Genomic DNA, 72,089 nt, shown 5'->3' with positions numbered 1-72,089 from the left:
TTTTCAAAGCCAAATTGTGTTTTTGGTATGATTTGGAATTTTTCAGTGTAATTGGAGAGTTTGCGATACACAATGCACTCAATGATTTGGTTAATTACAGATATTATTGCGATGGGTCTGTAATTATTTATAATGTTTTTAATCCCTGTTTATATATGGGAGTGATTAATGCAGTCGTTAGTGTTTCAGGTATGTGTCCCGTTTCCTAGATTTTATTTAACAGTTTTAGTATTACTGGACATAGTTAGTTCAGTGTTCTTTGATGTATTTTGGTCTGATGATAATAATAATTTGTTAGTGATTTTTTAAAATATTTACGCATACACAATTATCATCTTGATTGATATTCCAACTTATAATTTTACAAATCTCAACAATAAGTGCTTCACATGGTTCATTTTGTTCATTGGATTTCAATTAAAAAATTTAATAATACTTTAACACAAGAAGTAATCGACTTTATCGATGAAAGAAGAACATGGAAAAGAAGGGCCAATGAAGAAGAACGAATAAGACATAAAACATTGGATAAAAGAATCAAACAGTTATGCAGGAGATTGAAAGAAATTTGGATAAATAGGCAGTGCACTGAGATAGACGAATTACAAAATAGAAACAAAACCAGAGACGTATTCCTGAAAGTGAAAGAAGTTAATAGAAAAGCAAAACCTGCACAGTCTAATAATATCAATGTCAAAGATGGAAACATAATCATTGATAAGGAAAAGATAAATGGAAGATGGGTGTACGAGAACTTATCAGATGTCTATGATGATAATAATGGTAACATGTCAGATGATTCGCGACACTTAAGTTAAATGTAACAACAGATACCACTTAACCCACAAGAAAGGAGGTAGAACACGTAATTAAGATTCTTGCTAATAATAAATCTCCTGGATGGGTAATATCCCAGCTGAGCTGCTGAAAGCTTTGATTGGCTATAATAAGAAAACTTTAGTGGAATCCTTTCGGGATATATAAAACAATACAATTACCTGAAGGTTTTACAACATCTCTCTGCATACCAATTTCAAAGAAAAATAAGACACAAAATTGCGAGGATTACAGAATTGTGAGCCTAATATCCCATGCATCTAAAATTATTTTAACTATTGTTAACAAAGAAGTTGGAAGAGTTTTAATCGGTGAATTGAGTGAACAACAGAAAGGCTTCAGAAGAGGAATGGAAACCATTAATGCTATACTGGAACTAAAACTACTAATAGAAAGATCACTTGAAAGAAAGAGGAACATTTAAAATATGCTTCATAGACTTTCAGAACGCTTTTTACCAGGTAAAACATAATAAAATGTTTAATATATTAGATAAATTAGACATAGAAGATCATATACTTAAGCTTATAAAAATGATTTACATCAAACAGAAAATGCAGCTGTTTAACTCTGAGACTTCTGAAGTGAAAATAAAAAGAGGAGTTAGACAAGGTTGTATCCTTTCACCAAATCTATTTAATATCTATAGCGAGACAGTGATGAAAAAGATTGAAAAACAAAAAATAAGAATTAGTATCAATGACATAAAATTCAACAATTTTAGATATGCTGATGACATCATTCTAATAGCAGAAAATAGAGACAAAATAGTCAAATTACCGCAGCAACTAATTGAAAAAGGTAAAGAGTTTGGATTAAATATAAATGCAAAAAAGACCAAATTTATGAAAATCTCAAAAGAAAGCAGATCCGAGCCAGAAATATTCATAAACAATATTTCACATACAACAGAATACAAATATTTAGGCACCTACTTTACTGCAGATGGAAAGCAAGATAAAGAAATAAAAATAAGAACAGCCACAGCTAAAGATGCCTTCTAGAAAACTAAAGATCTGCTCAGAAGTTCTGTGGGTATCGAGACAAAGAAGAGAATGATAAAACCATTAGTTCGGCCAGTTTTCACATATGGAAGTGAAACCTAGGTATTCAAGAAGAGAGTAAGACAACAGATAATGACCTTTGAAATATGTTGCTACAGAAGAGCCCTGAAAATCTTATGGACAGAGCGCGTGTAACATGCAGAGGTATTAGAGAGAATGAGAACACAGAGATCTTTATTACAGGAAATGATCCAGAGACAGACGCGATTGGCAGGACATGTATTGAGAGGTTCAGCAGGAGGACAGAGGATACTAACAGTTTTAGAAGGAAAAATTATTGGAAGAGTCAAGAGGTAAAAAACGAAGGACATGACTTGAAGATATAAGATCATGGATAGGATCACATTGCTATGCAGAATCAAAATGGAAAGCCACCAACAGAGAGAACTGGAAGGACATGGTGCTGCACCTTCTCACTGAGGAAGCTACATGAAGAAGAAGAATATATTTTTGCCTCTATATTTACAACACATGTTACTGTATTTTTTCGTGTATAAGACGATACTTTTTCTAAAATTTTAAGACCAAAAATTAGGGATCGTGTTATACACGGGTGGGTAACCGATTTAGAGACCCGCGGTTACCGTGGCAAAATTGCCAGTACCTTGTCTCGGCGAACAGGCTTCCGCCAATCACTAGCCTTTGTTAACTCTGTCGATTGACGTCATTAAAGGATGATTCTGAATAAACCATTCAGAACTCTGAAAGCTTTAATACGTCTGCAACTAGTTGACATGGTAAATTAATGCATTAACGAGATTTTGAGCACTAGCCCATAAAAATGTCCGAAAATGAAAATCGATTGTCATATTCTTCAAAATTGAAGTTAAAAGTTATCAATTACGCAATACAGCATGGAAATACAGCTTCAGAGAGACAGTTTAGACCTCCTCCCACTAAGTGTATGATAAGACAGTGGAAAAACAGGAAGAACAACTATTCAAGATGCCAAAGAAGAGGGCCTAGAAGAGGAAAACCAGCAAAATGGCCCAAATTGGAGCAGAGGCTTAAGACTTGGATTATGAAGCAGCGCCAGAGTGGGACATGTGTGTCAGCCAAGCTTATTCAATATGAGGCAAAAAGATTTGCAAGAGAAATGAACATTGTTGATTTCACAGGAAAGGCAAAATGGCGCTTCAACTTCATGAGGAGTGTAGGGTTGGCCATGAGAACACGAACCAAGTTAGCCCAGAAAATGCCACCAGCTTATGAGGATAAAATCCAACAGTTTTACTCCAATGTCATAAAACTTCGGAAAAAATATGCTTTTTAACCAAGTCAGATGGCAAATATGGATGAGGTGCCTCTCAACTTTCATGTGCCTTCCAAGAACTGTTGATATGAAAGGGGGCAAAACAGTGGCAATCAAAACAAGTGATCATTAAAAGGCACATTATACTGCTATCCTTTTGCTGTGCAGATGGTACCAAACTGCTTGCTATGCTTATTTTTAAGAGTAAACCTATTCTAAACAGAGCATACCACCTGGCGTTCATGTCCAAGTCCATGAGAACGGCTGGATGAATGAAGAGATCATGGCTATTTTGATTGCAAAGATTTGGCCTAGAAGTCTCTCGAAGAGGCCAGCTTTGCTTGTGTTTGATTAGTTCCGAGCACATTTAACAGAAAAGACAAAAACGGTTGCAGCGGATTTGCGAATGCAGCTAGCAGTTATTCCTCGTGGACTAAAGGACGAATGTGTCAACCAAGCTTATTCATTATGAGGCAAGAAGTTTGCAAGAGAAATGAACATTGTTGATTTCACAGGAAAGGCAAAATGGCGCTTCAAATTCATGAGGTAGAGAAGGGTTGGCCAAGAGAACACGAACTAAGTTAGCTCAGAAAATGCCACCAGCTTATGAGGATAAAATCGAACAGTTTTACTCGTATGTCATAAAACTTCTCAAATGGCGTGTAAGCTACAGCCAGTAGCAGTAGCTTACATGCAATTTGAGAAAAAAGAATGGAATATATGGATGCAAAAAGCAGGTAATAACTTGACACCGACAGGAAGAGCGAAAAATCCAACCATTACTGATGTATGAAAATGGGTTTTAAACTAATGGAATGGAGACAAGCAAGAGGTGAAGTCCTTCAAGAAATGTGGAATCAACAATCGCATGGATGGAACTGAGGATGATCTCATATATATAGACAGTGACTCAGAAGAGAGGAGACATGCAGCAGAGGTTGAAGAAAAGAATATACCCGGAACTGAGAGTGATGCATAATTTCTTAGTATGTATGTTAAAAATATTACCTCATTGCTAAATATACTTTGAATATTTTAAAAAATATCAAATATGTTCTGTTTTATGTTTAAAATATTGATTTCTTAATTTTTGGTTCGCAAAAGTAAGGTTCGTCTTATACATGGGGGCGTCTTATACACGGAAAAATACAGTAACAATGAAGATTATACGGAATTTTTTGTATAATCAAAACCTAATATGATTTTTTATAATAATGATGATAATAATAATAATAATAATAATATATTTTTAAATCAACAACTTTTTTATTATTAAACCGATGATTATATGTTAAGCATTTACAGAACATACTGTTCTGTTTTTTTACAATGAAATTCATGCAATTCTTCCGGTTGAATAAAATAATTTTTTTCAGTATACAATAATAATAAATTATATATACTATACTTTTTTTGGCTTAATGTAATATTGGATTTTTTTTCTTTATGTGCATCTCGGTTGAGATGAATGCCTCAGTTTGAACCCTCGAAACTTGTTAGTAAGCTTATCTGAGGATGACACCGATTGGTTATTGTTTATTGGTTTGGTTGCTGTGATGGAGGGAGTCTGATGTCTGATAGGTCTGATATACATTATGGGCGTAGTATGAGAAATTCATTCATCCCACCCACAGCAATAAACAATAACCAACCGATGTCATCCTCAGATAAGCTTACTAACAAGTTTCGAGGTTGCAAGCTGAGACATTCATTTGGAATGTCTTGACGAGTCGCTGAACTGAAAAGCCTGAACTAATATATATTGTTCAATATATTGTGTTTCATTAAGTTTACAAGGTATGCAGGGTATGCATTTCTTGTTTATAGTATGTTATTAAGGCTCTTTTCAGGCTATTGTTGTTTTCAAGAGTTACTTTAATTTAAGTAACTGCTGAATTCAAAAGTTGCTTTAATTAACATGTCTGGAATCTAAAAGCTTCGTGTGGCCTTTCAATAGTGATCATTATATTTATATATGATATAATCAGTTGTCTGAGGTCTTGTTATACGGTAGGTATTTCTGGCTTACTTGGCATCGAAATAATATTTTATTATAGCTGCATAGTGACTTAAGTGTTTTGCTGTCAGTATTTTGTGTTCTGACATTGCGCTGTATATAAAGCCGGTATTGTCTCTTTGTTCCCAAAAGATAAGTATTAGCATTTCGTACTTTATGTATTTTGTATTTTATCATTTTCGAAGTCAGTATTAATTACGTCTGTAAAGTCTTCCAAGAGAGATGTTATGCCCTTATTTTTCTGAAAACCATATTGTGCTTTGTGGATAATACGAAAGTTCTCTGTAGATGTTGTGAGTTTCTTTAGTACGATCCGCTATATAATTTGATTCATATTTCGTGGTGTTGGTATGGGTCTGTAATTATTGATTAATGGTCTTTTTCCATGTTTGTATATGGATGTGATTATGGCTGTTCTTCAACATACTTCGTATTTGTGCGGTTTTAAATATTTTATTTATTGATTTTAGTTGGATAAGGCCTAGACTAGTTGCGTGTTACTTGATATCCATAGGTCTTATGCCATCGATTCCTGGACCTGTAGTTTGATTTGTTGTAATGATATTAATCTATATAATTTGTAGTGTGCACAGAATGAATACGTTGTTATAGCATGACCTAGTATATTTTGGCATAGTTCGTTGTATATTAGTGTTTTTAGGCATGTCGGAACTATGTCTTTTAACCTGAAGAGTTTGCCAGTTATTGTTCGGAGTTTGTTGTGTATATAGTTTATGTGGCTATTCCAGTTCATATCTGAATCGAAGTAAATTCCAGGGTATCGTATTGTTTCAACCTAGGTGATGGTAGTGGATTTACTGTTCTGTGTGTCTTTTGTGTTGGAGAGCGGATATCGGATGTTTATATGTATATATATATATATATATATATATATATATATATATATATATATATATATATATTATCAACTGGTTGAGAATCAACGATATTCAGAAATCCACCGTAAATTTGAGCTTTGTCAGAGTTTAGGTGGATGGAGTTATTGGTGAGCTAGTCAGTGAGTAGTTTTATGTAATGCTACATATTCGTTTGGACTATGCTTGCATTATTATGGATGGATATTATACGAACTCGTAGCTGTATCATCTGCGTACTGGAAGACCTTGCCGTTGAGAAGTAGCTGGTTAATATCGTGCATGTAAATGTTGAAGAGAGTTGGAGAGAGCACAGCTCCCTATGGCACTCCACAGGTTACTGGTAGCTCTCTACTTCGGTTTGACCCGATACGTGTGATATGTTTTCTTTGAAGACAGTTTCTAAACCACGTGTGCAGAGGCCCATCTATTCCAACATGTCGTAGCTTTTCTAATAAGTTTTGAGGTGCGAGTGTGTCAAATGCTTTACTACCAAGACTACCATGGCAATTTTGTTTTTATCTAAGACGGTATTAATTGCGTCCATAAAATCTTCCAACCGAAATGTTGTTCCCTTATTTTTCTGAAAACCGTATTGTGCTTTGTAGATAATATGAAAGTTCTCTGTATATGCTGTGAGTTTCTTTAGTACGATCAGCTTCACAATTTGATTGATAATTGATAATGTTGCTATGGGTCTGTAATTGCTGATTAAATTTCGTTTTCCATGTTTGTATATGGGTGTGATTATGGAAGTCTTTAACATACTTGGTATTTGTCCGGTTTTAAATATTTTATTTATTAAGTTTAGTAGGAGAGGGCCTAAGCTAGTTGCATGTTGCTGTTACTTGATATCCTTAGGTCTTATAACCTCTATTCCTGGTCGTTTGTTTGTCTTGATTTGTTGTATTACAGAGAGAAGTTCTGCTTCTTTTATGGTTGGGAACCATAATGTCTGTTTTGATTGTGGTCCAATTAGGGATCACGTTTTGAGATAGGAGGGATATTTCTATGCAGTTCTTGGATGGAGTCTACGAAGCATTGGATAAAGTCATTTGCTACTTGTATAGATTTTGCGTCTTTCATTAAGCTGTGTTTTATGGTTTCAGAGGTGGTGATGTTGGGAGTACAATCTAGCAACTCGTTGATCAGATGCCAGGTTTGTTTCATGCAGAGGTTAATTTGTCTCTGTAATAGTTTCTTTTGCATTTCTTATTTGCGTCGTAAGGCGATTACTTGTTATCTTATATTTGGTTTTTAAAGCTGCGTTATTTGGATATCGCTTTAATTGTTAATGCAGTGGAACCTCGGTGGTCGAACGCCTCTGTTCTCGAACAATTCAGTTCCCGAACATATTTTCGGAACAAAAAATGTCCCGGTTTCCGAACAGAATTTCGGTTCCCGAACAGACAAACGGCAACTACGTGCTCCGTTGTAAGGCGGGAAAGTATAGGTACAGTGCAGACACCTGCTCGATTTGCAGTGAGTTTTCTTGATTTGCTTTTTTTTTTTTTCATAAATTATTATTAATTAAGTCACCATGGAACGCAGAAGAATAGCGATAGCAGCAAAGCGAGGAGAAAGGTTGTTAGAACCACCACGATAGAGATGAAAAAAAGAAATCATATCCAAACATGAAAATCGGATTGCACTGCTACTTTGCACTTTATGACTGATGCAGTGTAACTATTTGGTGATGCCCGGACGTTTATATGGTCTAGACAGGAGGCAGTGATAGTATTTCCGAATATTTCTTCTCTAGTACATGATGTTATTGTTGGTATTAGATTGTACATGGATAGTGTGTCTAGGTATTGTACAGTGTTGTTCTGGTTTTCGTTTGCAATATTTATGTTTATGTCGCCGATTATCATTAGGTATTTCGTTGAGCATATTTCTTGGCGTGAAAGCCAGCAATTGAGTTCGTCATGAATTTTATCATGTTTAGGTTTGGTGGCCTGTAAATAGCATTTAGTATTATGGGATGCTGTGTATTCGTGGTATTAATGATTTCGAGGCAGAGGGTTTCAGCATGCTCAAACTGATAAGCCATTTCTTTTGCTAGTAATTTTTGTTTCATAAATATTAGTATTCCACCCGCTCTTCTTGTTTGGCGGCATGATCTATGTTGTTGGAAGCCTGGAATTTGGAAAGCAGTCGCTTCGTCATTAGTTATGGATACTTCTGTAAGAATCAATATATCAATAATATCAGTGTAATTCCTCAGATAAGCCTGTAATAATAACCAATGTTTTCGGATGCTTGTGATGTTAATATGCAAGATTGAGAGACCTCTCGCTTGTACTGTGTTTTGTTTCCATGCATGAAGAGATTCGAAAGTATAATTATAATTACTGATGTATTCTGATGTAATTACATCTATCTGATGGTTCACATTCATATTTGTTGTGTTGAGATCTTCTTATTGAACTAAGTTAGAGTCATTACTTAAATTAAGGGGATATTGAATCGCACATAGTTTTAAACCGAACAAGAAACTCAAAGATTGGAATCAGCTCTTTGTATTTAAGTAAGTTAGAGTCTTTTGTTTCACTTTGGCAACCTGTCTATATCTTCTGAGCTTTTTATTTGTATAGACTTTGAAGCCTGTGACTTTTTCAAGAATATTTTGCCGTCGTTGATCCATTAAAATTTATACTTTTTTTCTGTTTTTTCCTTTCTTGCTTGGTACAAAAAATTCTGATTGAAAGGAGTTAAATACTCAGATAGAAAGATTGGCGTATTGTCTTGCGATGCATTTAAATCCTTGACTACTGGTTTTTTCAGTCTGCTGGCTTTTATGAGATTGTCTCTTGTAACCTTGCTTGTCAGACGAACTATGACTGGTGCCGGTCTTGGTGAACTTTGTTTTCTGTTCTTCCTGGGAAACCGATTTATGGTCTGAATATCATTATGCTGTAAGTGGATGTCAATTGCATGGCCTAACTTTAGAACTACGTCTCTGAGATTTTCTGTGGATTCGGTTTCTGGAAGACCGTTTATGACAAGGTCTTCTTTGTGTTGTTGTTGGTTTAAAACTTCGTATTGTTGTTTGAGGGAATTAAATTCTTGACGGAGTTCCGATGTGTCTTTTATCAATTTGTGCTGCCTCTCGGTTAATGCGTTAATGCTGGTTTTAATGTCTTTTACCGTTTGTAAGACTTCTTCGACTTTTGAATTATTAAATTGAGCAAACTCTTCATATTCGCTAATTTTTTTGTTATTTCTTTATTCTGTTTATCAAATAGTTCTTGGACAAGATCTACCAAGCTGGCTTTTATATTTTCTAAACCTTTTTCTTGTAATAAATTAACGGAACTCAAATTATAAGACTCACCGGTGTTTTGTTGTCTGTTCAGTTCATCGTCCGATTCTGCCTCCGGCGTAATCAGTTGCGTCGTGGGTGGTGGCGTTTCTTTGTTCTCTCTACAGTTCAGGCACTTCCATTCTTGTCGTTTGGCATTGGATTTGCGTTGCCAGGTTGTTTCAGAAAGTCCGGAACATGTAAAGTGAAGATTCCTATGGCATTTCCTGCAGGTTATGTAACATCCGTCGGACGGCAATTCCTTCTGACACTTGTTGCACTTCATGACTCTCCTTTCTTCCTCTAGACAGCTGCAAAGATGGTGACGTCCTTTGTTCTGTACTCGTTAGCAACCGCGGTGTACACTTCAATTTTTTTAGCACACTCAGATTTTGGATTCCACTTGGCCGATTTCGATGAATTATATGTCACTGTCTTCAACGTGACAAGTAAAATTTCTTTATGACACTTTTAAATTAAAAACAGGAGTTAGAACCACATTAAAACTATAAAAACGGGATGAGCGATACGACCATGTAACCGTTCATATGCCTACACTGCGCCCTCTCTGTATATATATATATTTTTTTTTTTTATTATTATTATTTTTTTTATTGTTCCTTCAAATATTTACATACGTACAATGATCATCTATTCCGTATATTATTTTACAAGGTTCAGCACTTTGTGCTACATATAATGAGATTTAAATAGTAATGATGATAACAGGTTTTTTTTTTATATAACAATCATAATAATAATTTACAATTATATTGTTCAGAGTTACATAAGTTGTATAATATTACATGTTGTGGTTTACTATTTTTTTTTTTCAAGTTTGAAAAGGTGTGATTATACAACAGTATTTACACATATGCAATCTGAATATTATGTGTCCTTATTTTCACAAACATACGGTGTAAACTCATGATTTACTTTGAAAATAATTTTTTTTTTTACATTGCATACATTTGTTACAGTTATTATATACATTACATTCATTTGTTTACATATCATACATTACTTACATTTGTTTACATGTGATATTTACACTACGTACATTGGTTTACATATAATACATACATTGGTTTTCTTGTGATACGTACATTACATGCATTTCGTTACATATGATCCATCTTGGATGAGAACTAATTTTTTTTTCCTTTCATCCTCGAAGCTTAAATGTAAGCTTATCTGAGGATGACACCAGTTGGTTATTATGTATTGTTTTTTTTTTTTTTTTGCTGTGTTAGGATGCTACGGAATCTGTGATTGAGAAATTCGCGCGCGCGCACTCACACGCACACGCACGCACGCACGTCCACACACACTCCCCCCCCTCCCCCCACACACAATAAATTGGAATGTACTGATGCGTCGCTGAACTGGAAGCCTGAGCGAATATATTGTGTTTTATTAAGTTTGTATGGTATTTTGGGTACGTGTTTCTTGTTCGTAGTATGTCCTTAGAGCTCTTTTCAGGCTATTGTAGTTTGTAAGGTTTCTGTATTCAAAAGGTAATTTGTTTATGATGTCTGGGATGTAGAAGTTTCGCGTGGCCTTTCCGTAGTGATTATTGTATTTATATGTGATATAATTAGTAGTCTGAGGTCTTGTTATACGGTATATATTTCTAACTGACCTGTAGTTGGCTTCGAAATAATGTTTTAGCAAGGCTGCATAGTGACATAAATGTTTTGCTGTCAGTATTTTGTGTTCTGCCATTGCAATGTTTATAAGGTCGGGATTTTCTCTTTGTTCCCAAAAGATCAGTTTTGTCATTTTGTACTGTAGCGACATTAATCTATTTAATTTGTAGGGTGCACAGAAAGCATACGTTGTTATAGCGTATCTCAGTATATTATTAATAATAATAATAATAATAATAATAATAATAATAATAATAATAATAATAATAATAATAATAATAATTTAAGAAAGTAGTTATTGAACAGAATCTTCAGCCTATTTTTCCTATTTGTATAATATTACCAGGAACATTCTGATGTTTTCTTTCATTTCTTTCCCAGGAGGTGAATTAGCGGTTAGCTGACGAGTACTGATCTCACACAGTATTGACAGTGTGAAGTAATTAGATCACTTCGAATTCAATTGGCTTTTTTACCCTTCGGACGATGTGCATTCTCGAATCATCACTCCTTCAGAGAAATGCTTTTGGTCATTCTTATTCTGGGGGGAGTTATAACATGCGCTGAACTGTTTCATTGTATCAATGAAACTGCTTAAGGTTTAACTGTGTAAGAACACATTCGTAGCAAAAAATTCTTTAAATTCCACAGATTCTGAATATTAAAACAAAAGCCAATAAAAATGACTTTGTTGTATGTTCACAGGATGGCCGAAATTTTCTTGGGAAAACTTCGGCCATCCTCTAAACGACTTTCGTTCATACGGGAGTAATATTCGTGTCTTTACCATCCATCTCCATTTGCTTACGACTTTATTAAGAAAGTCGAAAGACCACAGCAGCTACATTGGTCCCTTTGGATCTCTGCAGGAAAACCTGCTATATTGTCAGTGCATTGTTCTTCTAACTCACATCACCCTCCAAGAAACTTTTTATCCAATTCCACAGGAGACAAAGTACATCATCCATCCTCTCAGGACTGCTGGCCTGTGGCTTTCAACACCTCTTTTTATCTCATTGAAGAAGAGCATTTCTCGTGGTGGCTCAGGAACCGATTATGTCTGAATACTCATGATGAACTGCTCACAGGATCCAACTCGTCCCTTAACGGGTTTATAATGAACCATATTTCAGCGTGAATCATATGTTTATATCAGCGTGAATCATATGTTTATCCGAAAATAGTTATATATACAGGGTGTTCGGGATAAATTTGACAGTTTCGTAAGGAAAAAGAAAATCTTCTTTGTATCTATTAAATTTAATGAATTGACAAAAAAACATTACAGGCAGAGTTAATTACAATACTATCAACAAAGATTTACTCAAAATAACCACCATTAGCATCGATCACAGCTTCAATTCTGCTTCGGAACCTCGAACAAGCTGATGCTACAGTCTCCCTGGGAAGGGCCACAAAAACTGTTTTAATTTTATCCATTAACTGGGCTTTTGTATTACTGGAAGTGCGATTGGTGTCTTTTTCAACTGCGCCCCATACAAAATAATCCATGGGGTTAAGGTCTGGGGAATTTGGAGGCCAAACATTTGGACTGGTGAAGTCGTAGAAATTTTCAGACAACCATTTTTGACTTTTCCCAGAGGTGTGGCAAGGGGCCGAATCCTGCTGCCATACATACGGCCTACCATTGGCTACCCTTGTTATCCAGGGCTTGACTACAGTTAGCAACTCCACGAACAAAGCCCGAATTCCAATGCCAGGGTTCTTCAACACCTGTTCCTGCAGATTTGCGAGGAATTCTGCTGTACGAACGCAATCAGATCGTCTGCTAGGGATCTTTCTTCTTGCTACATCCTCGTAGTCACCATTGCAAATCTCTAGTTCATGCCTGATTGTTTTTACTGTATTCAGGGAGCATTGGGCAGCAGTCGTAATATCCTTATTTTGATGGCGGGCACGAATCATCATGATACAAGTTATTCTCTTCCATGATTCAGGTGGGTTCCAGCTATCCATCCTTTCTGACATCTTGTATATGAATGAAGAAGGGTCCAAACTTTTAAATGAAGAGAAGTGTGTGTTAATACATGTAACTTACGGAAAAATATAATTAATTATAAATATGTCAAATTTATCCCGAACACCCTGTATATATACATATAATATGTTATGTTATGCGTTCACCCACTACGTTGCCTAATTCACGAACACCTTATTTCCTTGCAATTGGTTCAAAATCCTTGCAATTGGTTCAAAAACCGGCAGTGTATAAAGTCGAGGGACGCTGAAGTTTGGGAGGGTTCAGAATTCCCAAGGTTCACCGATATATCCTGATAATCTGTCATGCAAGCATTCACCCACTTCGTTTGCGAGCCAATTCAGAATTGAATTGTGGCTGATCTCGCAGATAAATTGACGGTGAAAAGAAACCGAAGCGACAGGCACAGGGACTTCTTTTAAATGACGGAAGTGTAAATCGGAGTTCGGGAAACTCTGTTGCATTTATCCATCTGGCATCAATTAATCCTCAAGAACGGGCCCACGCCTGAAATGCTTGCGATGATGTATTCGCTGTAACAATGGTGGTGGGCTTGAAGGAATGACCCAGCGACACAGGAGTGGCGGAAGAAGAGAAGTAGGTGGGCTTAGTGTAGGTAGGTCATTGGAGTTAAGGCTAAAATTCGCAAATCTTAATCTTATATATATATATATATATATATATATATATATATATATAGTGTATAAAGTCAAGGGACGCTGAAGATTGGGAGGGTTCAGAATTATATATATATATATATGTTCCGGATGGATATGCTTCACGTGAAACAGCGTCAGCTTGTTAAGTTTAAATTGGATTCACCTGTCTGTTTGTTCGGCTCTCAGAGGCACATCGTCGTGATGCAGTCTGACATACTCGAGGCTGTCAATGTATTCGCTCCTCGCTTGATGAATGTAAACGTGTGGTTTGCGGAACTACAACTGTATATGTATCCGAATTTGCATTTGCACTGATTATGCCCATTGAGATATGTAATTTCATGAAAATAATTATCTTTCTCTTCAGTTCCTTTCTATCTACTGCTGGACCCCAATGTCCTCCATTCACGTATATCATGAATCAGAAAGATTAAAATGTGTACAGAGAAATGTCATTTCATTATGATAAATGAACAGGGGCGAATGTTGGTCTTGAAATTCACGCTTACTCTTGTTATCATTCAGGGAATGAGAGGTGTGATTGAAGTCTGATTAGTGGAATAATGAATTACTGACCATTTAAAACTATATACAGGTAACCCTGTATAACGCGGTGCTTATACAACGCGGTTTCAATATAACGCGGTCTACAAATTGTAGTAATCCTTGTTGCACGCGGTTTCGATATAAGACGGTGTACAAACTGTGTAACCCTTTATCTTTTCATATATTGTTCAACGTGCGACTTAAAAATCACATTTTATCTACGTTAAATTTGCGTCTTCCCGTATCGCGCATGTAGTTAAAAGTAGGGAATTTATATTAGGGAAAATACCCCTTAGCAGGCATGTACCTCAATTGTTTACCGTTTAAAGTTTTTATTGATGAAAATTGTCTTCGTTTTCTGCCAGTAAAACGCATTAAAAATCATGAGTGTGTTAATCTCAAGGCTGAGCACTTTATGTTTTTGGGAGTTACATACAATATGTAATGCTTTTTTTATGTAAAAAAAATATTTTTATAGTAATGGCCATTTAGAGCGTTTTTGCAATATGGTTGAAAGCAAAATTAGTGAATTAATTGACGGAGAAATAGATTTAAATGAGGAGGAACCGGTACAATTAATAGATGGCGTCGAACCAATTAGTGGGGAAAGTTCTGCCGAAGATTCTGATTGTAATGAATACGTTAAAGAATTCAGTTTAAAGAAATTAGCAGAAGGAATTGACTTGGCAGGAAAGTTATTTTATGGATAATGATCTCCCAATGGAGCGCCCCGGAAAATTTACGAGACAATTGGATATTTGTTTATCTCTGTATTATCAATAAAAAATTGCAGCGTAGTGGTAAACAAGGTTTTATTACTGATTTCTTGATAACTAAATCAGCTTAAGCATGCAATGAGAATTATACAAATGATGTCCAAGATATTTCAAGTGATGACGACGTCCGGCCACTCGTAAATAAAGAACACCTACGAAATGCCTGTCTTGATGACGATTAAAATATCCACTTTATTTTATTCTGCCTAAAACATTTATGTATTATGTGCAATGAAGTTTACGTAGAATTCATAATTTTTTATAATTTTATACCATGTATTTGTTTCAGTTTATTTATTTTCTTAACTCACATGAATTACCTGAATTAAATAAAAATATTTTTTATTGGATATGTCATTGTTTATTTAATCTTAAAAAAACGATTTCGGAACCACTACTTTTTCTATGTGATCTGAGTCTCGCATACCGCGATTTATATAACGCAGCATTTTTGTAGAACCTAACATCCGCGTTATACGAGGGTTGCCTATATTTAGAAATTTATGTACATTTAATCATACAAATACAACATTTATTTTACAAATGATATTCTATCTTTTTCAATTTAGCTCCTTGAATACAAATTGTACCCTACGGTTCTTCTATGAACTGGTCAATAACATCGTCATAAAAACGTTGGTTGTAGCTTAATTTTCCCAGCAACAGGCACACTTGTAAAGGCTGGCTGAAGCTGCTCACTAACTAGAGCTACTTTGACTACGTATGGTCTGTGTTTAAGACGACGTGAAGGGAGCGGAAATGGTTATGCGCGCGCATGAAATCACAGTTCTGCAGCGAGGACCTGGAAGCGCCTGCAACCGAGCAAGCCAAGGCAGCTTTGACTAGACGAGCGAGCATCGGCCTTCGATACACAACGCAAAGCTCAATTATTGCCGCGCAAGCTTAATTCCTGATTCCTTCTTTCAGGGGGTGGGGTGGATGAAGGATAAGTATTTGTAGTCATAGAGGGGGAATTGTCAAAAGCGGACAGCACAGAATGAACCACTGACTTCTTTCTATGCGGATTTGCCTCCGTTCGTTATCACAATTGTAATAAAAAAAGAGCAACATGCAATCCTCTGTAACTTTATTAACCACCATTACAATTTTTTTGGGTGCATACACGTTACTTTCCATGAGAGTAATCTCAGAAATTATAAAGAAATGTCTGTAACGTCTTTTCGGTGATTCCCGGTTAACCCAACAGCAACATGCTTCTGTACCACATGACGAGTTGGTCGCCATTTTCGACTTTCACATCCTGAGGACCTACACAACAACAAAACAAAAGGATGTCATATTTTGCATAATTCCTTCGGGGGAGAGAGAGAGAGAGAGAGAGAGAGAGAGAGAGAGAGAGAGAGAGAGAGAGAGAGAGAGAGAGAACAAATGCTTTCATTGACATAATTCAAATATGTCAGAGTTAAATAGAAACATATATGCGAGGGTGGTGTCGAAAGTTTCTCAGCCTGAAAAAAAAGAATTTATAATTTCAAAATTATTTTTATTTTTAAATATAATCTCCCTTAAGACTAATAAATTTATTCCAGCGATGCTCCAGTTCCATTATCCAGTCCCTGTAGTAGTTCTCAATATGATCTGCAAAATACCCCTCTACAACTGCAATCTCCTTGATTCGAAGAAAAACGCTGACCAGCGAGGAAGAGTATTAGTTTTGGGAAGAGATAGAAGTGTTAAATATTTTATTTTACTGACTTATACTTAATTGGTTTGTTACTTGATTATATCATTTCTTATTGTAATCCTTATTCAATTAAAATCCTACCGGCTGTTCTATTGCTATGTTGTTACTTTCTCTATATTTTCTGATTTTATCTCTTCCTATTCTATCTTTCTATCGCTATTTTACTTCTTCAGATATCGGGTCTAATATACATATATCTAGGATGGTTTCCTCTTCGGATACTGGTGAATTTATATTTTGCTGTGCCAGCCAGTATCCTATAGCAGAAAAGGATTCTTACTCAGGGAGAAAATGCTAGATTCTGAGGCGTTCTTACGCAATGATCTTTAACACTGCCGTATAGATTCAGATTATTGCAGTCGTGACCTAAATCTATAATTATATACACTTACTAATTCCTTCCCACCAAAATAGGTTCTATTTTTATAAGTGGTAGTTAGGAATCGCAATCAAGCATGACTCAGGTTTAGGTAAATAGGATATGTTTGTTGGAATATCTAAACAGAATACAAAATTTATACACTCAGTTATGACTCAATACTAAATGAAACTCGAGTTAAGAGGTTAACATATTCTATATTAATTAAAGGTCATAAAGCATGCGAAACACAATAACTGCATATTGGGATAGATAGCAAATGATATGAAGTTAAACTAAAATTCCATTCTGTAATGCTATTCATAAGATAACATAAACAAAAATTCTAATGTTACTCAGTTACTAAATTCCACAGTTCTGATCTCATTAATTTAATCCTATCACATACAATTACTAAAGATCTTTTCCAAACAATTCTTCTTACTCTCTCAAAGGAGGTTAACTTTTTAATTAGAGACTGTCCACAGAGTTCTTTAGAATACTGTTCTTAATTTCACATTCGCAAACAATCTTCTCTCTTCTAATGAATCTTATACATAAAATAGAGTAATTTCACCTTATCGAACTTTTTCCGCGTCTTTCAGCACCACGTGTACGTCTGGTTACTTCTTGTCTATTGGCTGTCCATACGCCAACGTAGGGGTTACGCTACCCTCATTATTTCTGCGAAAACGGACTCAAATCTTTGCGTTTCAGGAACAACTCGATGGGACTGCCCAGCGACGGCTTGATTCTGCTAGGACTGGACATTTTTACTTTCAGCTCTGCGTAGAATCCTTCTCCATTTTCAAAAAAGCCTGCTGTCCGACATCTTATCTTAGCACAGACGCTTCATCCCCCCCCCCACCTTTATGCGAACTCCCGCTAACTTCCGAGCCACCAAACAGGAAAACGATACGACAAGAGAGATCCCCTTATATTCCTCCTTAGAGCGCCCTCTTTTTCCCCCGTCCCCTTTGCACAAGACCCATATGTTTTCACTCCTTGGGTTCATCCTTTCCTTTTTCCCGACGCTGTTATGCTCTTGTATTCCCAGAATTTGCGTCAATATACGTTCCGCTTGAGCAACTGCCGCCAGCGTTACACGTGTGGTTTAATACCTTCCAATAATTATTATTTAGTAACTATTTGATGACTCACAGTTAATTTTACACAGCTTAAGTAAGGCTTAAATTAAGTCAGATTATCCCTCTTTTAAGACATACTCTAAATAAAATCTTAATATGATCACAATGGATTTAATATATGGTACATGAAATAAAGAAAGCAAAACTTTTAATTACAGCTGATGTGTTGGTATTTCTCTCTTTTTTGTAAGTTTATTATGTTGGATTCTGAATTATTTCATTGCAAGATTCCTTCATTCAGGATCTAACAGAAGTCAGAGGGAGCCAAATCTGGGGAATAAGGTGGATGTTACAACAATTCATAGTGCAGATCCCTTAATTTTCCCATTTCCAAAACACCTTTGTGCGCAGGTGCATTGTCGTGATGAAAAATGATTTTTTTTTTCTCATGCAAACCTGGTCTTTTTCACGAATTATTTCATCTAGTTTGGTTAAAAGATCGGAATGATATTCGCCGGTTATTGTTTTACCTTTTCAAGATAACTAATAAACAAAATGTTTTTAGCATCCCAAAACACCGACGCCATGACCTTTTCTACTGATGGAACCGACTTTGTCTTCTTTGGCACTGAACAACCGGCTTCTCCCCACTGTTTGGATTCTGGAGTGCAACGGTGAATCCAAATTTCATCAATTGTAATAAATCGACTCACAAAATCAGTTTTATTCTTCTTAATACACTCCAAGCACTGTTCAGAGATTTTCATCCGAATAGGTTTTTGATCTGCTGTGAGCAAGCGCGGCACCCATCTTGCGCATTGCTTTTTCATTTGCAATTCTTCATGCAAAATAAATCCAAGACGTTCTTTTGAAATACCTGTCGTCTCATTAATTTCACGCACACTTTGACTCGCCGGTCATTCAATACCATATTGTGCATTTAATCAATGATTTCTTGGTTAAGTCTACTTTTTGGACGTGCTACACGTTGATCACCTTCAAGGCTGCTAAAGCCACATTTAAACTCAGCAGCTCATTTCTTAATTGTCGAAAACGAAGGAGAAGAGTGCCCATAAACGTTTATGAACTTCGAATGAATTTTGTTTCGCGTTAAACCTTCTGTTACAAAGAATTTTATAACTGCACGATACTCAATTTTATCCATTTCAATGGATACAGAGAACACGTTTGCTTCAGACAGCTGTATAAAACAAACTACTTGATAGAATGACTTGCAATTTCACATGGACGCTTAGGACAGATGTACCAAATTAGACAAAACACTTGCCGATATTTTTGCTATCTATGGTCGTGGTCGAGAACTTTTCAGACCCACCCTCCTATGAAAGAATTGTATTCGTCGTGTTGGTATTTTATTCATAAGGGGTAATTTATTATTAATTTGAACCTTATATTTATTGGACAATCGAATTTCTAACGATCGTTAAATGAAGCAAAGCTTTCCTTCTGAATTAATCTGACAAAAGTGCGAATAACAAGGAAAAATAAAAATAAAATCAGCTAACGCCATTTTATTACCGTATAGGGAGTGGGCGAGGCCGTTTAAGCCTTATCAAACTTCTGGACAATGAGCAGCGGTTCAGTATCCACTGATACCCAATCAGAAATAGCTGGCCAAAGGCTATCACTAATTAAGCAGCATGAACTAAAGAGACGGCTCAACAAGTGCTGCCATCTCGTGTTCCCTAACCTTAACACAATACTTTTAATGTCTGAAAATAGCGTGGGTTCGACTGTCAATTTTCTTGAGTTTACTGAAGAAAAAACTCGCTTGCTCGTGCCAGAGATCGACTAACTCGGGAACCGGTCGAAAATAGGCTTAGAAAAATTTCCTCTAGTCGCTGACTGGATTTGAAACCAAGTCTTCTTTCATGGGGTCAGGCGCAGTGGTGTTCAAACTCCACATCCACTGAGCTACACATGCTCTCTGAAAAACAAAATATATATATACACACATATCAATCCAATGTATATATTAATTACCGGTTAAAGTGAATAATTCCTAGAGGAATCTGGTAAATGTAATAAACACATGTTTATAGGTTTTATAGATAGGTTTTTATATTCTCGATAGATATTGTGACAGCCTCGGTTAGGTTAGGTTAGTTTATAATGAAAAAAGTAAGGAGATTACTTCTTTTGCACTCAATGAAATCAGAAATCAGAAATTATTATAAAGTAACCTAACCTAACCTGAACTAAAGTAACCTAACCTTTATTGGTTAGTTTATAATGAAAAAAGTAAGGAAAGTACTTCTTTTGAACTCAATGAAATCAGAAATCAGAAATCATTATAAACTATCCTAACCTAACCTAAACTAACCTGGATGTCGCATGTCGAACCAGAGTGTAGTCGTAGTTTGACGTGGACAGATTAATGGGAATAAAAGATAAACGTTGTTGTGGTCCGAGCTTAATGATTACAGGCAGATAAATGGAAATACACATAAAAGTTGTTGTGGGCGGATGAATGGGGATAATAGATAAATTAGAGAGGAATTGATCAATGTTTTTCTCCATTGATGGGGAAAGAGGTACAGCAACGACGTTTATCTATAATCCCCTTCCATCTACCCACAACATTAACAAAATAAATGGGGATAGCTTTTATTTTGTATCCCCATTTATCTGCCCTCAATCATTAAGCTCGGCCCACAACAACGTTTATCTTTTATCCCTATTAATCTGGCCACGACAAACTAGGACTACACTCTGATTGGACATGCGACATCCAGGTTAGTTTAGGTTAGGTTAGGTTAGGTTTGGTTAGTTCAGTTTATAATGATTTCTGATTTCATTGAGTGCAAAAGAAGTACTTTCCTTACTTTTTTCATTATAAACTAACCTAACCTAACCTAAGCTGTCACAATTTCTATCGAGAATATAAAAACCTATATATAAAAGCTATAAACATGTTTTTATTACATTTACCAAACTCCTCTAGGAACTATTCACTTTTACCGGTTAAAGTGATTAATTCTAATTATTCACTTTAACCGGCAATCATTAATAATAACATATATATATATATATATATATATATATATATATATATCTGCGTATTTCTGTTTCCAGATGGCGTCAGTTACTTTCGGCTGTAGTTTCATTTCCGCAATCACGGTGACCTGCTCGCTTGCCGCAGTAATGTAGTGATGAGCGATACCGTGATTTTTCAATCACAGCACGAATTGATATCGCAGAATTTCTGCTACGTAATTTAGCGTGTGAAAGTTGCTTTCAAGTTGCGGTGGAGGATTATCAATGTTAGTAACATGAAGAAAAAAGACAGAAAATGAATTTCGGTAGAAGAAAATATTGCAATTCTGCGACGTGTAGATTGGCATGCCGGAACACGTGTATATTTAGTAAAAGATCTTGGACTCTCCGTGTCCACTTTGAACACGATAGTAAACAAACAGGTCCAAGCACTGAACTCAATGCAAAGCAATTTGCACCACTTCAAAAAAAAAAAAAAAATCAACAAATAAAAATTATTTTAAATAGATAAATGTAAGTAATTGTAAATTCATTTATTTTCAGTTATTAATTTCAGTTATTAAATTTTGCAATCTGGTATGTAGACTCACATACTAGCAGTAAATCATCTTTTAGCCTTATGTAAACGTTTTTTTTTTAAATTTCCCTCTATCTACACTTTTTTCCATCAGTCCCCTGAAAAGTGTAAAAAAGGGGTTTTACTGTATATATATATATATATATATATATATATATACATATATATATATATATATATATATATATATATATCTATGCAGATTGTCTCGGTTTATAAACATTGAAATTATTAAACATATATATATATATATATATATATGATGTTTAATGGGCGAAATTTTGATGGGCGAAAGGATCTATATAAGATGGATGGCTTGCATTTGAATGGTTACGGTGTAAGAAGACTTGAGAAAGTGTTGCTGAATGTAGTGGATGTGCAAATTCAGGGAAACTAGATTTGTTAGTGGGGGGGGGGGGTAGAGATACAGTCCTTATGGAGGCAGTTGAATGTAAGAATGAATATAACATGCCAGAGCAAATAAGGACAACAAATCAGCGAGGGATAGTTAATATAAGGCATCAAGGTAGGGTTGGGGCTAATGGGGGTCTTAAATTCATGTACACTAATACTAGGAGTACTAGGAACAAGAAGGAAGAGTTTTTGGCCATGGTTGGCACTTCCAGACCACAGGTTATAGGTATTAGTGAAACATGGCTGACTGTAGATGATATAACTAGTGGGATTGAATGTGATGGGTATAGTGTGTTCAGGAATGACAGAGAGAATAAAATGGGGGGGGAGGAGTATTGTTGATGATAGCTGATGAGCTCCAGCCAAGGAGAATAGAAGTTGAATTGCAGGATAGAGAAAAGAGCACATTTGAGGCCATTTGGTGTGAGATTGTGGCTAGCAGAACTAAATATACAATTGGGTGCTGCTATAGACCAGGTGATGGAAAAGATGGTGGTGACAGTATGCACAAGCAAATAGAAGAAATGGGTGGAAGGAGGGTGATTATTATGGGAGATTTCAACTATGGTCGCATTGATTGGAGTGAGGAGAGGACACACGGGAGGAAGGAACTGGATTTTATGCGGTTATTAAGGGATAACTATCTGCGACAGCATGTAATGGAAAATACTAGGGGTCAGAGAGTGCTTGACCTAGTAATTACATCTGAGGATTTGGCTGTAACAAATATGACCACATTGCCACCAATCGGTGAGAGTGATCATAGGGTCTTAACTTGGGAGGTGGCTAAAAGTGTAGAATTTTCAATTAAGACAGGGTAAATGTGGAATTATCGGGCGGGAAAGTATGACAAGCTTAGGAGTTTAATTGGTTCAGTGCCATGGCATGTACAACTGCAAGGACTAGAAGTTGATAGTGCATGGGAGGTAGTTAACAAGTGCTTGCATGAAGCAATGACTGACTGTATACCTAGAGTCCGAATAATAAATCAAGTAGGGGTTAAATGGATGAATAAAACCATTAAGCTTGAGTTGCAAAAAAAGAAACAACTATGGAGGGAATTTAAAGAGAAGGGTGACCGGCAGGCACATGAACGGTATAAAGCGCAGGCCAGCAGGGTGACGAGTGTGGTAAGAAAAGCAAAAAAGGATTACGAAAGAACATTGGCCAAGCAGGCTAAAGAGAATCCTAAACAGTTTATTAGATATGTAGCAAGTAAAAGGAAAAATGTACATGACAGATTGATTTTAAAGAATGCCGATGGTAGGGAGGTAACTGAATCAGTTGAGATAGTTGAGTTACTGAGTGAGCACTTTGCAAGAATATATCATCCGGGTGGTGACATTGCAGAAACGAATAAACCAGTAGATTATACGGGAATTGTGGTTAATGAAGTGGAGGTGAGTAGTCTATTGCATAACCTCAATGTCAATACATCTGTGGGATTGGATGGTATACCAGCTCGTGTTGTACGAGAAGCAGCTAAAGAATTGTCAGTACCCTTGACCATTTTGTTTAATTTGAGTCTCGGGTCTGGGTTAGTCCCGAGCGGGTGGAAAGAGGGGAAAATAGTTCCACTGCATAAAGGTGGTTCCAAGACTGCTGTTGTAAATTACCGACCGATTAGCATATCAGGAATCATTGTCAAGGTCTTAGAGAAAATAGTCAAGAGGAAAATACAAGATTGGATAGAAGAAAATGGGATACTTTATCGGGGACAGCATGGTTTTGTGAAGGGTAGGTCTTGCCTCAGTAACTTGCTCACGTATTATAACACAGTGACGGCTGAACTGGATAAGGGTAATGGGTTTACGGTTATTCCACTGGACATTGCCAAGGCCTTTGACAGGATTCCACATGGAATTCTAATCAGTAAATTTCAGCATATGGGAATGGACCTAGGGTTGGTGAGATGGATAAGAGGGTGGTTGACGGAGAGATATCAGAGAGTGGTTTACTCGGGAGTAGAGTCCACAAGACGGCCTGTGACTAGTGGTGTGCCACAAGGATCTGTTCTTGGACCACTGCTGTTTAATTTGTTCATAAATGATATAGGAAATGATCTGAGAGGAACAGTTCATTTGTTTGCGGATGATGCGAAGTTGGGTAGGGCAATAGTGAATGCAGATGACGTCAAAATTTTGCAGGATGATTTGGATAGATTGGAGGTCTGGGCTAAGGAGAATGGATGTCAGTTTAATGTGGCAAAATGTAAGGTTATGCACTTTGGGGTGAAAAGATTGGCAGCAGTTTACTGCATTGGTGGAACCCTGCTACAGGAAATTGATGAGGCACGAGATTTAGGAGTGTTGGTGGATAAGGAATTGAAATTTAGGGGACACATTGCAAAAGTGACCAAAACAGCTCATCAAATCACTTGGTTGCTGAAGAATACGTTGACAAGCAGAGACAAGCAGGTTATTGTTCCTCTCTATCGAGCCTTGATAAGACCCCATCTAGACTACTGTGCTCAGATTTGGTCACCTAGGTTTCTTCTTGATGGGGAGGATGTGGAGAGGATCCAGAGGCGACTGACCAAGATGATAGCAGGTCTGTGGAATGAACCGTATGAGAACAGGTTGAGGATTTGTGGGTTGCAAAAATTGGTTGATAGGTGGAGGAGGGGAGATATGATTGAGACATTCAAATTACTGAAGGGTTTCTATAAAATTAATTCAGAAGATATTTTTGAGAACAGGGCTGGTTGTGGGAGGACTAGGGGACATCCATGGAAACTGGGCAAAAGTGTGGTTAGTAAAGGTGTTAGAGCTGGGTTCTTTACTTTTAGAGTAGTGAATGAGTGGAATGCGCTCCCTGAGTCTGTAGTGGATGCTGTGACAGTGAATGAGTTTAAGGCGAGGTATGATAGATACTGTATGAATGTCAGATAGTTGTGATGAATATGATTTGGGGCCTCCCTCGATGAGTCTAATGACTCCCTGGAGTTGCCCGTAATTATAGTAATAATAGTAATATATATATATATATATATATACACAGGACAAAACATTATAGTCAGCTACGTAGTAGCTTTGATGTTAATAGCAGATTATATGTATATATATATATATATACGATAATCTTTCACCCTGCACATTAGTTGACCGCTAATGCTTACTGAAGAGGGAATACCCTACATTTTGGTACTATTTTTCAATGAATATGGACTCTTCCAGCAAACAAATTGGACATTCATATATATATATATATGTCAGAGATTGGAGATAGACTATATATATATATATATATATAGATAGATAGATAGATAGATTTTTTTTTTATTCAACTTGTTAAAATATACATTAGACGATAGGTAACAAGGACTATTTACATATTATAAGTATATAAGTATATATTTACAGAGAGAGAAACATTTTCCTCTCGGGTGTACAATAGAGAATGCAATAAATCTATAATAAAGAATGCAATAAAAGAATATTCAAAATTTACAGTTCAGTTTCAGTCTGAGTTATCTTTCAGATGAAGCACATTGTCGTCGTCAATCCTGAAGAGGGTACCAGTTGGATTCCACTCCTCTAGCAATTTCGCCACAGTTCTTGTTTCTTTGAAGTACTCAAGTTCCAATAGAAGCCTGCTTTTTAGTTTCCGACGGAGGATGTGCCTGAGGGTTTGTGCAGTTTCAGTGATGGATGGGTGCTGGTTACTTCTTGTCTGTTTTAGGTAGAAGCTGTATATGACGGCCTTAGAGCAGATGAAGATGAAATTGCATGTTCTGTGTCTGTTTTCTTCTGTGTGGATTACTACTGGAATCTACTAGATTCCAGTAGTCTTCTTGGCTGTGTGTGTAGTTACAGGTGCTAGAGGCAGTATTCAGGGCATAGGTGATTATCACTTTGTTTGCCGGGCAGGTCAGATATGTGTGTACCAAGGTACCTGAAACGTCACAGAATGGACACAGATCCGTTTCTCTTAGCTGAAATTTGTAGAGCTTAGAAGGAGTTGGCAAGATGGTATGCCATAGTCTCCACTGTATGTCGGAATCTGGTTTGGCACATTTTGATTTATATGGCAGATCCCACTGAAATCTGTGTGGTATATGCAGCCTTGTAGATGAGAGTGAAGGTGTTGCACGTGCGTTCTTACCGCTCCTGCCTTCCCCCACCTTTTATACATTTATCCGAAAGGAAGGACTTATTTTTCTATATAGTTATATTCTCCAAGCTGAGAGCTATCTACTCACACTAGTCGTGTACGCGTAAGTGTAGTGATAAGCGTTTATGACAGTTTTTCTTCTCCTGTGTACGAGTTCGTATATATCTTCAATTTCGACGCCATAATTCCTTCTCCGACACCTGCACCCCGCACCTGAGGCTATAGCCGGCGAAGGATTACCTGCTATGGCAACTGCACATTCATGTACTACCAAGGATTTAGCAATTCAAAGACCCTCTACGACTTCGGACCCGGAAGGAAGAGCAAAGTTCACCGGAGCTATTTACATGGAAAACAGGTCAGTCAATTCAAAATCTTATGCTAATGTTGTATCTAATGGAAATATCCTATCATCTCCCAAAACACTGATCTCACACACGAATGCCACATCAGCCAGAAATAAACCGATTAATGCAAAAATAACTACCACTGTTACGAACGTCATTTCCCAAGAAAATGGGATTGTTATTTTCGCCACCAAAGAAAACATCCCATTAGAAGATTATCTGACGGCGATCGCCAAAATTGTGCCCGCAAAAAACATTACTGACGCTTCCCGCGTAGCTGGAACTGTGCATGTATATTTTAGCCATATCTCATGGGCACAAACGGTACTGCAAAAAGGAGTCGATATCGGCGATTATCACTTCGAAGCAGCCCCAATAGCACTGGCCCCAACAAAAGTAACAGTATAAAATGTTCCTCCTGAAATTCCTCATCAACTCATCAGATCCATGTTATCAAGATACGGTTCGGTCATAGGAAAAATACGCACATTGTCAGCAGCCACGAAGAAGCCCCGAATTTGCCCATGTCAAAAGCTTTCGAAGACAGGCATTAATGCATTTTCCAAACAACGACGCACTACACGACCTCCCAAAATTAATCAACACGGACATAAATGGAATAACCTATACTTTCTACTTATCTTCCTCATCACAGTGCTTCTTCTGTCACGAAGACGGTCGCATTAGGAAACAATGTCCCTATATTACCAACAGTTCATCAACAAACATCTCAGCCCAGAATAGCAAACCAGTTGAACAGAATAACATCGTACATGAAGAAAATCAAAGCATAGGAAAAAGTAAACCAAAAATTCTCTCCTCATCACGAACTTCAGAGGAAAGAAAATCCCGAACTGAAAAAGACAACGCTCATGCCGCTCTTGAACGCCTGCCAAGTAATGAGATCCAAAGCTCTGATAACAAAGTCTCACAACTCGAAAACACAGATCCTCCCAACAGAGATGACAAGGACGAACAAATTAAAAGTAATTAATCCCCAGCCCCAGCAACCAGAATCACCAACCCAGCCTCCCACTAACTCAAAACCTCACCATATAGAAGAAACTACTCAAAATGGCCTTTCATCACCTGCAGCCAGTCATGGAGAAACAGAGTCCACAGACGATGAGGAAACTGTATTTCCACATGACGACCTAGAAGAAGAGGAAGCTGAGGGCGAACTTCCCCACACCGAGGGTCCCCTAACCACGAAGCAGCTGTCATCCTTCATACAGAAAGTGCGAGGTTCTCCTCACAAACTAACTATAGCCCTTAATTACACCACAAGAATCCCGGAACTAATATCTCAACTTCAGGACCTACACTCGAAACTGAAATGTAAAAAGAGCAGAGCAGAGATAAACAGGAGTAAGCGAATCTACTACCTAATTAATGGGCTACAAACACAGTACCAGAACCAATACTAGATTAAACGTACAATCAAACTTTCATAAATCATAATATCTATAAGCCTTTTCTCTTTCAACGCAAGAGGATGTGCCTCTGCTTTAAGCAACAGAATAGTCCTTGACCAGGTACAAAAATATTATATAGACCTAATACTTCTGCAAGAAACAAACATCAACTCCTCATCCAATTAATCCAGAAGATGGGCAGAGTGGCCTTATTACTTACAGCACTCTGCAACCAAACAACATCATGGAGCAGGAGTTAGCTTAGGTGTACATCATAGATCTCCCTACAAATGAAAAGTAATTGCTGATATACCAGGATATGCCTTGTATGCTCACATAATAGCACCTAACCATAACACCCTGCATGTGTTCAACATCTATATACCGCAGCAGGATGCTCTGGCATTACAAATCCTGGATTTCGTCCAAAACCATCTTTCTAGTATAGACCAAGAACATGGCATTATAGCAGGAGATTTTAATTGCACTCTTGACCAAGAAAAAGACAGATTTCAGTGTGATGAACATCGTAGTCAATTAACAAACAAACTTCAAACACTGGTAAACGATAATGAATTCATCGACGTCTTTCGGCATCAACATCCTGATAAGAAATCATACACATGGAGGTCAGCAATCACATCGACAAATAGGCCACTCTACCAAGCACGACTCGACGGATACTACATTTCCAAACACATCTTGCCCCCTAGTTAGAAACATATCACACATCCCTTCCTACATTTCCGATCATTGCTTCGTCAAGCTGCAACTTTCATTATCTTTGGAAGCATCCAAATCAGGACGCGCCTATTGGATCTTCAACAATACTCTCCTGAAAGATCCAGCTTATATAATAAACACTCAGGCTTCAATAACCAACCTCACTCAATCGAAAGTGGATACAGAACCAATGAAAACATGGTGGCCCACCTAAAATCATGAATAAAATCTTTTACGCAGATCTACAGTCACCAGAAAAATCAACAGAAGAACAATAGAATCCGACAACTTGAAGAACAGCTCAAGTATCTCCCAGAGGAAAGCCCTGAACATCATTCTGCCTTCCAAGCCATGCAAAAACAGGCAGAAATATCGGCAAAAGGTGTCATACTTAAATCGCGGCATACACAAATAAATCTTTCAGACGCCCCCACAAAATATTTTTTCTCTTTGGAAAAAAAATGCCAGGCAGCAAATTCCATCTCTGCTATCAGATTTCAAGATGACAGCATCACAGAAGATCCAAGTAAAATCACCTCTGAAATCCTACACTAGTACAAGAATGCATACAGCACTGAAGGAACATCCCATCATGCCATTCACGAAATACTGAAAGAAACAAAAAAAAATCTCTGCAACAGATCGGAACCACTTAGAAAAGAAAATCACGCTAGATGAACTGAAAACCGCATGCACAACATTGCCAAAGAACAAATCTCCTGGCCTTGATGGTCTCACGTCAGAGTTTTTCCAAGTCTTCTGGAATCAACTCGGACCACTTCTCCTCGAAACACTGCAAGAAGCCTACATTAATGGCCTCCCACAATCCGGCACGACCTCTGTAGCACGATTGATACCAAAGAAGGGAGACCACACGGATATCCGAAACTGGCGTCCAATCTCCCTAATTAATACCGACTGCGAAATAATTTCCAAAGTTATAGCAAACCGAATAAAGCCAACACTATCTGAAGTTATTGGCCAACATCAAACGTACTCTGTCCCAGAAAGATCAATACATGATAACCTTCATTTAATAAGAGATCTCATCCACATCGCAAACAGCCAACATGAAGATCTAGCTCTCGTCAGCCTTGAAGGCTTTCGACAGGGTAGAGCACGAATACCTTTATGAAGTTCTAAAGGCATTTGGCTATGGTCCTCTCATCATTCAAACAGTGCAATTGCTTTACAGAGATGCACACTTCTGTTTAGAAATCAACAACAGGCTCACTCGCACTTTGTCATACTCTCGAGGGATCAAACAAGGATGTCCCCTCTCCGGTCAATTATACACACTGGCCATAGAACCGTTCTTAAAAAGAGTACACGACACCATCATCTCCAAATGAACCAGAATAATAGAGCTACATCAAAAAATTACCTTATGCATATGCCGATGACGTCACTATAATAGTACGAAATGAAAAAGAAATGACAGTAACCGAGGAAGCACAAAGATTATATGCAACCCTCAGGGGTCAAATTAAATTCTGCAAAAACCACGGGCTTGTGGTCAGGCAGATGGAAGTCTAGAAATGATTCTCCGATCGAATGTACCTGGTGAAGCGAAGGACAAAGATACTTAGGTGTGCACCTTGGCAACACCAAAATATATAACACACTGAACTGGAGACTGCTGCACAATCGTTTTAAACAGGTGCTAGGTAAATGGAACAGCATTCGTTCCATGTCTTCACTTAGAGGAAGCGTACTAATAGTCAACCAGATGGCTGCGAGTGTCTTATGGCATACTCTCAAAGTATTCACACCTCCTGAAGAATTTCTGTACCACATTCAAAAGGAAATCAAACGTTTCCTCTGGAACAAAACTCACTGTATAACATACCCTCAACTCTGCAAGCCGCTCAGCAAGGGAGTCAAGGCCTGATTTCCCTTGAAAACAAGATTAGATCCTTCAGGATAATCCTCCTCCTAAAGACACTTCAATGCGATCACACTTATGTAACCACCTTCGATTATATCACGAAATCATCCACCAGAGGACTTACACTTTCCACAATCCGTCGAATGGCCAGTCTTGCACCATCTCCTCCTAAACTACCTAATTTTTACAAAGATGCATTACAGCGATGGAAAAACACAGAACTTCATCACACACTCACAGGATCAACAGAGTCAGCTGTACTTACAGAACCACTAATTTCGAACAGAAACATCACAAGTCTCAAAACGGGCCAACCTTTTCTTTTCCCTACATGGAACTGGGCGGGAATAAGAGTCATAGGAGACCTCCTAACCCACACCCTAAAGTGGAAAGCATTCACAAGCCTACCAATGAAGAACCCCAAACTAAAAATCAATATCAACAGCTGAAAGCCTCCATTATAAAAGCCTATCCAGATATCGCTACACCTCAGGAAATCCGTATTCCTTCTAGAAACTGCTCGGGGCCAATATTTCATCTGGTACAATCGGAAGCCTCACTTCCAATTCTTCCCTCCAACTACAAGAAAATAATACACCACTTCCTCATGTCAGTGTCCCCATCCTCGCCCTTCTTATATTCGACCTATATATATATATATATATATATATATATTTTTTTTTTTTTTTTTTTTTTTTGGCAACAAGGACTATTTACATATTATAAGTATATATTTACAGAGAAAGAAAACATTTTCCTTTCGGGTGTACAAGAGAGAATGCAATAAATGAATATTCAAAATTAACAGTTCAGTTTCAGTCTGAGTTATTCAGATGAAGCACATTGTCGACGTCAATCCAGAAGAGGGTACCAGTTGGATTCCACTCCTCTAGGAATTTCGCGATAGTTCTTGTTTCTTTGAAGTGCTCAAGTTCCAATAGAAGCCTGCTTTTTAGTTTCCGACGGAGGATGTGCATGAGGGTTTGTGCAGTTTCAGTGATGGATGGGTGCTGGTTACTTCTTGTCTGTTTTAGGTAAAAGCTGTAGATGACGGCCTTAGCGCAGATGAAGATGAAATTGCATGTTCTGTGTCTGTTTTCTTCTGTGTGGACTAAATTCCAGTAGTCTTCTTGGCTGTGTGTGTAGTTACAGGTGCTAGAGGTGGTATTCAGGGCATAGGTGATTATCACTTTGTTTGCAGAGCAAGTCAGATATGTGTGTTCCAAGGTACCAGAAACGTCACAGAATGGACACAGATCCGTTTCTCTTAGCTTAAATTTGTAGAACTTTGAAGGAGTTGGCAAGATGTTATGCCATAGTGTCCACTGTATTTCGGAATCTGGTTTGGCACATTTTGATTTAAATGATAGATCCCACTGAAATCTGTGTGGTATATGCAGCCTTGTAGATGAGAGGGTTAAGGATGAATATAAGAAGGGCGAGGATGGGGACACTGACATGAAGAAGTGGTATATTTTCTTGTAGTTGGAGGGAAGAATTGGAAGTGAGGCTTCCGATTGTACCAGTTGAAATATTGGCCCCGAGCAGTTTCTAGAAGGAATACGGATTTCCTGAGGTGTAGCGATATCTGGATAGGCTTTTATAATGGAGGCTTGCAGCTGTTGATATTGCTTTTTAGTTTGGGGTTCTTCATTGGTAGGCTTGTGAATGCTTTCCACTTTGTGGGTTAGGAGGTCTCCTATGACTCTTATTCCTGCCCAGTTCCATGTAGGGAAAAGAAATGGCTGGCCCGTTGTGAGATTTGTGATGTTTCTGTTCGAAAATAGTGGTTCTGTAAGTACAGCTGACTCTGTTGATCCTGTGAGTGTGTGATGAAGTCCTGTGTTTTTCCATCGCTGTAGAGCATCTTTGTAAAAATTAGGTAGTTTAGGAGGAGATGGTGCAGGACTGGCCATTCGGAGGATTGTGAAAAGTGTAAGTCCTCTGGTGGATGCTTTCGTGATGTAATTGAAGGTGGGTACATAAGTGTGATTGCATTGAAGTGTCTTTAGGAGGAGGATTATCCTGAAGGATCTAATCTTGTTTTCGAGGAAATCAGGCCTTGACCTCCCTTGCTGAGTGGCTTGCAGAGTTGAGGGTATGTTGTCCAGTGAGTTTTGTTCCAGAGGAAACGTTTGATTTCCTTTTGAATGTGGCAGAGAAATTCTTCAGGAGGTGTGAGTACTTTGAGGGTATGCCATAAGACACTCGCAGCCATCTGGTTAACTATTAGTACTCTTCCTCTAAGTGAAGATATTGGAACGAACGCTGTTCCATTTACTAGCACCTGTTTAAAACGGTTGTGCAGCTGTCTCCAGTTCAGTGAGTTATATATTTTGGTGTTGCAAAGTTGCACACCTAAGTATCTTTGTCCTTCGCTTGCCCAGGTACATTCGATCCGAGAATCATTTCTAGACTTCCGTCTGCCTGACCACAAGCCCGTGGTTTTTGCAGAATTTAATTGGGCCCCTGAGGCTTGCGCATATAGTCTGTGTGCTTCCTCGGTTACTGTCATTTCTTTTTCATTTCGAACTATTACAGTGACGTCATCGGCATATGCTGATAGGGTAATTTTTTGATGTGGCTCTATTATGTCGGTTCGTTTTGGAGATGATGGGGTCGTGTACTCTTTTTAAGAACGGTTCTATGGCCAGTGTGTATAAATAATTGAGCAGAGAGGGGACATCCTTGCTTGATCCCTCGAGAGTATGATAAAGTGCGAGTGAGCCTGTTGTTGATTTTTAAACAGAGGTGTGCATCTCTGTAAAGCATTTGCACTGTTTCAATGATGAGAGGACCATAGTCAAATGCCTTTAGAACTTCATAAAGGTACTAGCGCTCTACCCTGTCGAAAGCCTTCTCCTGATCAAGGCTGACGAGTGCTAGGTTTTCATGTTGGCTGTTTGCGATGTGGATGAGATCTATTATTAAATGGAGGTTATCATGTATTCATCTTTCTGGGACAGAGTACGTTTGATGTTGGCCAATAACTTCAGATAGTGTTGGCTTTATTCGGTTTGCTATAACTTTGGAAATTATTTCGCAGTCGGTATTAATTAGGGAGATTGGACGCCAGTTTCGGATATCCATGTGGTCTCCCTTATTTGGTATCAATCGTGCTACTGAGATCGTGCCGGATTGTGGGAGGCCATTGATGTAGGCTTCTTGCAGTGTTTCGAGGAGAAGTGGTCCGAGTTGATTCCAGAAGACTTGGAAAAACTCTGACGTGAGACCATCAAGGCCAGGAGATTTGTTCTTTGGCAAAGATGTGCATGCGGTTTTCAGTTCATCTAGCGTGATTTTCTTTTCTAAGTGGTTCCGATCTGTTGCAGAGATTTTTTTTTGTTTCTTTCAGTATTTCGTGAATGGCATGATGGGATGTTCCTTCAGTGCTGTATGCATTCTTGTACTATTGTAGGATTTCAGAGGTGATTTTACTTGGATCTTCTGTGATGCTGTCATCTTGAAATCTGATAGCAGAGATGGAATTTGCTGCCTGGCATTTTTTTTCCAAGAGAAAAAAAATATTTTGGTGTGGCGTCTGAAAGATTTATTTGTGTATGCCGCGATTTAAGTATGGTACGTTTTGCCGATAATTCTGCCTGTCTTTGTATGGCTTGGAAGGAAGAATGATGCTCAGGGGGCTTTTTTCTGGGAGATACTTGAGCTGTTCTTCAAGTTGTCGGATTCTAATGTTCTTCTGTTGATTTTTCTGGTGACTGTAGATCTGCGTAAAAGATTTTATTCGTGATTTTAGGTGGGGCCACCATGTTTTCATTGGTTCTGTATCCACTTTCGATTGAGTGAGGTTGGTTATTGAAGCCTGAGTGTTTATTATATAAGCTGGATCTTTTCAGGAGAGTATTGTTGAAGATCCAATAGGCACTTCCTGATTTGGATACTTCCAAAGATAATGAAAGTTGCAGCTTGACGAAGCAATGATCGGAAATGTAGGAAGGGATGTGTGATATGTTTCTAACTAGGGGCAAGATGTGTTTGGAAATGTAGTATCCGTCGAGTCGTGCTTGGTAGAGTGGCCTATTTGTCGATGTGATTGCTGACCTCCATGTGTAGGATTTCTTATCAGGATGTTGATGCCGAAAGACGTCGATGAGTTCATTATCGTTTACCAGTGTTTGAAGTTTGTTTATTCATTGGCTACGATGTTCAGCACACTGAAATCTGTTTTTTGCTTGGTCAAGAGTGCAATTAAAATCTACCGCTATTATGACATGTTCTTGGTCTATACTAGAAAGATGGTTTTGAACGAAATCCAGGATTTGTGATGGCAGAGCATCTTGCTGTGGTATATAGATGTTGAACACATGTAGGGTATTATGGTTGGGTGCTATTATGTGAGCATACAAGGCATATCCTGGTATATCTCCAATCACTTTTTCTTTGTAGGGAGATCTATGATGTACACCTAAGCTAACTCCTGCTCCATGATGTTGTTGGGTTGCAGAGTGCTGTAAGTCATACGGATAGATAGATATAGATATAGATATAGATAGGTAGATTGTTATATATATAACATATATGTCTATATAAATAAAGATCTGTGTAGCTCAGTGGATGTGGCGTTTGCACACATGGCGTTTGACCAGACGAAGGAAGACTTCTTGGTTTTGAATCCTCATACCAGAATACCTCCACCGCTGCCCAGATTCCTAGCAACCATGCGGTCTGATTGGCTGGAAACAGACTAGATACACAATAATATTATGTCTCATGAGTCTCTACTCAAAAGGTTATGTAATGGTCGAAATTGGTATGGAAGTTCGAATAGGCATTTTCTTCCAAAAAAATCCTGTTTTGGCAGCGTTAAACTCTTGATCGGGATAATATCCACCACCTTCAATAATTTTGGCTAACTTTTGCTAAGCGACCTAAAATAGCAATTTTCATTTTCAAAGAAATTGCTTTTCTTTGGTACTTTTTTTTCTCTATTGGGCCAAATTAAATCTGCACAATAGAAATTAGCAAAATTTAGACATATGATTAATAAACGACAAACACTTACTCACATGCAAAATTAAGCTTCATGGCACTCACTACTTTCACGTTACAGGCAGAATTTGCTGCAACAAGCTGTTCGTTATGTACAATGGTACATACATTTTTAAAAACCGCATAAAAATTATCCATAAAAAGAGATCTGAGTATATATATATATGTAAAATTCCGACGCTCTCTCCTCTCTTAGTTAAATTTTTTCGCTTTTATATGTCCTGAATTATTTCTGAGTTCTCATTGGAACAGGTGCAAATTCATTTCGGTATTATTTAAACAGTTTGCTACTTGAAAGTAGCTAAATTAGGAGAATTCATTCACTCACCTTCCTTGCAATGTTCCAACGATGAATTTCTTTGCTTTCTGTAAAGCAGCCAAGCGTATCCATGCTCAGGATCATTAGGAATTCCAGCCATGGTGCTGATGTAAGGACCTTTTTCAGTGTTTCTGTATTCGAAACTGAAAATAAGAAAAATAAATTCTTACTAGTGTGTGTGTGTGTGTGTGTGTGTGTGTGTGTGTGTGTGTGTGTGTGTGTGTGTGTGTGTGTGTGTGTGTGTGTGTGTGTGTGTGTGTGTGTGTGTGTGTGTGTGTGTGTGTGTGTGTGTACAGTAATTCCCATTTTTCTTGCAGCATTATGTCTTGTAAATTATCTAAGAAAGACTGATCTATGGCATCATTGTAAAGAAATATTTCCCTTCCAATTATAGACCATTTTTATTTATTTATTTTAATTTAGATATTGAAATTATAAATTCTGTTGAAGATTTCAATGAAACCAGCATGCAGTACAAAGAATAGAAAACGTTTCGCAATCTCGTCCTCCCCAACTCTGATGAAGTATATTATTGTCTGAAATAATTTACGTTAATAAATTGGGTTCAGTTATAGTATGACATGTTGTGTCAGCCATAGTAGTTTATACTAAGAAAGGTATTCCCTAAATATCACTCAAGTTACATCAATAAATGCCCAAAATAAATGAAAATGAAATAAATAATAATATAGAAAGAAACAAATTAGCAAACGCCTTCTCTTCCAACTTCCAACACGTTTTGTCCCTCATTCTCTAACTTTTAGAGAATGAAGGGGAAAATCAAACTCCAATATAGCCAATCAGCAATAACTGATCCAAGATTATCACTAATCTGAACGGTATCTGATAGAGAGAAGAGGAAAAGTTTTGCAATCTCGTTTTACCCAACCCTAACGATGTATATTATTGACTGAAATAATTTAGGTGATATAGTCCATTTACTTCATTTTATCTTATGAAACAGCTGCTTGTCCATGCCAGAGATAGAATAGCTGGGGAATCAATTGAAGAAAGGGTTAGAAAATATCCCTCTAGCTAGTGATGCGATTAGAAATTAGAATGACATTTCTTCTGTAAGCTTAGCGCTATGAATGAAAAGTCATTTCCACAGGGCTACAGAAGCCTTTCACATGCGAACAAATTCGCTACTATACTCGTTCCATTCTCTCTTCTAAAACAATGTGATCTTCGTACCTAAATTTAGAATCCAGTTTTGCAGCAGCTTTCATCACATCGAAGAATAACGTATCAGTGGCAACACGAAGGATGATATTATAGGAATGGTCAGCATAATCCCCAAATCTAATGATGTATTCCACATGAACCTTGGGTCCTAACTTGTTCTGTAGATCTTCCAGCATTTCTTTACCTGCAAGAGTAAATAATTGTAATGGCATTAGTTGTTTAGGATCATCTGCTCTTAATCTGATCCTACACCATTAAAGAATCGAACAGGAAATAAATCTTCATAATAGTTTCGAAAGTGGATTTAAACTTACTAGTTTTGTTGGCGAACTTGGAACAGTTGATTACTTTGAGGTCCAGGAGGGTGGACCTTCTAAGGATTGGAAGCGCGATATAGGTGGCCAGACGTGTTCCAAAAGAACCATCGCTTTGCTGACGGGCAAAAAGATACGATGCTGCTGATCGCACATTCCAGTGTAAACCTTCATCACCCACTGCAAACAGGGTCTGACAAATAAAAGAGGAGTGGAGAAACAGACAGTTGAGATCATACTTTAGACACTTGTGTTATCACTGCAATGATTAGCTGTCCTAATTGCCCTAGATGGCATCGATGAGTCAATCGCATGCACAGTTACTTTATAATTAATATGCCTCAACTCTTGTTTAAAATAAAATATAATCGTCCAATATGTAATATCGTTCAGCAATATATCAATTAATGTATATGCAGAATAGAGATTCTGAGGAGGAGGAGGAGTCCAACAAAATGTACTTACCTGCATTGCCAAGGCAGTAGTGTACACATCTCCAAACCCTCCATCTGGAAGCTGCAAATTTCTCAGCCATGGAAGAGATCTCAGCACTACATCTTCTAAACTAATCTCTCGAGAGTGATTCGTTGAAAAACCAGATTCTGACGTCGAGTGTGTGCTGGAATATTTGACATCCTTTATGCTTTTGGTGATTTCTTCTCTGTCAGCTATGCACACCAGTGACATCAAAGACAAGATCTTCACGTCTAAGACAAATAATTATGCAATCACATTTTGGGAATGCATGCATATTAAACATTTTTAGGACACATTTTACAAATTGTTTTCGATATGAGGTGTTTATAATTATTGAACTACTTTTAAACAAAAGGACAAAAGTGGCGGTGTCATTTTCCTATAATTCCACGATGTTTTATATTTTATGGAAAGTCAGTGACAGCGCATATGAATTTATCTTCTGAAAGCTTAAACAATTTTGTTCATCTTGCTCCTTTTTCAAGACTTGTAAGGTAGCGAATTCTCTGGAATATGCTTCTAGACCACAAGTAAAATTGAAGAATGACTTCTTTCCTTCTAGTAGTCGAGATATATCACACCCACTCTACATGTTTGGATAACGAAAAGAAGCATTATTGACTCAGAATGCGTATTTTTATCTGAGACAAACTGACCCACTCCTCCTTCAGAGCAAGGATTGTTTCTGAAGTCGAATTTCGGGCAGCAGTACGATGGTTTCCCAAATCTGCTTTGTGAAGTTAAGATTTGGGAGCATGCTGGCCACTCGATTCCATTAATGTCCTCGGTCTCCAGGATCTCCACTACTAATGTACGATGTGGTGTGGAAGTGTCATCGGAGCAAACGGACATGACATTAAAGATCTGAGTTGCAATATCGTTCGCTAGTCATCGTCCCTTTTTACAGCACCTGCACCTCGTTGCGTTCATGAAGCATGCCTCCCCATGCCATAACCCCAGCACACCCGTATCTATCCCTTTCAAAAAAGCATTCTCGCGGTGATAAGCAGTACCACTTTCACAATAGATGAAGTGTCGTCTAGAATCTGAGGAAAGACTAAAACAACTCTCATCAGTTAAGAGTACATTAGCCCATTGGTGTCTTGTCTAATTGTTATCAATATAACACTGAAATGGTGCCTCTTCGAGGAGGTGTGGATAAAGTGATGGAAACTAGTGCCGCATGCGTACAGGCCTATTTTTTTCGGACGTCTTGCCACAGTTTGTCGAGATATTCGCGCAGTTGTGCTTGAATGTATCCAACTTGCAAGCTGACCTACCGTGCTTCGTCGATTATGCTTTCGAGTTTCAACCAAAAATCTGTCTTTACGTTCTGTGGTGAAGCGAAGGCGACATCGTAGCAAACGTCTAGTTCAAATTCAATTGGTTTGAAACGTTGTCCAGAGCCTGGATACAACGATATGTGAGATTACAAACTCTCTTGCAATATCAGTAATTCAATAATATTTCTTCAAGCTTTCCAAAAATAATTTTTTGCGTTAAATCACCTACATAACGTCATTCGGCATCACAAGAGATCCAAATTCGAAACTTTATTCTTTCACGAAACGAGCTTCCTTCGAACAAAACTCACTTACTGCTGCCTTTTGCCTTTTATCTTGTAACGTGCTACCATGTGACCCCTTCTTTGAACTCGAAAAATACAAAAATACAAAACTACCAAAAGCAGATTCGTCTGAATTGCGGTAGTGATATTCAGAAACAATTCTGCGATGTTCATAACGTTGCAATATTCTCATATAAGGAGTGCATGTAACGAGAGTTTGATTTTCGTCTTATATCTAAGTCGGTATACTATCTTAATGACAAAAATTCTTTTCTTTTATGATATTTTCATTCAATACTGGAGGAAATAGTTTAATCGATTTAATAGTTACCAGAATATGAAAACGTACAGAAACAACAAAGAACCGCTATTATCACTCCACCCCGAGTACTGGATTGCACAGCAATGTGTGAGGACTATCATCCTGTTTCTGGCCAGCCACTGCACGATTGGCGGGAACTGGATGAATCCTGGTTTCGTGATTGTCTCGTGGGCATCACTGGATCCTCTCATCTCCAAGAAACACACATCCATCTCAAATTCTTACCGGGAGTTTGTTTTGATGAAGTTTCCCTACATGGCGACAACGTGGACTGATATATCTGGACTCTTCCAATCCCCTGTGCATTAAGGACTCATATTGTGTGAGCATGGCTTGAACAGTATAGGAAATCACTCCGTCTTACTGAGCTGACCGTTGGATTATTCAGATATAAATCCCATTAAACGTTTGTGGGATCATGAAGAATGCAACAATTGCTGGTAGATGTCACTCCTTCGCTCGGCCCCTGACCTCCGGGATATTATCCTGTTTAGTTGGTTCAGAATACTTCTGGCACCTTCCATGGTCCAACGGAACAAATTTCAGGACAGCTGCAAACTTATCTCGGCCAAAGGAGATGCAACACGCTACTATGCAGGTTGTAATAATGTTTCCACCACTGTCCTTATTAATAATAAGTCTATTATAAATATATTATGTAATAGTTATATTTTTCTAAGAAAATAGAAAGAGGAATATTTCTGCTTCATACGACAAACCATTGACTTTAAATTAAGAAAACAGTAAAGGAAGCAGCTCTTTATTTCCAGTTGCGTTTTTAAGCTTATTATTTTCTCATAACATTTTCGTTTATTTCGTTACATTTTGTAAGTGGAGGATTTTGAAACGATTATAGTTTCACAATAAATGAAATGTGATATTACCAGTGTAGGAGGGATGGTTATCCAATTGCAATGCTTCGAGAAGGACATCAGTCTGCACTGAAGTTGGTGTTTCGCCAGCAACACAAAGAGAGAGGACCACCGTGGGCATCGTGAAGACCGAAGTATTGTTCTTGGAGGAATTCTTCAAATAGTCTACAAAATTGAATCCATGGAAGTTGCGGGGATTTCGGCAAGTGGCTAAGAGGGCTCGGATGTACTGGGCTAGCTGCACGGGGATCAGTGGAACATCGTGTTTCCTGGAAAGGAATGAACTAGAAATATAATCACTTGCATATGAAACCTGCGGCATGATACTGTTTAACACATAACTGAAAATGTAATCTTGGGGAATTCCTGTGAAAATTTTCTTTAACATTTTTTAATCTCATTTTAATGATAGCTGGGTAGTTTTCAATTCAAAGATTTGATTGTTCATTTATGTAAGATTTTAATATGCTGAAAAACAAAATTATTGTGAAAGCTAGTTATGTGAGAAGAACGAATGCATTTTCTTACCTACATGTTCTTCAATTATTATGCAGGTTATCTGGATGCAACAACATGAATTGGAACTGGAGTTAAATTGCACTTCTTATCCGTGTTGTTCAATGTGTATTAGAGCTTCGTATCCAGATTTATCTGTACGTCTATAGACGTCGGGGCCGGTTGGGGGGTTTTAATAAGTAAACGGAATAACAGAATAGCCAAGGGCAGTTTTGGTTTATTTATTGTTTGGTTTTTGGCTTATTCTAATTACAAGAAGCAGTGCTGCTAAATTGGCTCAAAGCTGCACTAGCCGAATATTTAAAGGCAACGCTGCATACACTGTCCGATATAACCTATAGCCATTTAGAAGTCATCTTGATATTCTTCAGCCCTGTGCTATGTGCTGTGCTATGTTCCATCGAGTCGTTTTCGACTTCTGGTGATCCGACGAACATACACGCTCCATTCACATCTGTCCGTGACCATGTCTGTCAGAATTTCCAAGCGCATTCCAGTTGCTTCTCTAACTCCATCCACCCATCTAATTCTTGGTCTTCCTCTTCGCCTGTTTCCATCAACATCATCATCTTCTCCAGACTGTCATTTGCTAGCATAATATGTCCGAAGCATGACAATTTTTGCTTCATGATCATAGCTACAAGGGAGAAATCTGGCTTTATTCTGTCTATTACTAATTTATTGATTTGCCATGCAGTCCATGGTATTCTTAGGTAAGCGTCTACAAACCCATAATTCAAATGCATCTATCTTTTTTCTTTCATTTTTTCTCAGGATCCAACTTTCACATCCATACAGCACCACAGGGAACACCATTGCTCTCACGATTCTGATTTTTGTTGTGATGATAATATCTTTATCTTTAAAGATTTTGCTAAATATTCTAACTTCTTCTGTATAATACCCATCTTTATCAATTCGGGATCCTATGAGCAAAATTGTTAACTGCTTCCATTTTCTCCCCATCTACTTCAAAATCATTAAGTTCACATGTTGCCATAACGATTGTCTTTTTGAGGTTACGTTTAAGACCATATTTAGCACTTTCTTCTTTAACTATCATAATAGGCTCCTTCAAATCTTCTTTGCATTCTGCTAGCAAAGTGGTATCATCTGCATACCTCAAATTATTAATATTTCTCCCACCAATTTTAATTCCAAATGAAGATTCCCCCAGCCCTATCATTCTTACAATGTACTCAGCCTTAGTCAATAATAAATCCATTGTTTCTGTAGATTAAAAAAACTGTATTCTTAAATGTTTTATAAACTTCCAAACACCTTCACATATCATGACTTATTTTTCCTTGAATCTTCTCTGAGGGAATCAGAAATTCACCAAAGAACACTTTAATCATTACAGATGAAGATATTTTGCGCAGTGGTTGTACGTTTTGCAGTTATTCTCATCAATGATTCATCAAAAATATATAAATAAAACAAATAAATAAAAGAAAAGGTGAACCGAGTCCGGCACAGTTTTAGAGAAAATTGTATATAATAATTTCATGCACTAATTATATGAAGAAATACATTATTGCAATTTAGACTATCAAAAACATTTTATGTAAAAACAGAATAATTAGAATAACTCTGTACCCTGATTATACTCTGAAGGAATAAATGCCAATAAATAATGTTTGGAAGTGGGACTAAATCTCAGATTAAATTATTTCTTTCTGTGATGCAGAAAACGATAAAATGAAACTGAATAAGTGTAAATGGCACTGTGATTTTGTGAGCAGTGCTGCAGCAATGTTTTATTTTTATTACTTCGTTATGTAAGTAAGCCATTCAGTAAGAAAAAATCAAAGATTGAAATCTTGGTTATGGTGTGCACTCGTCGTGTCACTGCATTCGCAATACATTCCAGCAGTTCTATTCGTAGGAGTTTAATATGCAGAAAGCCACGAATGAATCGAATTATCTTAAGAATAACAGAGAAAAAAACACTTCGTACTTTGCCAAGGCCACAGCAATTTCAACTTCCAGGAACTCCCCCAGTACTTCAATCAGAGTGTCGTTATTCAGAAGGCTTTCTTTGCTTGCAAGGTAGAGTGCAACGACTGCTCGAGGGGTCTCTTTTCCCCATCCCCAACTCAAGCGACGTTGGTTGAGTAGCCAGTTCACTGCTTTCACATGGGGTTTCATAACTGTAAATGAACAAAATAAATAAGATGAGCATCCAGAGGCGAAGAATTCTCTTCAGAAGCAAATGTAAGAAGAAATAAACTTTTAAAATTTCAAAAAAGGAAACTTAAAGTGATATATAACAAACAAGGAAAAATATTCAAGTAAGACCATTAAGAAAAGCAGATTGCTTAGATGTTTATTTAATAAGAAATACAAAAACACACAAATAATAATAATAATAAAAATAATATTTTTAAACATTTTATTATATCTCAGATAAATTACATACATAGATACAATAATACTTGTATATACACGTTTATATATATATATATATATATATATATATATATATATATATATATTATAATATTTATAATACTTTACAATTGTGCATAATAGAATTGCGAGTTAATAATATTTTTAAATAATAATAATTATTATTATTTTTTTAAATGAATAATATTTTTGTTCAATGCTAACATATTTACATATATATATATATATATATATATACAAGATATACAATAGTTATCTTGATTTTAATTTTAGAAAAATTTTTACATCGGATTTCAGTTAAGAATTTTAATAACACTCTTTGCCTGTGTATTGTACGTTTAAAACGCATGGTCTAATATGATTATACAGATTTTTTGTAAATAATTAATATAATAATAATGTTTGGGAGGCATTTCTCATTTCTTCCTGGAAGCTTTGCAGAGCTTATTTGAGGAAGATAATAGATGGTGGTGGTTTCGTGGTTATGTTTCTATACTGGTCGCAAGTCAGGTGTTGATTTTACTGCTTGTTCGCACGCGCTTGGAAGGATTCAACTGCTGTTACACAGTTCAACTTTTTTTTTTTTTACAAGTAGGGTTGGATTTGGATGTGGTGTATTTGTTTGTGTCCTTGTAGTGGTCTTTCTTTGAGAAGGGTTTGTCATGGGTTTTGTGTGTGTGTGTGGGTGGGTGGGTGGGTGGGTGAGAGAGAGAGAGAGAGAAACAGGAATTTCTCTAATTTTCATTCTCGCTATAATATTTATACAGCGCCTGTTTCAGCTCTCTGCATGTCCCTAGGTTTCTATTATCGAACGGCAGTTTGTTTATCTTGTCAGGTACGTAGAAGTTTCGGGTGGCTTTGCCGTAGTGATTGTTGTACTTATATATTATATAGTTTGTTGGCTGTGGTCTTGTTATCTGATATGTTGTTCTGGTTACTCTATAAGTTGGGCGGTAGTAATCTTTTAGCATGACTGTGTAGTGGCATAAGTGTTTCACCTTAAATATTTTGTTTTGTCCATGCTGCATGCATAAGTGTGGGTTGTTTCCAGAATATCTGTTTTACCATTTTATCTTGCAACTATTGTAACCTGTTAAGTCTGTAGTCTGTGCAGAATGTATGAGATGTTATTGTGTATCTTAAAATGTTTTCATTTAATGCTTTATATATTAGTATTTTTATGTGTGTCAGGGCTATGCCTTTTAAGTTGTATAGTTTGCTTGCTATAACCTAAGCTTGGTATGTAGCTAGTTTATATGGCTATTCCCACTTTGATCCGCATCGAAGTGAAGTCCCAGATAGCATACTGTTTTCACCTGTGTGAGGGTTGTGGTTTTAGCTTCTGCGCTTTGTGTATAGGTGGGTGAATGGTGGATGGTGAGATATTTTGTTTCTATGGGCAGAGTTTGGCGGGGTTTTGAATATCATTAGCTTTGATTTTTCAGGGTTTATATATATGCTATTTTCAGTTAACGAGTTAGTGATTTGATTGATGTCGTGTTGCATATTTGTGTAAGCGATATTTGAGTTGTTGTGAATGGATACTATGGCCGTGTCGTCTGCATACTGGAAGATTTTACTTTTTAAGGAAAAATGGCTCATGGCATGTGTGTATATGTTAAATTGAATGAGAGATAGCGCAGCTCCTTTGCTGTACACTGTTCCTATACGTGTGATGTGTTTCCTGTTTTCATGTATGTGTAGAAATTCGATGTTGCCAAATAAATTATCTAAAACATCGACTTTTTACAGTAGGAGTTCACCAAAATTTCCTTGGAGAAATGTATATTTTAACCATCTATGTAAAGCTATTTGTATAAAGAGCAAAATAAGCCGTAAGGGAATTAACTTGCTCATTGGTTAAGAAGGGATGTAGAAGTATTGAAACCAAGAGCATCGTCCGAATTCAGCATGTCCTTTGAAAATTGTTTGCAAGTCCCGTTGCAGGTAACAATCAAGGTCAAATTGGGAGGGCGCCGCGCGAATCAAAAAGGAAAGGCCTGTAGGCAGGATTAAGGCAGTAAAGGGAGAAAGTAAAATTGTCGGCGAATATTCGAGAAACATTATCCAGGGTTCTCAAAACTACTCACAAGACTCGCACAGGACGTTAGGTTCCCCAAAAACTTAATCGAAGGAGCAGGGTCTCTGGTGTTGAAAAGGTTTGGTTCGGAGATGAGGGCTTCCTTTTCTTCATCCTGAGTGATCCATCCACGAGAGATCGAGTACCCGAGGTGCCGTAAGTTCCAGTGTGGTAGATGGAGAGACCCGTCCACTGATAGTCGTTCTACTCACAGCCAAAGATATCCGGAAGCGATAAGTTAAGGAGAAATCTTGCCGTATTGGTCCTGAAGTCGAGTAAGCACACGACCGAACCATATGCAGAGATCCTTCGCCGGGCAGTTCAAGACGCCGGAAAAATCTATCCTATATCCGGCCAGCTGCCACGACTATTCATCGGTACCCCGTATCGCTTCGAGGAGAATTCCGAAACACGGAACGTATGAGAGAAACCCCTCTGAAGTTAATTTCCCTGGAAGAAAATATTGAGCTGTTGAACTTTCTTTGATTGATTATATGTGATTTAATTTTATGATAGAGTAGGTTCTGATATCATACCATTGGAATGTTTGAAATTCAATTAGGTGGATTGTATAAATATTTTTGCCTAGATTATGATGAAGTACTTGAAAGGAATGAGATTCTCAGAGATATATTTGTATACATGCATGTTTTATTTTGACAAATACTAAATTAGGAATGTCAAGCGCACCTAAAGAATTCATGTTTTGTATATAACTTCCTGATAGTTGAATAGAAAGTCTAACTAAGTGTGAAAGATTATACTAGAAACCAAGTTGAGTGATTGAGAAAGACTAAGAATTACCTTTCATAAATGAATGTTGCGATTTCATGTGATATGTATAATTATATGACCAGAAATTAAACTTGTTGTTATTTTTGATAAAAAATAGTTGCCCGATTCAATCTCATGCAATGCTCTAATCCCAAAAACAGTATTCGGACCTGATAGCGGAAACCCAAATGATTAGCAGTGATTTAAGAGTAAATTTTGTCATGACTGCTAAACCTTGGCAGAAATAGGATAGTAGTGATTATTTGCTCTACTAGGGTATAAAAACTTTCTTTTGCCTATAGGGGAATTTCAGAGGCGCAGATAATCAAATAAATATCTAGAGATCCCAGACGAAAAAAAATATACTTAAGGTAGAACAATAAGAAAAGAAAATACAAAAAGAATATTAAGTTAAAGTAATATATATATATAATATATAGATAGATAGATATAGATATATAAATAAATAAAATGTGTTTATTAAATAGAGAAGATAACTATTGTTTACAAGAGCGCAGCAAATCGAATGTTTGTTACATATGTTTTAAACCACTGGAGTAGATGACCTCCGATTCCGATATGCGTTAGTTTGGTTAACAAAGTTTTGTGTGTTAGTGTGTCAAATGCTTTTGTTAGGTCAGTAAATACGACTAATCTTATACTGTTTTTATCCAATGCAGCGTTTATTAGTTCTCTGAAATCTTACAGAAATGTTGCTGTTCCTTTCTTCATATTGTGTTTTGTGTATGCGTGTGATTAATGCAGTCTTCAGTGTTTCAGGTATGTGTCCCGTTTCGAAGATTTTATTTAACAGTTTTTGTATAACTGGACATAGGTTGGTTGAGTGTTTCTTGATGTCTTATGGTCTGATTCCATTAACCCCTGTTTCTTTGTTAGGGTTAATTTGTTGAACTGTCAGAGATAGTTCTTCTTTTGTTACTGTAGGGAACCACATCGACTGGGTTGCTCGTAGACCTTGTGGAGAATATTACTTTTTGCGAGGAAAGGTTGTTTCTTGTAGTTTTTGGACAGAGTTCGCGAAGTGTTGATTAAATTTGTTTGTTAACTGTTAATGGGAATTGGAGTCACAAGGAAAGCTGTGTTTTATTGATTCTGAGACAGTGGTTCTGTGTATATTGTCCAACATTCCATTAATCAGTGCCAGGTTTCCTTCATGTCGTTCTGGGCTGTTGTTAATTTGTTGCTGTAATAGTTTCTTTTTGCCTTTCTAATCTGTGTTGTTAAGAGATTCCGTTTTCTTTTGTATTCAGCTTTTAAAGCGACTTCTTAAGTTGTTTCTATAGTGCATCTTTTCTTTGTATGTCTGTTAATATGTTGTCTGTCATCCATGGATTCTGTTTTGTTTGGGAGCGTATTTTTATTTTTATTAATGCTTTGTTATATATATATTTTAAATGCAAGTTTAAGATTATTATATACAACTTCAGCAGACTCTAAAGATGCTATCTGGGTCCAGTCTGTGTTTGTGATTTCGTCGTTTACCAGAGTTTCGTTTAGAATGCTATAATACTGTTTTGTAGTCTCAGTGTGCTTTATGGGTTCTGGTTCAGTGTGTAACTGTAATGCTGTGAAATAATGGTCTGCCAGTTTGCATGTTATGACGGAATAATAATAATAATAATAATAATAATAATAATAATAATAATAATAATAATAATAATAATAATAATAATAATAATAATAATAATAATAATGTGAAGCTATTGCAAAAGCATGTGCATTCGTTTTCATTTACTTCTCGTCATCCCTTTAAAATTTAGGAAGAATCTCTTCCAAGAGTGTTAAACGCATAACAGAAATCCAAACCTCTTAATCCAGTGCATGTTTGTGGAAATCTGTTATTTCCGCTCAAATAATTAATCTGATCGAAACGTTTTAGAAAGATCTTGGAGCAGCTGGAGAATACCATTTTGCAAATTCCTCTCCTTCTAATGAGTAGCAAGGCCAGAAGCGAATTAACAGGACTTATTCGGAAGAGGCAGGGTTTATTCCCTTCTGGGAAATTAGGTTTTCATCCCGAAACTATGCAAACAGGCCAGAAGAAGACACACAATTTACAGACAAAAGAATACTTACAGTCACAGGGCTAACCGCATTATCCTGGGGTTATGGTTACGAAATCCAGTGATGCTTGGAAGGTCGTGGGCGATTTTTTGCCTGTTAGAACCAATGATGATGATGATGATGATGATGATGTTGATAAGTATGTTTGGAAAAAATTCCGAATAATGGCAAATAAAACCAGCAGAACTGATGTCATTCGTATTTTGTTTGTCCTCTCCTTTGTTCTTTGTGTTCCATTGCCATTTTTTTTTATTCAGTAGAACGAAAATCGTCAGTTCGAGGAAATGACCCTTCCTCCGCATGACATCGGATAACTCATTTTCATTTGAAGATTCCTTGTGTTTGAGACTAGAATTAGGCACTTTTAACTAGACAAGGAGTGCCGCCGTTATCTCCTGTGCTAAGGCCAACATTAATCGTTCCGATCCTGATTCTACACAAGACGGTTTTTCTACTTTACAGATTCATCATTCCCGATAATCTTTAAATTGTGTACCACATCGCAATTGGGAGGGGAGGATGACACAGAAAACGAAATTTTGGGGGGAAAAAAAGCAAAAAAAATAATAATAATTTTCAGGGATGCTAAAAAATGAGTTGCTGTCAACATGCTCATTGACAGCCCCATACAAGACGCGTTCTGAAATAACTCACAGACATCAAAAGCATTTTCACACTTACTGCAGTATTTCTCATCCGAGTTGTCTCCGCAGTCATTCACAGCGTTGCACGTGCGCTCATTTGCAATGCAGCGTTTGTTATCACATCGGAACGTAGGTGAAGAGCAAGCTGAAAAAATAAATAATAAAAATCGAATGTTATTCACTTCTAATTTTTCTGACAACATCAACTACAATGTTATCATTTAAAAATTCAATGAAATATGGATGCAGTTTGCTGAAATATGAATGAAAACACAAATGGGAAAATGCATAAAAGAAAATAACAAAAAAAAAGAAAATAAAGTTTTCATTCTTGATAAACAACACCGAGTTTCCTTTTAAAAAATAAAGGCCACAACGAAAATCTTGACCACAACTAATAAAAAAAAATATCTGCAAATTCCTACGCAACTCTTGAGGCGTGCGATTTATCATAAAAATATGAAACGGTACGTGTTAACCCCATCTTAATACTTACAATAGCAGCTGTCTTCGTCACTGTAGTCCCTGCAGTCGTAGTCTCCATTGCAGACTGTCCTTCTCTCGATGCACTGTCCACTGAGGCACCTAAAGGTGTCGAAGCTGGGCTCACAGCCTAAAGAAACGAGAAAACATATTTTAAATGATGAAGGCAGGGTACAAAGTACTTTCACTGAGATATCCTTGGGTGCAGTCAATGTTATAAGACGTCGAGAAAGCAGAGAATAACGGAAAATTGAGGACATTATTAGAAATTAAGGTTTCATTTTATAAATAAATTGCTTGTTGTTAATTAACTTATAATAATATGCTAAACTACAAAGCAGGAAATTATGACCAGCTGAGGAGTATACTGAGTTCAGTGAATGGGATCAGTTGTTGGATGGAAATGATGTTGACAGTGTATGGGAAGCATTTAAACAATGAATGAAAAACATTTAAATGAAGCGATATCAGAATGTGTCCTGAGAGTTCGAAGAATAAATAGAGTAGTCGTCAAATGGATGTGTAATCTTATTAAGCAAGAGATTCGTAAGAAAAAAGGTTGTGGAGGAATACCATTTACATAGGGATGACGTCCGTTATGAACGTTATAAGCAGCAGGCTAATATAGTCACAACTGTTGCACGGAAAGCAAAGTCTGAGTATGAAACGAAACTGGCTCTGTTTGCTAAAGACAACCCACAAGAATTCCATCGATATGCCGCAAGTAAAGGAAAGAATGAATATGAAAGAATAACTCTTATAAATTCAAGTTGCGTGAGGGTTACAGATGCAGAAAAGGTTGTTCAATAAATGAGTGTCCATTTTGTTAAAAGCTATCAACCTGGTGAACGAAATATTGAGCTCACTGTTACCTCTTCACTAGATGAAGAAAGGCTGGTGTGTGAGGCTGAGGATTTAGAGCTATTGCACAAATTGAATAATAATTCAGCAATGAGGACTGGTGGAATATCAGCACGTGTGTCAAAAGGGTGTTCAGCTGAACTGGCAATTCCTTTGACCAGGATGTTTAATGAGTTTCAGAACAGGGACGATTCCACAGAAATTGAAGGAATGTATGGTAATTCCATTGCACAAGGGTGGTGGAAAGACGATGTATCCTACTATAGACCAATTAGTATCTCAGGAGTGGTGGTGAAGATTTTGGAAAAACTGGTCCGGGCCCGCATTCAGAAATGGGTTCACGATGAATCTCTATTTTCCAATGAGCAACATGGGTTTACTAAGGGAAGGGCATATTTTAGCAAGCTGCTCACATTCTATAACAATGTTTCCATTGAACTAGACAATCAGTATGGATACATCAGTAGTAGGGGAGGCTCTTCTGACCAAATGCTTCCGGTGGGCGTGGCTTTTCCCTGAGGGTATATGTGTCAATGGCTTCAGTTTGGAGGTTCTGACCAAATGCTTCCGGTGGGGATCGCTTCCTGACGTCATTGTGAGTGACGTCATGAGTTTGGAATGTTAGGAATTTCCATGTGGGCAAGTGTGTGAATGGCTTCAGTTCTTGTGTTTTGGTTCGCGTATGGGATTATGGGTGATTTTTTTTGTTCGTGAATGGAATTGTGGGTGATTTTTTTTGTTCGCGTATGGCATTATGGGTGATGGTAGAGATAAGGATTCGTGTTGTGATTGGTGGGACAGTTTAAACCAAATGCTTCCGGTGTGCGTGGCTTCATGAGTTTGGAATGTTTGGCATTTCCATGTGGGCAAGTGTGTGAATGGCTTCAGTTCTTGTGTTTTGGTTCGCGTATGGAATTATGGCTGATGGTAGAGATAAGGATTCGTGTTGTGGGTGTGTGTTGTTTTCAGATGTAGATACGTGACGTCATTTGTTATTTGTAAATAAATAAATGTCGTCATTTGTTATTTGTAAATAAGTGACGTTGTTGTTTTGAATGGAAACGATGATATTAGTGGATAAGAAATCGTGTCGTGATTGGTGGGACACTTTAAATCAGATCAAGATCAAGATAAGATAAGGAAATGTGACATGAATATTTGTTGTTAGTTGTAAATAAGAGACGTTATTGTTTTGAATGGGAAGGATGATTTTAGTGGTTAAGTAATCGTCTCGTGATTGGTGGGACACTTCTGACAAGATCAAGATCAAGATAACATTAGGATTCGTGACGTGAATGTTTGTTGTTATTGAGTTTGGAATGATAATTTAATTTAACTATATTCTATGTCACGCAAACATACAGTTTTTTTTTCTTCTATAGATGATTGTACTAATTTTCCAATACATTTTGGGTATTTCTTTCCTGTTAAAGTGTGGGAATTCTTAGAGAAAGTCGTGATGGCTCTCGTGTTTCGAGCTTTTCTGAATAATTAATTATATACTTAAAGTACCTATCCTTAAACACACACACATACACACAAGACATAAAAATCGCTAATGTGCCCATGTTGATACTCTTATATATACCCTATGATTATTCTTATGGAAAAAAAAAATACTATTCAGTATTAGAATTACGCTTACCAAACAACATGCGATCAGATATGTTTAAGTTAAAAAAGTACTTACGGCTTTCCAGATGACTCTTCTAAATACGAATATTCCAAAATAGTTCAATTTTATATCCACAACACAACACAAACACAAAAATCACAAAGAATGAAATTTCTGTAAATACTGTAACCTGAACTAGTTACTTCGTCCTTTTGATTACACACTGTAGATGCTGAGGTTTCGTCATTTGCAATATCCTCCAGCGAGCGGTTTTCTTCAAAGGTGATGACATGAGTCACATCCGTATTGTTCAAAAGGTAGCATTTCCTCAAGTTTGGATATTTCTCAAATAATTACATATGACTAAGGACTTAGTATCAAGATGTTTGAATAACACTTATCCTAAAATTATTCATTCTTCGTTACCGTCGGAATTCATTGGTGTTGTAAATTAATGCTTACATTTAATTTTAATTTAGAGTAGTATCCGATTGGTTGTCTGTATTAATTCTTTCCCACTTGGGAAAGTCTATGCGCCGTTTTGTTTAGGGTAAATGTTATTTCCGGTTTCGAATTCCGATTGCTGTTAGAGTATGGAATTCAGACAAGTGAAATTTTTATTATTTTTTTTTTCAATTGATTCGTTATTTTCTGTATTTTACTTTTATAGGTCATATTCTAACAGAATAACTGAGCAGAATTAATAAATATATAAAGTATATGAGACTTAGTTGAATATTTAATTTAGATTACTATCCGATTGGTTCGTTCTCTGTTTAATTCCTTCCCACAGTTGCTCATGCTATGTTTCCTAAGCTTGGTGGGAAAGTCTATGCGCCTTTTTGTTTAGGGTAAGTATAATTTCCTGTTTCGAATTCCGAGTGCTGTTAAGGTATGGAATTCTGACAAGTGAAATTATTTATTTATTTTTTTTCAAATTGAATGGCTATTTTCTGTATTTTACTTTTAAAAATCAGTTTAATTACATATTCTAACAGAATAACTGAGCAGAATTAACGAATAAATAAAATGTGAATTTATTTTCCAACACTGTAGATTTCTCACTAAGTCGTATCTTAAAGATATATCTCTTATCCGGTCGCCAACTTGTTGTACCTAGGTGAAAAATAGTGTGTGTGTAGTAACGTGTTGGTTTAAAATATCTAATGGCTCTGTAAAATAACCAAATTCTAGCAGTATTGTAATTTCAGGTGACATCTTCTGCACTAAAATTCTGGTTATTAAAATAATACTCGATTTTTTTTTTTTTTCCCTTCCAAGAGTTGACAGTTTCTTGATATATTTGAGGGGTTGCATGAACAAATAAGACTTTTAACTCACTGAGTCAAAAAAAAAAAATAAAATAAAATAAAATAACAAAAATCTAGTTAGTTTGTGGCATTAAATTTTACAAGGAGAAAAAAAAAAAATGTTGTGGTCTTACTTAAATTTGTATTTTGACTGTTGTCCTCTCAGTCCGACTGTTTTTTTTTTTTTTTTTCACAGTAGGGATATTTATATATTTTAACACAATTATTATATTAGATATTCTTTCCAACACAAATAAATAATTATGTATTCTTATTTCAAATAAATATTAGCTCAGAAAGAAAGAAAGAAAATTGTAAAGAAAAAAAAAAAAGTTTACCTTCAAATAACTATTTTGGAATCACACCAAACAAGAAATTCATCACCTTTTCAAAGTTTTAAATTCCTACCCATATTGTTTTCATCATTTGGTATCATTTAAATGAAGAACGGTTCTGGCTATAAAGTTTGTTTGTTAATGTGATTGATTTTTCTCTTCCAATGGCTGTAATTTTTTATTTTTTTTTGGTACATTCATGCTGATTCCTTATTATCTGCACATTACGATACCTTTTTATTTTCTACAACAAACGTTTTTTGAGTTTAAGTAACGTGATTGGCTAAAATATCAGCTGTTTGTCTCTGTAAAATAATCAAATTCTAACAGTCGTATTGTTAGAATTTGGTACGACTGTTTTTTCTAGTCTGGTGAAGGTATCTACTTCAGATGTAGTAACAAATTGTCACTTATCACTTCATTTTTACTTTATTCACAAAACTACAAATCCGTTATTTGGTATGGTCTCTGTTTTTAATTCCCCCATTACTAGAATGTACGGGTGGTAAAGTTTTGAAATAAGTTTCGACTCGCAAGAAAAATAAAATGTTTACATTCAAATAACTATTTATGATCACAGCAAGCAAGAAATTCATCAGCTTTTCAAAGTTTGGAAATTCATACCCATTTTGTTTTCATCATTTGGTATCATTTAAATGAAGAACGGGTATGGGTATTAAGTTTGTTAATGATTTTGATTTTTCTCTTCCAAAGGCGATTATTATTTGATATATACATGTTGATTCATTTGTTATCTGCATGCTACGATATCATTTTTATTTTCTACAATAAACCTTTTTAGAGTTTAAGTAACGTGATAGACTAAAATATCAGTTGTCTCTCTGTAAATAACCAAATTCTAACAGTCGTATTGTTTGAATTTGGTACGATTGTTTTTCTAGTCTGGTGAAGGTATCTACAGATGTAGTAACAAAATTGTCACTTTTCAGTTCATTTGTACTTTATTCACCAAACTACAAATATGTGTTGTCAAGTTTTGAAAAAAGAAAAAAAAACGTTTCGACTGGCAGTGATATGTTTTTAAACTTTTATCATGTACAAATATCTTAAAAGAAAAGAAAAATGTACCTTCTTTTCTTTTTTACATCAAGCTTTTTTAAGAGTTTGGTAACGTGATGAGTTAAAATATCTGCACTCTGTAAAATAACCAAATTTTTATCTTACTTTGTGTTGGGAAAGGTAAAATTTGTATTTGTGTTATCTGGAGAGTATAAACCTTTTTTCTATATTAAACTTTAAGAGTTTAAGTTATGTTTTGGGTAAAATTATCTGCTTTCTCTCTGTAAAATCACCAAATTCTAACAGGTAGGATTTTCGAGTATGCGAACGAAATGTTTACAGATAACTCAAAAAAAAAAAAAATGTCAATAGGCAGCATTAGACAAATTTCTAAATACTTAATTACAGGATATCAGGTTTCCCATGGTCCTTGCATTAATTTCACATTAGTGATTTTTTACAATAATTAAACAGAATTGCATTAAGGTATAAACTTATGGATTTAATTATCAAATTCTAAACTGAATAACTGAGTAAAAATTTCACTGTTGAAAAACACAACAGCAACACACATCTTTGTTCATTTAAGTTTTACAAATGTTTAATTTATTTTGCTGAAATATTACTTACAATGAAAAAAAAAATCGAAACTTGTAATTACCTAAAAATATTTCACAATATTTAGTTTACACTATTTTCCTGAAGAAAGATAATTTCAAAGACTTTTGTGGTTCACTCATTATTTTACTTTACTGGACCTAAACACCACAACACAACACAATACGATAGCTGCACTGGACGAACGAATTGCAGTAACTGAAATGACACTCGACTCGATTGTTTTACTTTATAGTACTGTTTACCTGACCCTTTACCCTGACCGTTCCTTCCAAATGAAACTTTCGCGCAGGTGACTCACAGACATGTTTTCGCATGCTGGTGGATTGATGTTGATGTGCGTTTATCTTACTTTGTGACATTATGGTACAAACTTTATCTCTGTGGCTCGAATTCATCCAAAGGAAGATGAGCGAGCTACCCATTTGTAGATATCTTTTAGTGATGTCACCTCAAACTGATAACCAATGAGATGAACGATCTCGCCATTGCGGATGTCCGAAATTGTTTGGATGGAAAAAAAAAATAGTATTATGTGTTGGGTGTGAAAGGGTAGTCAAGAGGTTGACAGTGGTCTTCCCTGCAAGGCTCCCCAAACCTCCCTATCCTCCAGAAGATGTCTGCTCATCTAAGGGAGATGAGCTAGTTTGCCGTTGTCGGATTTCTTTTAGTCATGTCACTTCCAACTGATGCTAAATGCTACCCCATCCCATACTCTAACCCATCATCCCTCTCTCCTCCAGCAGATGTCTGCTCAGGCTAGCGGAGATTAGCGAGATTATTATTCGCGGATATCTTTTAGTGATGTTACCTCCAACTGATACTGATAACGTTGGAGGGAAAAAAATAGCATCAGGTTGTGGAAGTGAAAAGATAGTCAAGAGGGTGACTGAGGTCTTCCCTGCAATACTCCCCTAACCCTTCTCCTCCAGAAAATGTCTGCTCAGCCTCGTGGAGATGAGCGAGCTCATCATTTGCGGATATCTTTTAGTGATGTCACCTCCAATTGATACTGATAACTTTTTTGGGGAAAAAAAAATTTTTAAATCTGGTTTTTTATGATAACTTTTTAGGAAAAAAACGAATTTTTTATGAAAACTTTTTTGGAAAAAAAATAAAAAAACGCGTTTTTTTATTTTTTTAAACGTTTATTAACATCTTCTGAAGATCCCTCTTCCCCAAGAGCCTTCATCTCCTTGCCTTACATCAGCTCTCTTTCACCAAAACTGGCAAAGATTCTCAAGAAATTCAACTTCAGTACGTGCTTCACTACGCTTCCAAAACTTCGTTCATTACTTTGCAAACATAAACAGAAACATCTTCCTACTCAGTTTCCAGGAGTATACAAGATTTTGTGTGATTGCGGAAAGCCATACTATGGACAGACTGCTAAATCCATCCTTCTACGTTTGGATGAACACTGTAGAGATATCTCCTATAACAGGACTAGAGCTAGCGCTCTCTCTAGCCACGTTCTCTTTTCAGCTAACTCAGACGAAGGCCGCCAGCACATTGTAAACTGGCTCAAACTGCTAACATCCATGTGTGCTACGATGAACTCGAAAGAAAGATTGTTGAATCTAGAGAAATTTCTCTAGATTCCTCTCATATCAACAACAGCCTGAGTTACATTCTCTCTGACGCACACGTTGCTTCTGTTCAGTACTGGCGCACTCGCGACAGCGCGTAGTATTCGTTTGTTTGGAACTCATACTTGCATTTTTTTCAAACACGCTACTGTTTTTTATACTTGTTCTGTTAGTACAATTTTAAGTCTCTGTAATTTTTTTTTTTATATACTTCTTTGATTATGATACCTGAGGATGTTCATGTAACGAAACTAGTAAACTAGTAGTATCTTGTTAAATATATCTTGTCATCTTTTCTCTCGGTAATAGTCATTAAACCTTTATATATAAATATATATATATATATATATATATATATTGATCTCTGAAATATTTACATACATACAATGATCATCTATTCGGTATATTATTTTACATGGTTCAGCACTAAGTGATACATATAATGAGATTTCAATAACAATGATGATAACATTGTTTTTTTCCTATTTTTTTAAAATAACAATCAGAGTAATAATTTACAATTGTATAGTTCAGTTTTACACAAGTTAAATAATATTACATGTTGTAGTTTACTATTTTTTTTTCAAAGTTTGAAAAAGTGTGATTATGTAACAGTATTTACACATACAATCAAAATATTATAAGCAGTTAGCCTTTTTACATCTTCTAATTCTTCGTCAACCAGGTGGTAACCTACATTTCTCAGTTTATAGAAAGAAGACTCATACAGGCCATTATATCCATGCGGAATCTCATCACCATCCCAGTCAAAAGGCAGGAACTATTAAAACACTGGTTCATCGGGCCCACTCCATTTGTTCTACAGACGATCTTTTACAGAAAGAAATACGATATATAACCTCTTCCTTTCTATCTAATGGCTATAAGAATTGCTTCATTAAAAGAACTTTGAGTAGATTTAATATGTCTCCCTCTTCAAACACAGAGGAAATAACGCGCATTACCATCCCTCATATACAAGGCATCAGTGAACGTATAGCAAAAATTTTAAAACCAGTGAATATTTTTGTTGCCTTTCGACCGTTTAGAAAAATCTCCACCTTTCTCGCTTCTCCAAAGGACAAGCTTCCACATCTTAATCATCCAGGTGTCTACCAGATTCCGTGCTCTTGTGGATTATGTTATTTCGGACAAACGGGAAGATCTGCCTCCATTTGGCTAGAAGAACACCAATCTTATATTGAATACTTTAAACCTGAAAAGACTGGACTTGCAGAACATGCCATCTTCACTAGACACAGAGTTCATTGGAGAAAGACAAAAGTTCTTCACAAAAGTCAGTTTCTCATGGAACGCCTTTATAAAGAAGCATGTGAAACTCTACTTCATTCTCCTAACTTAAACAGATCCGACGGCTTACGTCTATCCCCTTTATGGGAGATAGTACTTTACAAATCAGCTAATCTTTCCTAACTTTTTATTGTATTAAATTTTTTTTTTTTTTTATTTTATTTTTTTTTTTAGGAAAGTTATTGACCTTTTTAGTTATCTTACACCAGCTACTTAGGTGGCGCTTTTTGGAATTGTCAGTTAGTGTTTAATTTTTGTGCCTAATTGTACTGAAGATGCCTGTGACACATAGGCGAAAATTATACCATTAAATAATATTTCTACGTGAGTTTTTTCCGTTATTTATTATGTATAAATAATCCTAATGATGATTAACAGAGCCACTCCGTTTTCTGGGATAGATCAGAAAATATTTTTCGCTGTGAAGATGAGTTTGAGAAGAAAATTGTGGAATCAAGGGAAATCCTGCTGAACCCTGTCCACCTAAACAACAATTTAGTTATAACATCCCAGATAGCCATGCTGCAGTTATTCAATATTGGAGTTCACGTGAACCTACACGCACACTTGCAATAAACAATGGCACGCCTGTTAGAACAACTTGAAAAATACAACGTTTTTTATGTATCAATTATATGTGACAATTTTTACCTGTAATTTCCGCTGTTTTAGATACTTCAATGTTTATTACTATTCTTTTCCTTTAAGAATACCCGAGGAAGGCTGTTATAAGCCGAAACGTGTAGTATTTTTCATTACAATCTTTATAAGTATTATCTCGGTTTTTAAGTCATTAAATCTATGTTTTTAAAATATATCACAACAACCGAGTAAAAGCCGATATATACGTATATATATATATACAGGGTGTTCGGGATAAATTTGACAGTTTCGTAAGGAAAAAGAAAATATTCTTTGTATCTATTAAATTTAATGAATTGACACAAAAACATTACAGGCAGAGTTAATTACAATACTATCAACAAGATTTACTCAAAATAACTACCATTAGCATCGATCACAGCTTCAATTCTGCTTCGGAACCTCGAACAAGCTGATGCTACAGTCTCCCTGGGAAGGGCCGCAAAAACTGTTTTAATTTTATCCATTAACTGGGCTTTTGTATTACTGGAAGTGCGATTGGTGTCTTTTTCAACTGCGCCCCATACAAAATAATCCATGGGGTTAAGGTCTGGGGAGTTTGGAGGCCAAACATTTGGACTGGTGAAGTCGTAGAAATTTTCAGACAACCATTTTTGACTTTTCCCAGAGGTGTGGCAAGGGGCCGAATCCTGCTGCCATACATACGGCCTACCATTGGCTACCCTTGTTATCCAGGGCTTGACTACAGTTAGCAACTCCACGAACAAAGCCCGAATTCCAATGCCAGGGTTCTTCAACACCTGTTCCTGCAGATTTGCGAGGAATTCTGCTGTACGAACGCAATCAGATCGTCTGCTAGGGATCTTTCTTCTTGCTACATCCTCGTAGTCACCATTGCAAGTCTCTAGTTCATGCCTGATTGTTTTTACTGTATTCAGGGAGCATTGGGCAGCAGTCGTAATATCCTTATTTTGATGGCGGGCACGAATCATCATGATACAAGTTATTCTCTTCCATGATTCAGGTGGGTTCTAGCTATCCATCCTTTCTGACATCTTGTATATGAATGAAGAAGGGTCCAAACTTTTAAATGAAGAGAAGTGTGTGTTAATACATGTAACGTACGGAAAAATATAATTAATTATAAATATGTCAAATTTATCCCGAACACCCTGTATATATATTTTTTTTTTTTTTTTACTTTTTTACTTTTTTTTTCTTAATATTGGATGAGATGTAATTTCTCTGTTTCATACTCGAAACGTATTTGTAAGCTTATCTGAGGATGACACCAGTTGGTTATAGGTTTGTTTGCTGTGTTGGGAAGCTACGAAACCTATGATTGAAAGATTCGCTCGCCCTCCCACGCGCAAGCACACACGCACGCACACACACACACACACACACACACACACACACACACACACACACACACACACACACACACACACACACACACACACACACACACACACACACACACACACACACACACACACACACACACAATTTGGAATGGAATGTATTGATGCATCGCTGAACTGGAAGCCTGAACGAATATATTGTGTTTCATTAAGTTTGTTTGGTATTTTGGGTGCGTGTTTCTTGTCAATAGTATGTCCTTAGAGCTCTTTTCAGGCTATTGTAGTTTGCAATACGTCAATCCTGGTTTTAATGTCTTTTACCGTTTATAAGACTTCTTCGACCTTTGAATTATTAAATTCAACAAACTTTTCATATTCCCCAATTTTTTTGTTATTTATTTATTCTGTTTATCAAATAGTTCTTGGACAAAATCTACTAAGCTGGCGTTTATGTTCTCTAAACCTTTTTCTAGTAATAAATTTACGGAATTCAAATTGTAAGGCTCACCGGTATTTTTTTTTTTTCGTCTGTTCAGCTCATCGTCCGATTCTGCCTCCGGCGTAGTCAGTTGCGCCGTGGGTTGCGACGTTTACTAGTTCTCTCTGCAGTGTAGGCACTTCATTCCTCTCGTATAGCATTGGATTTGCATTGCCTTGTTGTTTTTAAAATTCCGCAACATCTAAAGTGAAGATTCCTAAGGCATTTCATACCGGTTACATGATTTCCGTCTGACGATAAATCCTTCAGGCACTTGTTGCACTTCATGACTCACCTTTCTTTCCTCGGACAACTGTAAAGATGGCGACGTCCTTTGTTCTATGCTCGTTAGTGACCATGGTGAACTCGGATCAATTTTCAGCACATTTTGATTTTGGATTCCACTTGTTGGCCGATTTCGATGATTTCTATATCACTGTCTTCAGCGCGACAAGTAGAGTTACTTTATGACACTTTTACATTAAAAACAGGATATAGAACCACATTAAAACTATAAAAAATAGGACCAGCGATACCACTATGCAACCCTTCGTATGACTACACAGCGCCCTCTCATAATAATAATAATAATAATAATAATAATAATAATAATAATAATAACATTTACACTGCTTGATAAAATTTTACCGGACACCGTAGTGTGCTGGTGCATCGACCCGTGTAACGAGTTACGTCTTTGTAGCCATTATAAATCGAAGGGGTCAAACAGAAGTGTTTTCTCTATACAACTGAAATTTAAAAATTTGCATATCCTACAATTTCTCATGTTTCAGTTATAACAGTTCAACACAAGAAATTAACGCTCATCAGTTCATCATTTTGAATTATTTCATTGGATGCATTCTTGTTAGAATGCATCTAACAGTGGATCCATTCTAGGAAGAATGCATCCACTGCAGTCTCCTGAAGACCATGAACTGATGAATCCGAATTTCGAGTTCATCAGTTCATGGTCTGCAGGAGTCAAGAAATTGCAGGATATGCAAATTTTGAAATTTCACGTAGATCATTATTCTAATTTTCAGTTTTACCACTGCAGAGTTATAATGCTCACAAATCAGTGCAAACATGTCCGTTGAAATGAGTGCGAAAAGGAAAATGATGAACTTTGAAAGAAGCGTCGCGATAAGATGTCACGTAGCAGGCCAATCTGTTTGGCAAATGGATGAAAAATTGGGCCATCATAGGTTAACAATCAATGATAGCGTACTGAGATGGAAGCAAGTGCTACCTGCAGTGGATGGCCCACTACATTGTACGCACGTGAGCATACGGTGCTAGGAAGAATAACATATAAAATCTGCCATCTGTCAGAAGACACCATGAACTGGAATTTCCAGGCATCGACTTGAACACAAATCAACCTTCAGAACAGAGGCTCAAAAAACGGTTTTCCATAGCAGGACAGCGATATACATGCTCCACATTACGAAAGCCACCATGCAGCGTCGTCTTCGGTGGTTCAAACAGCATGTACACTGGAAGTGGAATATTGGAAAGAGTGTGTTGTGGAGCAACGAATCACACAACACCTTCTGCCAAGCAGATGGACGAGTATGGGTGTGGCGGATGCATCGTGAACATCTCTCACCAGAGTGTGTAAAGCTGAGAAATGGAAATTCGGAGGTGGTGCTGTGATGGTATGGACCTGTTTTTCCTGGTTTGAAAAACTGAATGAATCTGTTTGTGGTGCCACGAACACTGAACTCCGAGAGCGATCTGAGCATTCCGGACAATGCAATGCGTCCTACTTTGTGGTGTTTCTACAGAACTGACCATTTGCTTTTTCAAAAAAGACAAGACAAGAATATTTCAGCAAGACAAGACTTATCATAATGCTGCTGCTGCTGCTGCTGAAACTGCATGGTTTGTGGACAGGAACTTTAACACAATTAAATGGCTTCCACATAGCCCTGAATCTCAACCCTGCTGAAATCTGTGGGATGAAATGGAGTGTTGGGTGAGGTGAAGGAATGACCTCATAACAACAGTCCAGGACCTATCAAGCTAACAGAAAGAATGGTCGAAAATCCGCAGTTTTCGCTACCGCTATCGTACGCTTCTGAAATGCTGCAGTCATCGCAGTGAAAGAAGGTCCTACATCTTAGTAAGGTGGGAGTCATGGCTCTTTGTTCCTCACACTATGCTGTCCATTGATTTCTTTCCAAGCAGTTTATGGTGTCAAGAATTTTATTTTAATTTCTTAATTTGAGAATCATATACTGCACGGTTTTCTAAAAATTAATATACACTATCTACCAATAATTGTGAGGATATTTTGGCAATTTACAATGGATACCAGACCGCAGAGGCGGCCGGTGAGAATTTTAAGTGGGGGTGCTGCATATACAAAATAAGAAAAAATAATTCATTTTTTTCCTAATCAGCAACCAATTTATTAATAAATAAATTTACATATCACAAAAATTGCTTTATTAAAAATATTCACCCTCACTACAAACACACACCAATAATAAAACTTTTGTACTCAGATATAATGCGCAAAAGCATCCAATATATCTGTAGCGACACTGCTCAACGAGCAGTGTTGGTTTTGCCATTCCGACACTTTCGCATCCTGTATTTGTTTTGTGTAATGATCACTGTGAAATTATAATTCTTTTTACATTTTCAACAGTGACATTCTTCATAATTTAGCATAAATTCCTTGTATTTATAATAAATAAATAATTACATGTTATTTTAACAGCATAAAATAAGATTTATCAAAAATATTTTACTCTCACCTCGAATACACACCAATAATAAAAGTTTCGTATCTACAAAAATAACCCTCGAAAGCATACAATTTATCTGTAGCGACACATCTCAACGAGCATGTCAGATTCACTTGTTACGTGCAGTGACAAGCGCATACGAATATCGTCGAGTTTAGACGGAACTGACCGAACGTGATAATTCCAACACATTTGGAATTATCACATGCAGTTTCGTAATCTAAAGCGTTATTCGAACAATTCCAATTATTAACTATTCAATCAATGTCGAAACATAAGCTGTAACCTTTAATATGTTGTATTGCATGTATATAATGTTGTAAGCATTGTTATTTATAAACGCAAATAAAATTTAAAATTTTCGTTTTTTCCTTGGGGGTGCTGCAGTATCGCAGTGCTCATCTAAAAGCCACCACTATAGGGGGACCCTAATATCAGGTATGTTTACCTTTTGCTTTAATCACCGTCTGCACGCTTTGAGGGAAGGGAGGCTTTTCACCAATCGGCGGCATACATCAGGTGGAATTTGTCTCCATTCCTCAATCAAAGCAGCACTGAGTTGAGCGACAGATTGAGGACGTGCCGCCCTGGTGTATCCGCACAATTCATCGCCGAAAATTCAACGCGGGAAAATTCTTCGCGGACAATTCATCGAGGATAAAATTCATCGTAGAGAAATTAATCGCGAGGAATATTCATTCCGGGTATATTCATCGCGGACACTCTTCATCGTATGCAAAATTAATCGCCAGAAATTTTATTGCCATATCACTCCCATATTGAAAAAAGAAAGAAAAGAAAAGAAATATTTTGTGTATTATTTATTATTTCGATTATATTTGGCTTTCTGAAATTTTTTTTATTCTGTATAAAATTATTAATATTTTTTCTTACTGCAGACGGCTCTGTAGATGGAATATTAATTTTTATAAAACTGGGATAGGGTGATTACGGATTAGTAGTTATTTCCAGTTAATATTTATAGTTAACTATTTACATATTCCTATTAACTATTCTAACTATTAATAGTTAGAATAGTTATTAGGGAGAATAAAATATTTATGAATAGTTAGGGAGAAAGGGCACAACATTGAAGAAGATATTTTGTCTTCCAACCGTGTAAGCGGTGTAAGCAGTGCAAGGGAATCTGCAAGAATCACAGGCATAGCGAAAACGTCCGTATTCCGCATCCTTCATGGTGCGTAATCATCACACCACCGAAATAAGCATCACAGTGACAAATTTGTTTTTTGACAAAAACAAATCTCTTCCCTCCAGTGACTGAGAATTTGTACGATTTCATTGCGAGCTGTCAGAGGACCCTTCGTTTAATAGAACTCTCATTTGCATATATTTTCATATTATGCATGCGGTACAGCGCCCTCTATCTGTGGAAGTTTGAAGTAATATTTTTCTCCGCGCTAAAAAAATCCCGTTCCGATTTACTCTCGTACAAACCGCACCCTAATATACCAATTTTTCTAATTTTTATGAATGGTGCGCTTTCTCCCTAAACCACCCTATTCCAGTTTTTTAAATAATGATATTTCATAAATAGAACATCTGTAGTATCTCTAAGCAAGATAGAATATTTATGACCTTTTAAGACCAAACAGAAATTAGGAAAGTCACCAATCGATAAAATATTACTTTTACTGTATAAGAATAAAAATATTATGCCAATCTAATTAAAATCTACATAAAAAATACAAAAATACATAAAAAAACTATATTTTGTGAATTTTATCTTGCACTGCATTTAATTTTCATATATCGGAATAAATTCAATATTGTTTTAATTTTCTTGCTAGCAACACTATCAGCGAATTTTTTCCGCGATGATTTTTGCACGATGGGTCTTCCCTGCGATTATTTTTCCTTGAGATGAATTGCCCGTGAATCCTACTTTGGATCTCATTTGCCGCTACTATTTCGTCCCACAGGTGTTAGATTACGTTGAGGTTAAAATTATGGCACAGGGCAGTCGTTTAACCATCTCTTCATATCACTCCATAACAGCTGCATGGGGCATTGTCGTCCTGATAGCAACAAGGGTGCGCCCCATAAAAATTCCACAGTGTAGGCAGCATCTGATTATCCAGAATATGAAGGTACTCAGCTGTCTTCATGGAACCACGCACAACGACCAGTGGTACCACTCCAAACCAGCTGAATGCACCCCAAGCCATTGCTCCTCCACCACGGAACTTTACTGTGGGTACAACACACTGGGGTAACAAGCGTTCACCAAGCCACCTCCACACCAGCAGCCTGCCATCAGTCTGGAAACAGGTGAACTTCATTCATCGCTCCACAGTACCGTTTTCTAATGGTCAATTTTCCATTTCACGCGCTCTTTGCTCCAGGCCAGACGAGCAGCCTTGTTCATTGTTGAGATGTTCGGCTTGTGTGCCATTGCGTTCCGTGGAAACCCAGTAAATGGGGTTTCTTTCGTACGGTATTAGTGCTCACCATCGTGCTACTGCTACCACTCGTATTCAACTGCTACGATAAAATGCTGCTCATTACTATCTGTACACTTTTTTGTGTTATTAACAACAACACTGAAAACTTCAAACAGCAGGCGCGTCCAAAAATAACAGGTGTGTGTGTGTGTGTGTGTGTGGCTCAAACGTGAATATATTTCACTCGAAAAACATTGTTTGCTTACTTGGGAAAAAGGTAAAACCAAGTATAAAATTTCTTGGTATCTTTAACATTCATCATACCCAAGGTAAAAACTTTTCTACATCTTTCTCTCATCCAGATATTTTTATTAAGAAGGTAAAGAACCTTTTTTCTACTTGTATATGAGATATATATGGTTTCTGCATTACTTCAACCTTGATCGACAGGTGAGGAGAGAGAATCGACCGTGAGATGCGGTGATTAATACCCTTGGAGGGTAATAGATGGCAATGCCGTTGCCAATGAAGTTCTAACTGAGTCTCGGCTATTACTGTTACCCTCCTGCCATGATCAGAGCTTTAATAGCTCAATAACACTTTATCCCTACACTGTCCTCTACTGATAACGGAGAAGATGAAAAGCATTCTTGCTTCGCCCACTGAAGAGACCTCACTAAAGGTCGAAACCGGTCTGGGGTAGTGGCCCTTCTATTATGCATTGCATTATACACGCCCCCTGGAAGGGGGTGTACTTTGCATTTTGGGATACATACTAAGGCAAGCGATATGAAGTCATCAACCTCTATATACAAGTAGCTCAGACGTGAATATATTACTTCACGCGTAAAACTTTGTTTTGCTTACTTGGGAAAAGGATTAAAAACCAAGTATAAAATTTCTTGGTATCTTGAAGATTGAATTTCTCTTTTTCTGTTTATGCTGAATTATTCTTATTATTCTTAGTTATTTTAAGAATAATAAGAAATTATCAGTAAAATTGAACGTTGAGATTTCTCTTTTTCTGCAAAAAATTATTTTAGATAAACTTAATGAGTTTCATGCTTTTCGTTTTTACATTTCTTCTAGAGAGTGTGTTGATATTATTTACACGTCACGTGACCTTTACTGAATCAACGCTGAAATGGAATCGACGTTCCAGTTCGATTTTTGATAATGCCTGATAACAGCCATTATCAAAAATCAACAATAATAATAATAATAATAAAAAGATACTAAGTGTCTTTATCTAAAATAAGTAAAGTTTGGTCTGTGTGATTCATTCAAATAATGTGTTGTCACTACTTGACTTTCTTGTTCAGCTACTATACTAAGTTCGAATATCAGATGGAAGTAAAAAAATGCAAAATACAGTAGAACTGAATAATTATAAAACTAGCTTGAAAAATATCACTATCAGTGGCAGCCGGTGAGAATTTTAAGTGGGAGTGCTGCATATACAGAATAAGAAAAAAGAATTCATTTTTCCTAATCAGTAACCAATTTATTAATAAGTAAATTTACATATTACAATAATCGCTTTATTAAAAAGATTTCATCCTCACCACGAACACACACCAATAATAAAAGTTTCGTACACAGAAATAACGCGCACAAGCATACAATATATCTGTAGCGACACTGCTCAACGGGCAGTGTGGGTTTCACCTTTCCGACACTGTTCCGCATCCTGTATTTGTTTCGTGTAACGATAACTGAGAAAATATAATTCTTTTCACATTTTCAACAGTGACACTTGTCATAATTCAGCCCTGCATTTATCATACTAAACACTTGAGTGTTATTTTAACAGCATAAAATAAGGTTTACCAAAAATATTTCACCCTCACCATGAACAAACTCCAGTAATAAGAGTTTCGTATCTCACAGAAAAAAACCCTCGCCAGCATACATTTATCTGTAGCTACACTGTTCAGCGAGAAGTGTCAGATTCACTTGTTACGTGCAGTGAAAAGGGCATACGAATATCGACGAGTCTAGACGGAACTGACCGAACGTGATAATTCCAACACTGCGTTAGATCGCGGTGCATTTGTTTCGTAATCTAAAGCGTTAATCAAACAAATCCAATTATCAACTATTCAATCAATGCCTAACAAGTTGTATTGCATTTATATAATGTTGTCAGCATTGTTATTGTTTATAAATACAAACAAAATTTAATTTATTCCTTGGGGTGCTGCAGTGTCGCAGTGCTTATGTAAAAGCCCCCACTGGTCACTATAAATTCCTGATATGCACCTTAAAGAAATGTAAAAGTTACCGAGATTGTATAAAAATGATTTCATCCCGAGCCTCATGAAAGAAAATCATAAGCACAGCGCTCTGTTATGAAATTAAAAAAAACTCACAGAAATGTGGACAAGAAACGGTACTTTCGACGCATGTTATTATCTTATTTCTCTTGCTGTGAGTGGTTGGTACACTAAGAGTTTCATTTGGTATTCTGTCGAGATAATTTGAAGAGCAAACCCAGGACTCACTTGAGCTGGTTTTGAGCTCGATTGTGAATATTGGTAGTTTATATTAATACCCTATAACTATAATTTATGGCTGATTGATTAATTACTTATGTAAATTAAGTATTCTTTGTAGTTTATTTTAAATATACGAAATCAGAGCATAAACTATGATGTTTCCACAGATCTGGCCATATGAGGGCGCCGAATCCTTCTTCTTATTTCTTTTTCGTATTAGCCCTGTTGGTCTGCTACGGAGCTGTCCTAAGCCATTCCTTTTGTACCCCTCTGTTCTGGCGGACGAAAAACCCCTGCCTCCGTATGAGACCGGCTAACTGACCTTTCATCGAGAGAGAGAGAGAGACAGAGAGGCCAGATGAAGGTTCCCCACGTCACTGACGGGATTCGAACCCAGGTCTTTCCGTCCAAAGGGATTCGTCTGCACCGACGAAGCTGTGGAGGCTCTGTGACGAATACCGGAGAAACTAAATAAAATCCTTTATATCGAAGCCTTCCCAACGTTGATAAATAGAACTTTGTTGACGGCCATTATGTCACTCTGTGTTCACTTTTTCCGTGAGCTATGAAAAGGCTTCTCGGGAGAATCCCAGTAGGACCGCCACCGCACTCAATGGACGGTGCACACAACCTAGTCAATCAAGTTCCCCCATAGAGCTGCCAGATCTAGAGAAATCCATCTTCTTTGGTGTGTACATCGTGATTCCTTATTGATTGGCTTCGAATTCTGATCGATGTTTAGAGTGGTGTTGTTATACTCGGCGGCCTTCCCTCTAGAAACCGAGAATATGATTGAATCCACCGAAGCACAACTAGTGAACACAAACACAGTCATTTGCATCACTCCTCCTGCCCATGCGGATTCCATTATTTCCCAGAGACTGATCGGATAGTCTTGCACGAAAAGTCATCCTTAGGTGGTCAAGTTAGTTCACTCCTTCATCAGATAGCCGTAACATAGAAGAGGACTTCCTGAAAAAAATTCCATTTGATACGGGACCTGTTGAATAATTTCCATTAAATATTATCCCTGCTTAAACATTTCTTAATCGTAAAACGATTAATTAATTAATCGTCTTAAGATTAATTAATTACCATGTGGAGCGCAACACACTCACCCATCTGGTATCAAACATGGCTTGTTTGTTTCAGGTAATTTCCGTGACTGTCGCTGTCTCTCTCATAATTTGCATAGTTTTCAACTAGCGAAACATTGAGATTGAAACACTATATACGTACAATCAGCATTACATTCGTTGCATGAATCCTACAAGCTATACGGAAGTTGAAAATATAATTACAGTTTCTAGACGTAATATTTATCGAAGTGGACCACTTTTAATATATGTTTCAATCTCACAAGTATGTACTTAAATTTAAAAAATAATACATTTCGGATAAAATGTAACCATCTGCCTGCTTTAGTTCTCAGTTTGATGAATTTAAAAATAAAGTTGCTTACACTGATGCAAATGCTCAACATCTTTGAAAAATTCATACTTACAAGTGGCGTACTCGATAACTAAGCCTACCGCTATCACCAGAAGTAATCTCATCGTCACTAGTTTTCCTTTATTTCTTTCAAAATACTTCGCAAGTGACCCAACCCTTGAGATCTTATTCTACCCACCTCGTACGTAACAGCTCTGTTTAAGTAAGATTTTTGACAGCAGAATGACCAATGAGAAAGGAGAGAAGGAATGACAGGATCTCTGTGTGTTGAAATCTAAGTTCAGGATTATCTTAAGGGCGGCTCTAAGGAGAACGATATATTCAACCACGTGATTTCATTCCCAGATCACGTGGTTGAATGTTCACTAAAGGGAGAAAACAAAACCAAAACCATGTTCTAAAGTGCACATTTAGTTCGCACTGATGATCATCTATATACTGAAGTAGTCTTAATGCAAAGTAATTGTTCTGTTCAGCAACTGTGGTTAACAAAATGAAAAATCTGAAATAAGCCACTTTCTCCTCTTTTCCTCCCAAAATATAAGTTCTTTTTTTTTTGCACATGGGCACTGATTATTTACTTGATCCGAACGCTGCTCTCACTACCCGTCCTACCAAGCACTTGTTGTGCTCTCAGTTATTAATTAGAGATATTGTCCTTGAAAAATGTCATTTTTCGTTAAGGAGATATTTAAGTTTAAAAGCGATAATTAATTACGTGCATTTTTCTAATTTCTTATATATTTAAGCATGTCTACGTACAATAGAAAAATAAATAAATAAATTTAATTTAATTAATGCAAAAGCTAATAAAGAATAGTTATGAAAATCAGATAGGTTAATAAAATGTGTCATACGAGACTAACTCTAGTGACGTCGATTTCCTGTTATTCTCTTCTTTATTATTAGATGCTGAAAAGGAGAGCTAATGCTTCTTTGTAGATGGCTTCTTCGAATCCATCTATTATTACGCAGACGCTGATACGAAATGGGATATTCGTGTAGCCTAAACCGCAGCTGCTTCCGTTAGAATGAACGAAGTTATTGAATATTCAAGTCTGTACTGTGTTGAACCAAATAATTGAAATGAGAATTATTTTCATTGGATACTTCTAAACCAGGGATGCACAAACTTGTTAAGGCCGAGGGCCGCATAGTTCCACTGTTACTTATGGGAGGGCCGCCAAAAAAAAAAAAATTGAATGTTATCTACCATATATTGTTTATTTTATTTATACCTATCATAATTGTTACAAAAAAGGTAATAAAAATTAAGTGAATTTAATTTGATGCGTGACATTGCATTGATTTCACAATTGTTTTGATATTGGTTCGAGTTTTGTAGTAGCCAACCGCAAAATTGATTCTAACTTTTCATCAGTCAAGCGGTTCCTATTTTTCTATTTGTTAATATTCATGACTGAAAACGTTTTTTCACAAATATATGCTTAGCCAAAGAGGCTTGCGCATTTTAATGCATTATCTAGCAACCATTTATAATTGTTTTTATCGACACAACGATAGAAGTTTAATAAGTTGCCTTCGTTAAATTTATTTCGCAGGCTATCATCGTTTTGAATGTCGATAAGTTCAAGCTGTTCTGATTCGGGTGCATTTTCGGGCCAAATGGCAAAAGGATTGCTAAATAAATCTAGCAACGGTTTCACTTTTTTAAAATCAGAAAACCGATCCTTGAAGGCTGATATCAAGTTACCAATCTTTTCAACATACACAGTTTTGAAGTTGACATTGAACTTTTCAGAAACCTTCTTATAATTAGGAAAATGCGTAGTTAGTTAGGTATACGGTGTATTTTTAATTGCCGAGGGCAATGTTTTAATTAGGTCATACAGGGTCGCGCTTTTAGCCTATGCTGATATGACATTAACCCCAACGTACTTTTAATTAGGAGGGTTCCTCCCTTATCAAAAAGTAATTAAATTCAACCCCCTCATGTACGTTCATCTCTGTAGTTGGTTACAGTTAGTCACATAATAGTTCCTATCATGTCCCTTATCAAAAAGTAATTAAATTCAACCCTTTCACCATCGTTTCTAACGTACTTTGGTATGACATCATGTTCATCAAACGATCTGAACTGGTTTGTGATTGGTCATTTGAAATCAGCTGATACAGCATCATTTCTAGCGAAGTTTTAATTCCTCATCTTATCAAAAAGTAATTAAA

The 72,089-nt window shown here is 36.8% G+C and overlaps 1 protein-coding gene across 1 annotated transcript; it reads right to left on the bottom strand.

The window, feature by feature from the left end:
- Nucleotides 1-16,048: 16,048 nt before the first annotated feature.
- LOC150102083 (uncharacterized protein CG3556-like) lies at nucleotides 16,049-70,103 on the bottom strand. Its single transcript, XM_090400682.1, has 10 exons — nucleotides 69,955-70,103; nucleotides 49,698-49,814; nucleotides 49,239-49,346; nucleotides 43,167-43,359; nucleotides 40,703-40,959; nucleotides 37,918-38,159; nucleotides 37,453-37,645; nucleotides 37,148-37,322; nucleotides 35,963-36,096; nucleotides 16,049-16,247 (listed from the first exon to the last, which is right to left on the bottom strand). The coding sequence occupies exons 1-10, from the start codon at nucleotides 70,004-70,006 to the stop codon at nucleotides 16,174-16,176; spliced, it is 1,545 nt and encodes a 514-aa protein (XP_090256808.1). The 5' UTR covers nucleotides 70,007-70,103; the 3' UTR covers nucleotides 16,049-16,173.
- Nucleotides 70,104-72,089: the final 1,986 nt, after the last annotated feature.

Source organism: Typopeltis vanoorti, chromosome 11 (genome assembly GCF_054136105.1).
Source record: "Typopeltis vanoorti isolate ZY-2024b chromosome 11, IOZ_Tvanoo_1.0, whole genome shotgun sequence".
Classification (NCBI taxonomy): Eukaryota; Metazoa; Arthropoda; class Arachnida; order Uropygi; family Thelyphonidae; genus Typopeltis; species Typopeltis vanoorti.
Note: the sequence above shows the minus strand (reverse complement) of the source record. Positions and strands in the feature narration are given on the sequence as shown.

Coding starts and splice junctions, on each gene's coding strand:
- LOC150102083 (XM_090400682.1), bottom strand. CDS start 70,006: ATGAGATTACTTCTGGTGATAGCGGTAGGCTTAGTTATCGAGTACGCC. Junction 37,646..37,917: donor CTACTGCCTTGGCAATGCAG/GTAAGTACATTT, acceptor TTTATTTGTCAG/ACCCTGTTTGCAGTGGGTGA. Junction 16,248..35,962: donor GTTGGAACATTGCAAGGAAG/GTGAGTGAATGA, acceptor GTTGTTGTGTAG/GTCCTCAGGATGTGAAAGTC.